Source organism: Populus nigra, chromosome 1, assembly GCF_951802175.1.
Source record: "Populus nigra chromosome 1, ddPopNigr1.1, whole genome shotgun sequence".
NCBI lineage: Eukaryota > Viridiplantae > Streptophyta > Magnoliopsida > Malpighiales > Salicaceae > Populus > Populus nigra.
In genome coordinates this window covers 4021644-4090934 of record NC_084852.1, presented here as the reverse complement: position 1 = coordinate 4090934, position 69291 = coordinate 4021644, and the positions used below count along the sequence as shown (strand labels likewise).

Here is a 69291-nt window from a genome sequence, read left to right as displayed (position 1 = left end):
TAGCTGAGCCTAGAGATGCTTGAGTCATAACCCTCCTTTTGGCTAAACTTTTAAAAGACAATCTCACACAAATAAAATAAAATAAAAAACAATATTGTCAACCCATCAATAGCCCCTCAAATCTTTGGGTATCATACGTTAAGTTTTTGAAAAGCCTTTGTAAACAACAAATGATACCCTTTTTATCTTCTTCATGCTAGGTCTGGCGCTAGCCAGACCCAGTTGTGATTGGGCTTCACAATGTGCCATACCCCGGGCATGGCCAGACCCATACGTGATTGGGTTTAGCAATTTGTTAAACCCCGAGCATGCTAGGTTTAGTACTAACCAGACCCAGTCGCACTGCCAAGCCCCGGGAACGCTGGGTTTAACGCCAGACCCCGTCAAAATTAGGCTTGATCCTCCTTTGGCACGCCTATGTGAATTATCATCCTTCTTTAGGCACACTCAAAGGAATGACCAACCTCCTTTGGGTCTAACCTAGAAGAAGAACTCAGCATTCATAGGCTTAGCTACATTTGACATCTTAGACTCTAATCTCCCTACATCTTTTAGGTGTATAAAATTCCTCCAATGACCCACCATATTTTTATCAAACATTAATATAGATGTAAGGGATATTTATCCTTCATTAAAATATTATTAGGTAAAATTACACTCCAGACCCTCCTATTTATAAAAGAACAAGACTCATAAGGTATAAATACACCATAAGACCTTTAAAATAAAGGTTTATAATCTTCATTCTCTACTGCATTATATTTTGAGAGCATCTCTTTCTATAATATTATTGTATTTTCTCTCTAAAAATATACTTATTTAAGCATTAAAGAGTCTTCACCTCCATAAAAATAGACCTTTTGTAGCCACAAGCCACCTTAACCCACCAAGCATCAATTATAAGTTATCAACTATCTTGGCTAGCTAGGAAGAATAGAAAAGATTGTTAGGTCCAATTAATTAACTAATTATCCAACTCGGGAGCTCTATTCTATTTTTAGACTACTTGATTTTTTTAGATATCATCGGAAATGATTGGTTTAGAAAACCAATTGGAAATGACTATCTCATAAAACCAACTGGAAATGGTTGTACAAAGAGTCAAGCTAACGGCAAAGGAAAAACCACCTTCTCCAACTAGAAGTATTTTATGACTACTGCTACAATGCTTAGTCAATTTTTCTTCCCTGTGATTATATAAACTAAGCCTTTCCATTTGGCTCTCTAAAGTATCTATTGCTCAGGCCATGTATCATATAATCCTTGCTATCTAATGATGTAGGCTTTGCGAATGGCAAAGACCACTATGCAAAAGAAAACCCATGTTTCCTGGCTAACCAAATTAGGGTTCCATTAATTGCAAGCCATCAAGCCATGTTAGAATTATTCACAATGGACTGTATTGTTTTTGTTTTTGGCATTATGACCTGCGAAATCCAACTGGGCTATTTCCATGGTGCGAGTTTTGCAATGCGTCAATCTCAAGTTAAAACCCAAGATCTAATCTTAAACAAATCTTTTCTGTTCCTTTCTCTTTTTTAATAAACTGCTAAAAATTGCTTTTTCAATCAACTTCCAATGGAATATGCATCTCAATATCATTTCTGCATTTCATTGCACATTTCATCTAATAATCAAATGCTTGCCACATGATATGATCCGAGGTCCTCCAGCTTTTTCAAGATTTCTGGAGCTCTTGAATGAATACTAGGCCACTAGAGAGACTCTTTCATTAGTTTGCATGAACAAAACATTTCAATCTAAACGCGTGTCCAAGAATTTCAAAGCAATATGTAAGAGATTTAAAATCAAGTCAACTAGACACGTAAAAATAATTTAATGAAGCTCGAAAACAACTTGGAAAACTGCAAGAAGATATATTGGTGCACCTAATTAACAATTATATCTTTTTGAGTCCAGAGAAGTTGCAACCATATTAGCAGCAGCAGATCAGTCAAAGGCTGTACCTAAGCATGCAGCAGAACACAAATCTCCTTCGTATTCTCTTCATCTCTTAGTATACTAACCCTCTCTATTTGCCCTTCTGTGCTAACTATTCCCAGTTGACTATGTCGTGATTGGCTCTCTTTATAATTAACCATTTCCAATTGGTTTCCTGAGCTGCCCATTTCCAATTGGTTCTTTATGCCAAACATTTCCAATTGGTTCTTTATGCCAAACATTTCCACTTGGCCTTCTTTATCTTCGGAATGGTTAACCTGCCCACAAAGTAAATTAACAGAACCTATGGGAAAAGTACTTGACTTTGTGTATGGTGTATTATAATAGTTAAATTAAGATTTTCCAATTTTCATTAAAAAATCAAAGATCTTGAAAGGTAAAAGAATCTTTTTTATATTATCAATTAATTATTTTAAAATTGTTTAAGGATTTCTTAGGGTTTTTTATAATTTTTTTAAACGGTTAAATTACTTGGTTAGCGAGGTAATCTATGCATTTTTTTCTACATCAGAAAAGATTAAGACAAGCCTCCAACGTAGCATCTAAGTAGGTTTACTAATTTGAAAACATCACAATCAAATTTATTGTACTTGCTTTAACTCATTGTCAAGTGCTAATCATAATAATAACTATCCAGTGGATCCGCATTATGTTTGCGGTAGTATGTAAGAGAAAAGGGCCCCAGCATAGGAGATATGTTTTTAAATATCATAAACATTTTTAATTAAAAACCAAAAAAACAATGATGTTTGAATTTTATAAAAACTAAATTAAAAATATATATGAATTGATAAATCATAAAAAAAAATTGTTAATGTTAGTCAGATATTAAAATAAGAAGGTTTTCATCATTGTACAAAGTAAAAAAATAGACATACATATAAATATTTGACCTAACAAAGATTGTAACTTGTCAATTTTTTTAATTAATTGTGTGATAATAAAAATGGATATTTTTAAGAAAGACAATAATTTAAATTCTGGAATATATATGTTAATCAAAATTTTATTTTCTTATTAATTTTTAAAAAAATATTTTTTTTATTAGAAGTATGGTTTATTGAATAAAAAATGAAGATACTTTAAATAAAAATTAGAAAAAAAATTATATTGATGTGAAAAAAATATATCTATGTAATAAAAACTCTATTTTCTAAAAAAAACTTAGTAATTGGTATTTCATTCTTTTTAGATTTTTTTATCAAATACTTCATTTATATCATCTAAATCATCTAGTGATGAGAGCAAGGGACAAACCATCACATTTTCTTGTTCAAGTTCTTGCAAGTTGAGAAATATCAGGATGAACACAAAGAGTTTAATCTCATATGTTTTTTTCTAAAACAAATCTCAAGCATTGATTAAATGAACTAAAGTAATTTGGAAATCTAGCAGTAGAGTTATTGATATTTTTTTTGGTTTGTTAGTGTATGTTCTTGGTTCTAGATTATAGTTTGGGTTTCAAGTGTTTAAAAAGTCAATTTTAAATTGAAATTTGATGTTTTTGTTGGCGGTTGCAGTTATAAAATTAGAGTTTAATACATGTTTGTGATAATTTGATGTTTTTTTGTTAATTCTTTTAATTTAACTATGCTTGGTATTGATAATGTAGTTTATAAAGATTAAGAGCAATGTGTTATATTGTCTTAACTCTTTGATTTAGATTAGTTTTGGTCCATTCCTTTGCATGACACCATTCGGGCAACTTTACTAGTAAATAATCTAGGGTTTATTTACATTAATAACAAGTTTTTAGGGGGATTTTAATCCTAGAGTTATGATTTTGAACCGAAACCTATTTTGATAAAATCATGATTTATGAGTGCTAATCGAAGTGAATAAACCTGTAATTCTTGATCCTTTAATGATTTCCAACCTTTTTATGCTTTTGATATCATAAAATCTGGTCTGGATCAGTGTTCATGTTGTTGGAATTTGTTTGAATGTTCTTCATGTTCTTTATTTTTTTGTAAACCTAGAAATGCTCTTGTTGATTAGAAATCCAGTAAGGCTCTGGCAAATAAAAACCGAGAAAGGTTCTAAGACCAACAAGGCTCTAACAAATGACAAGAATTTAAGCATGGACAATCCAAAGAAAAATCAGAAAATGGTCCACCTTAGAAAAGGAAGGTAAATCATCTCATTAAAAAATCCAAGACATCATTGTCCATCATCCGTGAAAAATCCTAGATATTTTTCACACCACGGGCTAGTCACCCGAACAGAGACTATCTATGAAAAATCCTATATATTTTTCACACCATAAGCGGGTTACCCGATTACAAACCAAGGACAAGTCGCCCAAACAGAGACCATACTTGAAAAATTCTAGGTATTTTTCACACCACGAGCAAGTTATCCGATCATGAATCATGGGTTGGTCATCTGAACAGAGACCATGAGAAGGTTACCGATCACAAACCACGAGCACGTCACCTAATCACGAACCATAGGCAAGTCGCCTAAATAAAGACCGCTCGTGAAAAATCCTAGATATTTTTTCATATCATAGGCAGGTCACTCGATCAGAGTCCACAAGCAGGCTACCCAAACACAAGTCATAGGCAGGTCAACCGATCAAAGACCACAAAGAGGTTACCCAATCATGAACCACGGGCAGGTCGCCCGAATAGAGACCATTTATGGGAAATCCTTCATATCTTTCACACTATGGGCAGGTCACCTAAACACAGACCATTCTATCTTCGAGCTTGTCACTCTATAAAATGACCAAATCTTCAAGCTTGTCACTTTCTAAAATGACTAAATCTTTGAGATAATCGCTCTAAAAGGTAAAAAAAAAATCCAAAATTTTCCTTGAGTTTATCACTCTCTGAAATGACTTGATCTTTGAGACGATCGCTCTATAAAAGGTCAAAATTATAATTTTTCTTTGAGTTGATCTCTCTTTCAAAGAATTTTCTTAACAAAATGAAAACCTTCAATTTTCAAGGGAAGAAAAAAGAGTTTTGAAACATCTATAAGGATAACCATCTCTTGATTTTTCTCCCAACTACGGAAAACTTTCATGCCTTTTCTTTTCTTTAATAAACTTACTTTCTAAAGTCTCTTACAAGACTTTATACCGTAAATATTATAAAGAGACGAGCAATTATCATAACCTAATTTTTTTACCCTTTTTTTCTTACTATTTTTTTAAAAAATCTAAGATAATAACAAAAGAACAACAAAAACATCCAAATAAAATATATTTTTAAGGTATTGACATCGTTTTTGGCATATCTAGCATCTTTTCAAAAGAATTAAAAATTAAAAAGTTTACTTTAAACACTCAGTTTTTAATGCGTTAATTTCAAAATTATTGATCAATTTTTCCTATTGAGTCAATGTTGACATTACCTTTTTTACAAATATTAAAATATTAAAAAAAATAACATACAACAAAAATATATAAAAAAAATTGGACAAGGGGACCAAAATGATTTTGGGTTACTTGGGGACCAAGCAATTAGAAGAAAAAGGAAAAAATTGTTTTGCCTATAAATAGGTCAATGTACCACATAGGAAAGGAGAGAGGAATTTTAGGATGGAGGCAAAAAAATAAAAAATAAAAGAAAGAAGAAAAAGAAAAGCAAAAAAAATTGTTCCCATATTCTCACCCCAACACAAAAACAAAAACCCCTAGACCCATCTTTAAATTACTAAGTCACCGTCTATAAAGTATCCCTTATTGTACATCTTCTATTAGCACATACACCATTCAAAAACAAAAAGAACTAGCTCAACCTGATTTTTCCTGTTTTGACATTAGAATAGTTAGGTCTTAACATGATAAGATAAGGACCTCCTTATCAAGAAAAAACTTTTCTTAAATCTTAGATAGATAAATGGTTAGAATTCATTGTTCTTTCCAGACTCAAAAACCAATTATGGTTCCTAGTAACCAAAATATTAGATAACGACTCTATCTCTTTTTTATTGATAAGAAATAAGAATTCATTGTTCTTTCCCCAATCACCATAAAGATCCCATTCTAGAAGGATGATCACCATAATATCGCATGCGTGCAACAAGATTCAATTCACCATCCCTTTTATCAATTAGACCTATACAAGAGAGCAAATAATCATACAATAGCAGAAGATAGAGGAAAGGGACGTTGAGGTTCCTCAAAAAAAAAAAGGTAGAGGTGTTCGGTTCTTTTTTTTTTTGTTGAACTAGATTGGCAGGAAAAAAAATAAATGACGAATAGCCAAAAGAGAAAAGGAGATGGTGCCTATGTAGAGAAGAAATAATTGTGGACGCAAAGATGTGCTCATGTGTCACCGATGATGAGGATGGTTAGGCTGGTGGTGCTTCATTTGCACTTAAGCCCTATTTGTTTTTGTGTTTCAAGCGCTTTTGAAAAAATTTAAAATTTTTTATTTTTTTTCTTTACTTCAAATTAATATGTTTTTGGTGTTTTTAGATTATTTTAATGCACTGATATCAAAAATTATTTTTAAAAAATAAAAAAATATTATTTTGATACATATTTGAGTGAAATGCACTTTGAAAAGCAATCACAATCACACTCCCAAACAGGCACAAGGCTGTCAAATTGTAAATAATGAAGGTATGTCAGCTAAAATCCTAGGTCTTTTATGTTCTAGTATTTTTGTTTTTAACCCATTTACATATTTCTTCTCCTTTTATTTTTCATTTTGCTTTTTTTTTCTAACACCGTTTCCTTACCATCAGGCCATAACAAATAGTGCACCATCATCTTTAGTAGTGTTAAATAATGTATTTATCTTGTTTTATTTATTAAGGCTAGAATAGTTTTTTTAGCGTAATCTATAAATAAACTCTTTGTATTTAGGTTAAAGGAAGAACTTCAAGACAAACCAATTGAGGAGAATTCTAGCCTCCTTCTCTTTCATGTTCATATTTATTTTTGTATTAATTGAATTGTTTTAACATGGTATCAGATCTGGTTTTATGGAACGAGGCTTAATCCTAAACACAGCTTTCGCGGATCCAAATTTTTTGGAATGATATTTTGTCTTTCGCTTCTACAAAATCTAGTATTTCATTTTTCCTTTAGCTTTTACAATTTGGTATTTTTTTTCTGTCTCTATAATTGTTTTGGTATTTCATCTTCTGTAATTTGGTATTTGTGTTCAGTTTCTGCAATTTATGTTGTGTTTTGGAGTAATTGTATAATCTCGAGAAGATATTTGTTGAGTATCTATGATATCTGTTCAGTTTGTGCATTCTGGTACTTTGTCTTTCACTGCTTTTACATTTTGGTTCTCTTTATTTGTTAATTATGGCTACCGAAAGAGATGATTCGCTTCAGTTTGTGAGTGTGAGCTTGGATGGAAAGAATTATTCGTATTGGAGTTATGTAATGAGAAATTTCCTTAAGGATAAGAAGATGTGGGGTATCTTAGTGGAACTTATGTGATACCTAAGAATACTGAGGAGAGGGATGTTGTTTTGATAGATACATGGGAAGTAAACAATGCAAAGATCATTACTTGGATCAACAATTCTTTTGAGCATTCTATAGGTACGCAGTTGATGAAATATGAGATAGCAAAGGAGTTTTGGGATCATCTGCAAAGGTTATTCACGCAATCAAAATTTTTAAAACAGTATCAATTAGAGAATGACATACGAGCTCTTTATCAGAAGAATATGAGTATTCAAGAGTTTTATTTTGCTATGATAGATCTTTAGGATCAATTGGCTCTTATATAATCAGCAAAATTAAAGGCATGTGGTGCCTATATTGAGCGTAGAAAGCAGCAATGATTGGTATAGTTTTTAACACCACTTCACAGTGATTTTGAAGGACTTAGAGGTTCAATTTTGCCTCGTTCTCCACTGACTTATGTTGACTCTGTTGTCAGTGAGTTGTTGGCTGAAGAAATACATGTTCAGTCTTATTCTGAAAAAGAAATTCTTTTTACTTTAAATCTTTCTGTACTAGCAGTACCCTCTAAGTTTCCTCTAATCATCAAAATAAACCTTACACAAGAGTTGGCTTCGATTCTACAGTTTTTGTAAGCAGAAAGGTCATTGGAAGACTTAGTGTCCCAAGTTGAGATAACATAATCAAGCTTGAAAGCATGGCAGCCAATCACAATCTAATGCCTATAAACCACCACACTATAATACTACAGCAGTAGCTTCATCAAGCTCTATCACCGATCCTAGTACTGTAGCTGAGAAATTTCAAAAGTTTCTCTTCTTATAGCCACAAGCAATGTTTGCTTCTTCTTCCATAGATCAGTTGCCTCATAACTCCTCAGGTATGTCACATTCTGAATGGGTCTTAGATTCTGGTGCTTCCCATCATATGTCTTCAGATTCTTCATCTTTTACCTTTGTGTCCCCTTCGTCCTCCATTCATGTTATGACTGCTGATGGCACTCTCATGCCTTTAGCAAGTGTTGGTTCTATTGTCACACCTCACTTGTCTCTCCCTAATATTTATCTTATTTCGAACCTCAAATTGAATCTTGCTTTTATTGGTCAAATATGTGATTCTGGTGATTATTTAGTTATGTTTTCTGGTTTCTTTTGTTGTGTATAGGATATGCAGTCTCAGAAGCTAATTGGGATAGGCCGTAGAGAGAATGAACTAGATATTTTGGATGAGTATTTTTGTTTCTTCTTCAACTTTTGATTTGATTCATTCTGATGTATGGGGACCTTCTCCTATTGCCACAAAAAGAGGGTCTCGATATTATGTTTTATTTATTGATGATCATACTTATTATTGTTGGGTTTATTTAATAAAACAACGTTATAAATTCTATGAGATATATACAGCCTTTCAAGCTCTTGTGAAAAGTAAACATTTTGTTATAATCAAATGGTTTAGGTGTGATTTGGGTGGGGAATACACTTCTAATAAATTTTGTCAGTTGATTGCCTTAGATGGAATCATTCACCAAACTTCATGTACAGATACTCCTGAGTAAAATGGTGTTGCTGAAAGAAAACATTGGCACATTGTTGAAACTGTTTGTTCTCTCTTGTTGTTTACTTTTGTTCTTAGTGAATTTTGAGGAGAAGTTGTCCCTACTGTTGTAAGTTTGATTAATACAATTCCATCTTCTTATAGTTCAGGTCTGTCTCCTTTTGAAAAGTTATATAGGCATGTACCTGATTATTCCTCCTTTAGAGTTTTTGGTTGTACTTGTTTCGTTCTTCATCCTCAAACAGAACACAGTAAGTTATCCTCTTGTTCTGTTATTTGTGTCTTTCTGGGTTATGGTGAAAGTAAAAAGGGATATCATTGTTTTGATTCAATAACTTATAAACTTTATGTGTCTCATCTAAGGGTGTTTAAAAAAACCGATTAACTGAAAAAACCAAGAGAACCGATAAAAATTTAACCGAGAAAACCGAACCGAGATAGAAAACCGATTAAACCAATTTTTAAAACCGTAAAATCTTGCTGGTTCGGTTTGGTTCTGGTTTAACCACTTAAACCGGTGAACCGAACCAGTAGTATAAATAAAGAGTAAACCACTAAGCTGCCTAACCCTAATTGACATTATGAAGTCACCGCCCTTTAATTTTCGTCCTCCCTCTTCTCCCTTCTGTATCTGTTTTACTCTTGCCCTCTGCCCCTACATCTTGACTCTTGCCCCTTTAATTTTCATCCTCCTTGCATCTTGCTCTTGCCCCCTGCATCTGTCTCTTCTCTAGCCAAACAATAAGTCAACAACCCACATCTCCACATCCATTTAGTCTACTTGCAGCCGAACAAAAACCTGAACAAAACCCCTTGGCTTCTCTCTTCACTTGCAGCAGAAAGAGAGGGCTCCTCTATTAGAGAAAATGCGGCAAGGTAAAGTTTATTTTCTTGTGCTTGTAAGTTCGAACTTTTTATTTCAAACTTTGATGCTTCTCTTACATTTCTTGCCATTGGCTTCGCAAGGCTTGGACCTTTTTAACTCCTCTTGATTTTCTGCTTTCTTTTTATCTTCCTCAGGTTTCACCATTGTTGGTGGTCCATCTCAGCTTTTAGGATCTACGTTGTTGTTGCCTTTGGCTTACCCTGTCAAGGTAAGGGAATAATTTTTTTGCCAGAATCCTTTTTCCTGATGTTACAGTTCTTGATTAGTTTGTCCTTGCTGTTTGGATTGGGGGGGTCTACATTATCTGTCCTGCACTCAACGAATACTTTCATTGTTTATTCTTTGTTGATTTGATGTAATTTGCAACATTGTTATTTTGTTAGTCTCATTGGATTGAGTTTTGAATCACATTACAAGGGTATAAAAAAAGGGTTAGAGTCCTATGTCGTTTCTGTTCTAGGCTGGTTGAAACTAAAACAGGGGGTTCCACTTTGAAACAGATAAGCTAATTAGGATTGGGTACTGTGTTTTTTGAATCGGGTCAAGAAAAGTTATATGATGGTTGGTGAAGAGAGTTTGGCTAGATTTATGGCTTATGATGGTTGGTGAAAAGTTATATATTTGCTTTATCAAAATGGATTTGAACAGTGTTCATAGCTTTATTCAATCTAGTTACAGTATTTCTGCAATGAATTGATATTCAATCTGTTTTTTGCCTAGTCCATTACAATATTTCTGCTTTATTCTCAATTAGTCAATTGTAGTCAAATGTTGATTCATGTTGTTGTTTTTTTAATTTCAGATGGATAATCGGGAAGATCCTACACCAACTGAATCAAATCCTTCAAGTTCGGAACCCAATTTTGTGCCTATTCCAGTTCCAGTTGCTACTTCTAGTACAAATAGCAACACTGAAAGTGAAGGTAATCCAGCTTCTAGATCTAATAAAAGAAAAACATCTCAAATTTGAGATCACTTTAAGAAACTAGATGGTAATGTTAAGTCTCCTAGGGCTGCATGTATGTATTGTGGAAAAGACTATGCATGTCATACTATACTTAATGGGACTAGTAACATGTGGAGTCATCTAGGTGTATGCAAAAAAATTCCTTTTGTGATTGATCGAAAACAAAAAACTTTAGTCTTAGAACCTAGGCCTATAATAAAAGGGGGTAATAATGGAGAGGAAAATCTGGTGACTATTAAGGCGGTGGGTTATAGTTATGAAGAGTGTAGGAAAGCCCTAAGAAAAATGATTGTACTTGATGAGCTACATTTTAACTTTGTTGAAAACCAAGGATTTAAATCATTTTTGTCAAGTAATGCAACCTAGATTTGATGTTCCTTCTCGTTTGACGATTTGAAGAGATTGTTTGAAAATTTATGTAATTGAGAAGGAAAAATTAAAGAATGCTCTTAAGGATCAATGTGTATGTTTAACAACCGATACTTGGGCATCAATCCAAAATATTAATTATATGTGTTTGACTGCCCATTGGATTGATAAAGGTTGGAACTTGAATAAAAGAATTCTAAACTTTTGTCAAGTTTCTAATCATAAAGGTGAAACAATTGGTCAAGGAATTGAGAGTTGTTTGTTGGAATGGGGAATTGATAACATTTTAACAATTACAGTTGACAATGCAAGTTCAAATAATTTGATAATAAAATATTTGAAGAGAGTAACAAGTAATTGGGCAACTAATATATTGTCAAATGACTTCATGCATGTTAGATGTTGTGCACATATTATTAATTTTATTATATGTGCAGGATTGAAAAATATTGATGATTCAGTTCTTAAGATTAGGAATGCAGTGAGGTTTGTTAGATCTTCTCCTTCTAAACTACTTGTTTTTAACCAATGTGCGGAGAGGTTGAAAATTGGGAGTAAAAAATCTGTTTGCTTTGATATTGCAACTAGATGGAACTCTACATATATGATGCTAGATGCAGCTGATAAATTTGATATGGTTTTTATGAGGTTAGAAGAAACCAATCCTAGGTATTTGAGTTACTTTGAGGTTGTTTCGAAAGGAAAACAAAAAAACTTAGGTCCTCCAGCTTTAGAAGATTGGGAAAAGGCTAGATCTTTTGTCAAGTTTTTGAAACTATTTTACACGGTTACATTGAAATTTTCTGGCTCGTTGTATGTGACATCTAATTTTTTCTTTCATGAATTGATTTCCATGCACACAAGCATATCTCAACTTTGTAGAAGTGAAGATGTTTATGTAAGTAAAATGGCTAAGAATATGATGGCAAAGTATAAAAAATATTGGGGGGATCAAGATACACAAAACTTTTTGTTATATGTGGCTGTTATGTTAGATCCACGTTTCAAGTTGAAGTATGTGAGATTTTGTTTTGGAAGATTATATGATGTTGAAGAGGCTGAAAATTTTACAATTAAGGTTAAAGATACTTTGCTAAGGTTGTTTGAGCATTATATGAATGTTGATGAGAATGTTAAGGTTGTTCATAGTGTTGGAACTAGTATAAATGAAAATGTTAATGTTGATTTAATAGTGGTAAATGATGATATATTGGATGACTTAGCTTCTCAATTCAAAAAACATTTAGAGGAAGAAGGCGGTGTCCAAAAAAAATGAGGTTGAGAGGTATTTGGGTGATGATTGTGAGGATCCTAATGATTTTAAATTAGATATTTTAGGTTGGTGGAGGTGTAATGCTACAAAATACAAGATTCTTTTTAAGCTGGCACAACACGTGTTAGCTATTCCGGTATCTACAATTGTTTCTGAAGCAGATTTTAGTACTGGTGGTCGTATTTTAGATCCATTTCGAAGCTCTTTATCTCCATCGCAGTGCAAGCACTGGTTTGTTGTCAGAATTGGCTGAGTTTAGCATCAATTCCAATCAACATCAGAAACTTCATGGATTATATTGAAAATTCTGAGATGATTGAGTCAAGTAATTTCTTTTACAAATTTAAATGTGGTTATTTTATAATATCATTTATTTACATATGTTTAATCTAACATTTTAATTTATGTTTTTGTAGAATTTGGTGAAAGTTTAAAAATCTCAACTGATTGTTTGTAAGTTGTATTAATGATGTTGGTGCAATCTTGGAATATAATTGTTTTGGGTAATTAATTTACTTTACCTTATTAATTCCTTTTAAAATTTTGCATTGCTAATTTTTTTAATAGTCGAACTGTAATATGTTGCTAATTTGCTAATGTTTCTTTATAGCATTATCCTTGCTAGATCTTTTGGCTTTTGCTATTGCAGGAAGTTTTGGATGCTCCTGTAGTGTTGGTGTCGGATTTTTATGATAATTTATTATTGGTTGCTATTTGCTAATGTAAACTTTTTTAGTGTGAACACCTCTTTTAATTTGAGATGCCCAAATTTGATCATGCATCTTGCATATTGCATTGATTTGAATTTTCATAACTTAGTTCTTTGCATATTAAAGATACTAAGATAGAACATTTCAAATTTATTGTTACTATAAGCATTTCAAAAAAAAATCAATATTTTAATTTCATTAAAAAGCTTATAACAAAATTAATCAAATTAGAACATTTTAAAGAGTTTTGATTAAAAAGCCTATAAACTTAGCCCAACAAGAAAATTTAACAGCCTAATTTAATCTAAGCCCATTAAAAAAAATCAAAAAAGCCCATTAATTTAATGATTAGGTTTCTCGGTTTTTTAGCTCTAAAATCGGATTCATCCGAACCGAACCGGTTCGGTTTGAACTGGAATTCGTTTTGGTTCGATTTGAAATGTTAAAAATATGAGTTACATGGTTCGATTGGTTTTTATGGTTCAAACCGAACCGAACTGAACTGTGAACAGGCCTAGTCTCGTCATGTTGTCTTTCTTGAGCATATACCTTTCTTTTCTATTTCATCCACTATTCATAACTTGATTAGACTTGATATTATTCATATAGATCCCTTTTTTAAGGATTCTGATAATATATCATCACAGGTTCTCAGTACCTCAGATACCCTTTTCCATGTTCGACCAATTTGTACTCATCATCCTGCAGGTACTAACACTTTACTCTCTAGCACACCTGAAGCTCCATTCTCATCTACAGCCCCCCAGGTTTCGTCTGAGATTATGGATCCACCTCTATGTCAATCCATACACATTCGTAAGTCCACAAAACTACCAGATTTTGCTTATTCTTGTTATTCTTCATCATTTACTTCCTTTTTAGCTTCTATTCATTGTCTTATTGAGCCCTCTTCCTATAAAGAGGCAATTCTTGATCCTTTTTGGCAGCAAGCCATGGATGAGGAACTTTCTGCTTTGTATAAGATAGATACTTGGGACTTGGTTCCTCTACCTCCTAGTAAGAGTGTTGTTGGGTGTATAAGATCAAGACTAACTCTGATAGGTGATGCAACCATATTATTCAATAGTTTCACCCACATTTAACTAGTGTTTTTCCTATGTTTTATATATAAAATGCTTTGATATTCTTTGTTTTATGTTTTGAAGACACTTTTGGATGAAAGATGCAAAAGGGAGTAAATTGGAGATAATTGGCAGATTTGACCTTCAGTCGATGTTTTGTGCAGAGCGTGAGCTCTAGAGGTTGAAATGAAGTGATTCTAGTGGCATTAAAAAGCTAACATCCATACCTTTTTGTACATCTAAGGAAAGAAAATAAAATAAGGAAGAGCATGGAAATCACAGCCTTCAAAGTCAAATCTCGCAATTTGCCAATGTTGACCTTCGGCCATTCCAACTTGAATATCTGGAGCTACAAAAGTTCAATTGATGCAAACTCAATTGTTTTGGATTCAAGACTCAAATTTCTATCAACGCTCCAAATTTTAGCCAAAAATGATGTCATATGAGGGAGATATGATTTTTCAAACATGACATCTGAATTCTGCCAGCAAACAGGTTTCGTGAGGAAACAAGTCCAAATTACATTCCGAAGCATCTAAACCGATATCCAAGTTTTTTATTTCAGCAATTTAGATCCTCTAAGTCAAAGCTTGAAGATTTCATGCAAGGCTATTTCTCCTTCTTAAGGAAAATAGTTATTGAAGTACTTAAATGTAAACAGTCTACTTAATGGAGGACTATTTTGTAAAATGGAGACCTAGGGTTTCCTAGGATATAAAAAGAATGAGAGAAGAGAAGGGGCAGCCAGCCAAGAAGAAAAAAACGCCCCCTCCTCTAAGAAACCCTAAATTATGCATTCTTCCTTCTTTTTGATTAGTTGTTCAACAAACATGCAAGGCTAAACACTTTTTCTTGGTTGCAAGGACACAACAAACCTTTGGATTTCAAGAACCGTGAGATTTATTCTTCCTTTTACTTTCAGTTTATGTTATGAATGAGTATGATTGTTTTCCTATGCATATTTCATATGATTGTTGTTGATGATTGCTAGAGCGGACTCTAAGTTATTGTTGTGAACAATCTATTGCTAAGTTTAATATCAAAACCGGAGTTGTGATATATGAACTTGTGAAGCAACGAAGCTTGATAATTGTGGTGGAACTACGTTATTGAACTTAGGGAGAACATTTGAACAAAGTGACACAAGTTGCGGACAGCTTGTATGTTAATCTTGATGAAATTATCTAGTTCTTAAAGCTACCATTAAATTGAATCATTGGTGCGGACACTTTGATTGTTTGTTGGTTAGGATTAGTTATACGGCGGATCCGTTAATTAATCAACGTTAAGAAAAGATAAAATTTCAGAACATAAACTGCAATTTTTTTTTCAAGGATCGGTTCTAATTTCTGTTGGTGGATGTGTGCTTGCGACCAAGGTTTGTTTTCTTGATAAGTTTCGGTTTTAATTGATTTTCTTTACTAGTTTAATTGTTGCCATAGTTTAGATAATCACAAACCAAATCCCCCCAATTACATAACGTACAACATAAAAATCTGACTTGAAACTTCCTCGTGGGATCGACCCCTTGCTTGCTCTATATTATCTTGTGTGTTTTAAGCTAGGGTAATTAATTTTTGCGACCGCGACATCGCAACAATAGGTCTATTGAGCAATACAAAGCTAAGTTGGTTGTAAAAGGATACTCTTAACAGTATGGTATGGATTATGAGGAGACATTTGCTCCTGTTGCAAAAATAACTATTATTCATACTTTTATTGTTGTAGCTTCAGTTCGCCAATGGTATATCTCACAACTTGATGTTAAAAATGCCTTCTTGAATGGAGATCTCACAAAAAAGTTTACATGGCGCCTCCTCCTGGTGTTTCACATGACTCTGGGTATGTTTGTAAGCTCAAGAAAACGTTATATAGTCTCAAACAAGCACCTCGTGCTTGGTTTGATAAATTTTATGTTGTGATCTCATCTCTTAAATTTGTTTCTAGTAGTCATGATTCCGTTCTTTTTATTAAGAGCACTGATGCAAATCATATCATTTTGTCTTTATATGTTGATGACATGATTATTATTGGTGATGACATTAACGGTATCTCAGTCTTGAAGACAGAGCTAGCTAGATAGTTTGAAATGAAAGATTTGGGTTCTCTTCGATATTTCCTGAGTATTGAGGTAGCTTACTCACCTAAAGGTTACCTTCTTTCTCAATCGAAAAATGTTGCAGATATTCTTGAGCAGACTCGACTTACTGATAACAAGACTATAGACACTCCCATTAAAGTTAACGCAAGGTATTCTTCTTCTGATGGTTTGCCTTTAACATATTCTATTTTATATCATACTATTATTGGGAGCTTGGTATATCTTACCATTACTCGTCCAAATATTGCATATGTTGTTCATGTTGTTAGTTAGTTTATTGCTTCTCTTACTACTATTCACTAAATAGTTGTTCTTCGTATTTTATGATATCTTCGGGGTACAGTCTTTCAGAATCTCTTACTTTCATCCACCTCTTCATTGAAGTTGCGTGCATACTCTAATGCTGATCATGACAGTGATCCCACAAATCATAAATCGGTTACTAGTTTATGTATCTTTTTAGGTGATTCTCTTATCTCTTGAAAGAGCAAAAAACAATCTATTGTTTCTCAATCCTCAACCGAAGCAGAATATTGTGCTATGACATCTACTACTAAAGAGATTATTTGGTTATGTTGGTTACTTGCGAATATGAGAGTTTCACTTTCTCATCCTACTCCCATGTATTGTGACAACTAGAGTTCTATTCAGATTGCTCACAACTCAGTTTTTCATGAATGGACTAAGCACATTGAGATTGATTGTCATCTTACTCATCATCATCTCAAGCATGGCACCATTACTTTGCCTTTTGTTTCTTCTTCCTTGCAGATTGCAGATTTCTTTACCAAATCGCATTCCATTTCACGTTTTCGTTTTCTAGTTGGCAAATTCTCGATGCTTATAGTTGCCGCATCATGAGTTTGAGGGGAGATGTTAAATAATATATTTATCTTGTTTTATTTATTAAGAGTAGAATAATATTTTTAGCTTAACCTATATATAAGCTCTTTGTATTTAGGTTAAAGGAAGAGCTTCAAGACAAACCAATTAAGGAGAATTCTAGTCTCCTTCTCTTTCATGTTCGTATTTATTTTTGTGTTAATTGAATTGTTTTAACAAGTAGATGATCAAAATAAATCCCGTTAGAAAGCCTTAACAACTTTTTTTTACCGTAAAAAGGTTAAAACCTGTTGTCCGCTCTTCTTTCAGGTTTTTGCTTTTCCCTTTCAATTCATCTTTTTAAATTATCTTAAAAAATCCTTCAAACATAGCTCAATATTTATTGTTTGGTTCATGTAACTCTTCGTTTTATTATACACTTTTTCATTGTAGTAGCTTTTGCAATTATGATTTAAAAAAATAGATTTAAGAAAAAAACTTTTAGTTGTGGCATTAAAAAATAGTTTTTTTAAAAGTATATGTTTGGTTAAAACTGCTATGAGATGAATTTTTGCATGCAAAATAAACTAAAAAAGGTCTTTATGAATGAAAAACCTGTTATTTTAACTTCTACAAAACTAAGGTTTGAAATGCAATTATATATGGAGCCCATTGCAAAAAAAAAAAAAAGAGGTTATTTTGTTAACAAAATATTTTTTTTTTATAGTTTGGTATAAAACAAAAGCTACCATAATATCAAACGACCTATCTTATTATGTTTCTAACCAGATGATTTATAAATAGCATATTGAATTGTTGAAATGACCAAATTGTGTTTTGTTTTCTTTGAGCTAGATAAAAAAATAGTCACACCTTGTATTTTTTTACTTACAAACTTTTTCATGTTGACATAATTTTTTTTCCAAATGTGTAGCTAAACTTGTTACGTAACTCAGATCTAGTATTGTTAGTGAAGTGTAGACAATGAATGTAAAATTTATATATTAAGAGTGCTGGTTAAAATGACAAGTGGTAAATGAATTTGTTTTTTATATTATCATTCGGATGGGAATCTTAAGGTGCAACTGTGAAAAGGAAACACCTCGTCAAGTTATAAATCTTCTACCTAAGGTCTAAGTGAAGACAAACTCAATCTATCCACAAGAAAACTAATCCAATCTAAAAATGTTGGCCATCAAAACAATTAAATAAAAAATTATAAGGCGTGTGTTTTTCACTATAGTTATAGACACAATTTAAAATGAATTGATACAGTAAAATGAATTATTTACCCTTGAGTGGCAAAAAAAAAAGCCTTGAGGTGGGGGTGCTTTGGTCTTTTCCACTATCTTATTTACCATTAAAAAACTATTCAGGGTGTCTAGGTCTTTTTTTATTTTTTTGCATAGTAAAAATTTTATTTTATTTCTAGACTCAACAAAACTTGGAGTTGTTGACCAAGAGTTTTTTTGACTTTTCATAAACTCTTAAACAATAAAAACACTTCTTTACCTTTAAAATCAAAATATTATTGGGCTGTTGGACAGGTATTTTTGGTTTTTTCATTATTCATGTACATTTAAGTATATTTTTTTGCCTTGGAAAAGAAAAAAAAATAAGGTTTGCATTTAGGTGTATTTTTGTACTTTTACACTGGTTTTTAGGGTAATTACTAGGATCATGTGGGGTTTTGGTATTTTCATGTTGTCTTTTTTTAATTTTTAAATCAAAAATATTGTTAGCAAATGTTGAGCACGCGTCAGCGAGTTGGTGGCGTCTACGTCATTTAGGCGGCGCATGTGACGCCACCTGGTAGCCAAACCTGACCTTCTATCATCTCTTTGGATACATCACCGTGTCCTCTTTCACATGGTGTGGTACGTGGCAGCATATGATGATTAGATTATCGTTGAAGGTCGTTTCTCTTTTTTTCCCCTTCTTTTCTCTCTTATGCCAGGTAAAATGCACGATTGTTTTTTTTTTTTGTTTTTCAATTTTAGTCCTTAATTTTTTTTTAATTTATCATTTCGTTCTTATTCCTTTTATTGAAGCTTTTTTTTTTTATTTATTCCTTCAATTGTAATTTCTCATATATTATTTTTCATTTCAGTCCTTATTCTTTTTATTCTTAATTTTTTTTGTGGCCCATTTGTTAAAGTTTTTTTGGCTTTCAATTTCTTCCTTCAATGAAAGTTTTTGTTGTTTTATTTTTTCTTATCTAACCCTCATTCTTTTGATTTGTTTTTCCTTTTGTTAAAGCTATTTTCCAATTCAATTTAAAAATTTGTTTGCCTTCTAATTAATTTTCTTTACTTTCACCCTCATTTTTAGATCATTTTGTGTGATTGATTTTTTTTTCTTGTTTCATCTTTTGACATTTGATTTGTTATGAATTTGGCTTCGTGTGGTCTTATTGTTCTGCATTAGTTTTTTTTTTAAATATTAGTTTTGTGATTTTCTTCAATTTCTTTTCTATGAGTTTATTATGGTCTCATGACCTATAACAAAGGTTTTACATGTCTTTTTATAATATAAGTTTTTTTATATAATTTTTTTGTTTGATTTTTCAAAATATTATTCTAATTCACCTATATTTTTTTTTGTTTTTATAAAAATAAACTTTAGTTTTCAAAATAAAAATATTTTTTTTAAAATAATATTTCTTATGTGTTCGGCCTTACATAATATTTTTTAGGGTGTGTGTATATTCAGTCCACTTTCATTTGTATTTATCTTTCAAGTTACAAGTTCTTTACGATGTGAATCTATCTTTTATTGATTTAAATAAACAAATTCAGTGAACCTATCAGGAGAATATCTTGTTTTGTGTAATTGAATATTTTGATCTATATTCATCTTTTAATTTTTTTCGATTTTTCTTTTGATTATTGTTAACGACTTTTATTTATTTATTTATATAGATGGTTATTGAATTATTTAATTAGATATTTGCATGAGCTTTTTTATTTACATTTCAAATTTTTTTATATAAAAAAATACATCAAAGTAGCCTACCTACCCGTTATTTTTTTGAAAAAAAAAAATATAATCCAGAGCAAAGTAGGGGTTAGATAGCTAGTATATACAAGATGCCATGGGCTGAATGAAAGCAGGCTGACAAATATCACAAGCCCTAGAGCTCAATTGCCGAAAACCCATCAAACCCTATTTGGTCTAAAATGGGTGTAAGCAAAAGCTAACCTCCCCCATTGAAGCCCAACACAAAAGTGACTAAAATCGAGCTCTCGTTGTTAGTTGTTAACTACAACAACTATCCTGTAAACGGATGCATTCTATTAAAACTATTTTATCCATTAACCATTTAAAAAAAAGACTGAAAGTAGGTCCCACTGAATCATTATTATGCTAAGCAACACTCATCCAACTCTTCTATCCTAAACCCAACACAATGCCTAAAGTAAATTCTCTCTCTGTCTCTCTCACATTCGCTTCTTGCAATCTCAATAACTCCTCTTTTCTTTCTCCACTTTAATAAAAAAACTCACTTTTTGAAACTTTTTGAAACTCATTGTCTCTTTTTCACGAGCTCTCTCTGCACTTGGTAAAAAAGAAAAAAAAGTTAGGGTTTCTCTTGTCTTTCTTCACCACCAAAGCCAAACGATCATTATCTTCTCTTCCGAATCTCTCTTTTAAAGAAACCCATTCTAGTATTTCTTGCAATAATCCCAGTTTTGTGGTCTTTTGTTCAGTTTTAGCCCTCTATTATGTAAACCCCACCAAACCCAACTGTGCCCGGTTGTTGTTTCTTCTTCTTCTGGTTAAAGTTTGAATCTTTCTTGTTATTTTCTGAGTTTTTGGGATCTAAATGGTGTTTTTATGACACCCTAATACAGTTACTGTTAGTTCCTGACTTCTTTCTCTTTTGGGTCTTTCTTTTCTTTTCTTTTTTGGCCTTGTGTTCTGTCTTGAGAGAGAGGTCATTGATAAAGACATTAGTGTCAAAAATAAAAAAGGAGAATAATTTGGGTTGATCTTGCTTTTTTGAAAACGTACATGTGAAGCAAAATTTAGTGTTGAACTTGATGGATTTTACTGTTTTTTTCATGAGTGTCTTTCTCCTTTTTCATCTCCCACTACTAGAATAGGAACCTTCACTTCACTTGTTTCTCTTTGCAACCTCGAGAAACCTGTGAAATCTCTCCGATCAAGGTTGCTTTATGGTAGTTTTGGTAGATCAAGCCTCTCTCACTATGGATAGCATTCATGTTTTAGTTTCACATTGTGTGAGAGATAGAGGATTTTGGGGTAACATCCATGGAGATATGAATAGATTGTAGTATATGAAGATCTAGATGCTTATGTAAGTTGTAGGTTGTGTTTATTTATGTGTTTGTGGAGTTAGTTATATAGTTAGAAATTTGATAATGGAGGATATTGGGCTGGTTAAGCAAGGGTGGAAATGGTTGCAAACGCAGAAACATGTCTATTCACGGGTGAAAACTGCAGTGGAGTGTTTGAGGGACAAGATCGGAGTGTTTATTGAGAGGCATTGGCCTATGGTGTGCAGTGGATGTGCAAGATTTGGGAGGTTGATGCGTTTTATGTTGATTTATTGGAAAGATTGCGCTACGAGGGGTTTTAATTCTGTTATCAAACTGGGTTCGGCAGCTTTGCTTCTTATAATGTGGAGTTGCTTCCTTAGTCTCACTTCAATGTCTTGCTTGCTTTATGTACTACTTTGTATGGTATGTTCTCTTATTTTAGCCTTTTAACTTTCTGCTGTTGTTTGCACCTGATTCTTATTCTGATCATGTCGTTATCATTTTTTTATTTTTATTTTTATTTAGTAATCCAATCATTTGAATATGCATTTCCCGATTTATCTATGTTTGAGTTGTATGATGGTGTTCAAATTTATATTGTGGCATATTCAAGATGTCAGTAATCTTAGATAGTCTAATAATTAGCATCTGAATATCAGGTGGAGGGTGATTAAAATCAGTGATAACAATGTGGAGTTTAATTTATGTTTTTGTACAATGCAAGGTTATTGGCTATCTGCCCTGATGATACCAATCTCGAAACTAGTTTGTCAACAAATGTGGTATAAGCTCTTGTGGGTTTTTCATGAAACCAAATTAAAAAATTAATGAATTGGATCCTGAAAGGCTAGGAACCTGACCATGAATCCTACATAGCCCAATCACCAATTTGGCATGCCACTCTAGTGATGCAGTATCCCACAACTCTCTTACTGACTGAAATTCACCAGATTAAGAGAGAGATTATAGAAGAAAAGGTTCAAGTGTAAGCTCAGATCTCAATACCTGGTTAAATAAAATAAGAACTTAATAGAACTGAAGTCTCAGAGGGGTGTTTGTGCATGTAACTGGGATTGACTAGCAATAAATCTAAAATTTTAGTTACAGGTAAACCTAGACTAGAAGAACTCTTACCTTCTTTCAGGAAGTGCAAAATCCTTAAGACTTTAAATTCAACAAATATAGAGTAATTATTATCCAAACTGAAGAGGTATTTGAAGCTTATGTTTATAGGTTTAGTGCCTGAAGCTCCTGATCTCATTTAGTTCTAAATTAGCCTCCAATTCATTTGTTCTCTTGGGGGAGAAAATGATAGAGCTTAATGCTGTGGTGATGTCTTTATGCTCGCAACCTTCTCATTTGTCCGCTTTCAGCTGCTCCCACATTTAGTTCTAAATTAGCCCACTATTCGTTTTATTTTATTTATTTTTCTGGCCAGGGGGGGAGGGAGGATGATAGATTTTAAAGCTGTGATCATGTTTTTTATGTCTGCAACTTTATTACTGGACTGCTTTCAGCTTTTGATTGCTTCCATGCATTATCAATTTTTGACATTAAGCATTTTAGTTCATTAATAATCGTGGATCTGAAACTTAGTGTAGTTTATAACAAAATTATCACTAAAAAGGTGGTTGGAGTTGATGGGTTTTCTGTAAACCAACAAGGCCTTTAGATACATTGGCTTTGTTGGGGATTGTGATTCAAGTGAATATTCTAAAAAAGGAAATTTCATTAGAATGCCACTGACAGTGGGTTCAATATTTCAGGGAGCTGCAGGAGCTGCTGTTCAGTATTTGGGCTACACTCCTGGACTTTTTATTGTAGGGCTATTTGCTATTTTAATTTTATGGATGTATGCTAACTTTTGGATAACTGGAACATTATTTATAGTTGGAGGTAAGTTGAGCTCCTAGTGCAAGTAGATGATTTCCCCCCCCAACTTTGGGAAATTTAATTCGCTTCATTGTGTAAATGCAGGCTATTTGTTCTCTCTAAATCATGCACGGCTAGTGGTCTTAATGGCAACTATATATGCTATTTATTGTGTGAAAGTTCGAGTTGGATGGCATGGTGTTTTCCTATCAATAAACCTCACCTTTTTCTCAAATGATGTGTTAAACTTTCTACTTCAATGGTGTGATAATGTTAGTGAAAGCACCCAATTTGAAGAGCATAAGGAATCTGAAACAGTTCTGGAAGATGAGTTCTCTGTGGAGTGTGAATTCTCGATTCCTGTTGATGAATCTGAAAAGGTGCAACCATGCAAATCATCTAGCCCAGCTGCTAGCTCATCTGTTGTGAATAACCAAAGAGAGTCTTCCACTAGAAAAGTAGTTGTAGAAGAAACAAGCTCAACCAATGAGATGAAAAGAATATTAGATAGTGTGGATCATTATGAAGCATTGGGATTTTCTCGCCACAAGCGAATTGATGTTGCTATTTTGAAAAAGGAATACCATAAAAAGGTAAGTGCCTCTTTTCTTCTAAAATTAACACCAGTAACCATTTTAGTTTTCTTACTTCTGAGAGGCCAAAGTGTATTGATAAATTGATCCTACTGGGCCATTACTCAATAGTTTAGCATCTTCTTATAAATTGTTTTGTGCAACTAAATGAGATATCACAATGGTTCACCAAGTATCCAAAATGGTCACATTAAACAAAAAAAAAACCCTAGTACCAGAAAATTTGCTACAATAGGACCCTAGGAATGTAGCACACAAATCCATACATTCAGCCTGGCAGTTAAAAGGCCTGGTTAGGGTAAATGAAAGAGAACAATGTTTGGGGCAATACATGAATCCGCCATAGGCATCTGTCCTTTGATTTCCCAAGAAACCTGCTTGTTGATTTTGCATAGATGTGTCCATAGCTGGTTAAAATGTCATTGTTGTGATATGTAAGCAAGATGAGTTGCTAGAACTGCATTTTCCTCTTATAGCATTCTCATGCTGGCCCTCCTATTTCTAAAATCCTAGTTCCGCCCTGATCCTACAAGTCATGGAGTGGTGTCAAGTTGTTCTTGATGTATAAATCGATTATCCCTTTCCACGGAAAAAAAAACAAAACAAATAAATGCCGGGGCCAGTGGGGAATGGGGAGTAGGCTTGCTGATTTCCTTTTTATCCTGTTAAATATGCAGGCCATGCGTGTCCATCCTGATAAAAATATGGGAAGCCCTTTAGCAAGTGAATCATTTAAGAAACTTCAATGTGCTTATGAGGTAAGCATCCACACTGAAAGTCTCTCTCTCACTTAGAGTAAGTAATGAGAGATGAAACATACAAAGCTAAGAATGTGTTGGTTATGTCTTTTTGCTGACCAAAATGATACAACGTACAGGTTCTGTCAGATTCTGTGAAGAAGAGAGACTATGATGAGCAACTGAGAAGGGAAGAATCTAAGACTAGGAGCGTATGTCAGAAGTCCCATGGTACTTCATGTCAGGTAATTAATGCGGGTGTTGCTTGTCATTATGTTTTTCTGCCTCATAATCAATATTTGGAATTCTTTTTTTTTTTTTTTTTGTCATTTGTGTGAAACTCATGAAAAAAAAAAAAGAATAAAACAACCATATGTGGAGGAGGCTAAGATTCTGTTTGGCTTGATTTTTAATTATGATTTGTGACATTGAGTCATAATTCAAAAGTTATATTCTTATAAATAACTTACACGATAAAAATGAGTTCAAATGACTTTAAGTTAGAAGTATGTTTGGTAAAAATGACTCAAGTTATCTTTTTGAAAGGAGAATAGTGCAAGTTAGAATGCACAAGTTAAAAATTTCAACTTTTGTCTAAAGAAAAATTTTGAGTCTATTTTGTAACAAACTTTTGATTAAGTTAAAAGTTGTTTCTAACCAAACATATGAATTTTCTTTGAGTCAAAAGTTAAAAAGAAAACAACTTAAATCAATTTGCTAAAATCATGCCAAACATACCTAAGACTGTTCCCCATGTGTAATCTTGTTATCAAACTAACATTTAATTGATGCATCTTTGTCTTGTGCAATGAGTTGTGAATACTGTCTTGGGTGCAATGGCTTTTCTTTAACTTGCTGCTATTGCTTCTTGAGAGCAATCACTTCTTTTAAAATGTTGAATGTCAGTTTATCCAGTTCTCCACCCTCTGAACCACACTTTGATGGAACCAGAATAATGATAAGGTATTTTTGTTTGAGAGCATAAATTGGGGCAACCCTTTGCAAACACGAAAATATATTTACCGGGGGATTTTATGTTTCACTTGGTATTTTTAACTTTAGGCTCATGAGTATTCATTAGTTGTAAAATGGCAAGGCATTGTAAGGTTGGTCAAAGTAGCAAGAGGTTTCTTTAATCTTGGGAACCTGCCTCCCAAGTCAAAGTCTATATGATATGTATGGCAGATATGTGAAGTTGCATGCTGAATTTTGAACTAATTCACATGGTTCTGAGTTAAATCACTGATAATAAGGAATATTATCAATTACTACAATTTCTAAGCCTATTACTGTTATAAGCAGGATAATCCAGATTACTGCTCTGAGGAATCCAGGCGGATACAGTGCACCAAATGTGGCATTTCACATATATGGGTGTGCACTAATAGGACCAAGGCCAAGGCAAGATGGTGTCAGGTCAGTCTTCCAATTCTCTCTCTCCAATTCTATTTTTCATCTAAAATTATATATAATAAGTAATTTTTGCTTCAGGATTGCTGCCAATATCATCAAGCCAAAGATGGAGATGGATGGGTTGAATATAAAGGCACATTGGTCTTCGATAGGCCTCAAAAGGTACATTCCTTTGTGTTGTTTTGTCTACGTTGCAGTAAACATGTCTGATAATTCCACAGATTCATTTGAGGTTATATTGTGATTGTTGTTTTAATGATCTGTAATCTTGTTAGCTGTTCATTATGCTAAGCATTTCAATTTCCTTTCTTTTAGATGGAGATTCCGCGTGCATTTGTTTGTGCTGAGAGCAAAATCTTTGATGTGTCAGAATGGGCCATTTGTCAGGTCTGTAGCTCTTTTTCATGTGTTTGCTGATTTTGTTTTCTTTTTTTAGATATGCCATTGTAACTCTGTTGTGAAGGAAAAAAGAAGTATTACAATTTCATGATCTGTGAAATTTACAACTCCAAGCTCATTTGCCTTGCTGAACTTAGGGTTTTTTTCAGACGTTAATTGGGATGCAAGACAGTTCAGTGGAAGTTGTAGATGTGGTTGTTTTAGGGTTATGGTTGTAGAATTAGTTATCTAAAAGAAAGCAGTATAAAAAAAACTTAACTATTGTTCGTAGGATTTAAAGGATCACTCCTTAATGAAAGCACCATTTGCTCAACAAGTTAATCAAAGGTCTGCCCTATATTCATAATATTTATTATGCTGAAATTGAAAGAATATAAGCATATTACTAATCATAGACATGGACTCCTAAATAAGAAATACAATGTTCTTATTTTGACTGGGAAAGAAAAATCTAAATCTTCTTAATTAGAAATTTTCATAGTTCTTAAATAGCTATAAGTATTTCTCTTCATATAAAATTTACTGAAATTACAAATTGCCCTTTTGTAAATCCAAGGCTGAATCAAATACCCTTCATAAAAACAAGCTGGTGAATCTAAATCCCATGTTAATGGATTTTGAGATACCTGATTTTATCTGATTTGCTTTCTGAAAAATAAAAGGAAAGCTATCAAGGTAGCAAAAAAAACAGGCCACTTGCTGCTCTTTCCACTTTGTTAGATTCACACTTGGGAGATTGTCAGACGAGAAGATCCTATGTTCCAGAAAAAAGTGCCTTTCCATGTTGGCATATTTCAAACCATTTTTCTCACTGTCGACTTGAGGTTCACTTCATTATTTCCAACCATCATTAATGGAAATGACTGTTGACTGGATCTTTCAATTCCTCATGACAGTCTTGCATCATTGGTGCCTATGACTTGAATATTGACTGATTCAATTATAAGCAGATATTAGTCGCTTTCCAGTATGTTAAATTATAAAAACTCTTTGCAGGGAATGCAATGTCGGCCCAACACCCATAGGCCAAGCTTCCATGTAAACATGGTTGGCTTGGAGAAGACTCAACGGTCCAACTCGAGCAGATATCCATGGGACTTGGATGCTGAAATGATGGATGAGGATGAAGAAGAATTCGAGCTGTGGCTTCAGCAGGCCCTGGCATCTGGCCTTTTTTGTGAGACCTCCAAACGTAGAAAGAGTTGGAGTCCTTTTAAGCTGCCTCAAAAGAAAGGGAAGAAGCAATGGCGAAGGACATCAACTTGAATAAATTCCCATCACAAGCAAAAAATGGAACCGCATTTTCTTGCCGTTGTTGTGGGGTGATTGGTTTGGATCAAGATCACCTGTTTCAAGTTAAGGAATGTGATTTGGTGATTTGAGAATCCAGGAAAAAAAAAAAGACATGGGTTTTGCCTGAGTTTTGGAGCAATTTTCAACCTTGTAACTGGCAGTTACCCTCCTTGCATCATTTGACTTTTCATTCAATGTCTGAATACCCCACCCCCAAGGAAGAAAAAAATTAATATACATTTTACACAAGCAGCACATAATGTTAGCCTTGGTGAAATGACTTTCAATCTTTTGTACATATTTTTTTTTCTTTTCAATAAATATCTCATTTACTTGAGGTTCTCTTTACTTGCCGCTTGGTAAGAATTACAACTTATGACATGTATTTTTTTTCTTATATGATTACTGTATATGCAGTGTTGGGTGGTCTTGGAAAGTCAATTCACAGGAGCGTGCATTTCAAGACCTTGGCCAGGCAAAATGGTTTTAGGGTATGGTCGATAAATTGGAAGGACGGAAAAGGCAATTGGAAGAGTAGAAAAGTCTTGGATTGAAGGGGATCGTCGCCTGTTTCTTTAAGGAGCGAGAATGGTCTACGAAGTCTTTGCCCTCATTCCACGTTAATCAACAAAATTCTTTTCACCCATTTATCATTCAACAGCCATCTTTTTTGAGCTAGTGTGTACACTTTTAGCTTCAGAAACAGAAAACTCATTTGGAACTTGAAATTTTATGAGCTGTTCATGATTTCCTCCTTGGATTTCTCATTCCCTTATCAACTTTTCTGGTAATTAATGCCATTGGAACAGACATGGAAACCAGATGTATAATTGTGTGCAAAAGGGGAGGGGGTGAATGAGGGGGACGGAAAGAGTAAAGGTGAGAACAAACCATTGCATGCTATCTTTCACATCACTGGAATTTGTCCATTTACAGGAGAGTAAGAAATTGTGTTTGTGTATAAGGGATGGTCGCAGAATTTACAAGCTCAAAAACTCAAAAATAGAATAAAATAAATGTAATGGGAATTTCTCTCGCGTTGATGTTTAAATGCTCCGATTATATAATTCCGTGAAAGCCGTCATGGTTACGCTTGATGAGTTTTCTGATGTCAATATTGAAGTGTCCTGGTTGTCCGACCCAGAAGATACATTAAAGGATGTTGAAGCAGATGCTTTGGTCTTGGAGGGAGCTCGTACTTTGAGGTCCATGAAATCAGAAATCAGGCCTGGCTTTGTTATCTTTCTCTCATCAAAATTCTTCCGGCCAGTCAGCATTTTGACTACAGTAGACATAGAAGGCCGGAGATTTGGATCATCTTGGGTGCAGAGGAGACCAATTTTTAGAAACCTACAAGCCTCCTCAGCATTGAAGTCACCATTTAATGATGCATCTACCAGGGAAACCAGCTCCCTTCGCTCATAAAGTTCCCAGGTCTGCAAAGGTAGAACCAAATAATAGTCAGCTAGTGCCCCCGAGTGTGAGTTAATCGTGATTGTTGATTATTCATGTAAATGTTTTCTCTACGTAAAATGTTGGATATCAAGAAAAAGAATGGATGAAAAACAAGCATTGCAATCAGAAAATCATAGCTCAATCCATGTAATAAGGCCAGTAAGTTGACATTTCAATCACTTCAAACATAGTAGCAAGGACTCAAGAAATTCATCATACCCGTTCTAAGAGGTATTGTTCTTCAACAGGTAATCGTGTATTTGTGTTATTTCTCCCACTAACAATTTCCAAAAGGAGGACACCGAAACTATAGAGATCTGCTTTCCGAGTCAATTTCCCCCTTATTGCATACTCAGGTGCCAGATAACCTCTGAAGCAACAAACAGAGAGGAAAGTTAAGCAGCTAAGCTTATAAATATAATCCATGCTTAAAATAAGATTCTTCAAAGAAGCTGAGTAGCACTAAATACAGGTTCTGTGCTCATAAAGGGCAGCATCTTGGAAATCTAATCAAGAAATACAACAACCGGATTTTGGTTCTGCGAATCAACTAATTTATAAAGCTTTCCAGAAAAAAAAGACCAACATTGTGAAAAGGCAACTGCAATGGTTCCATATGTGTTAATCACTCCATATACTGTGTTTGCAGTTTGCACAGCATAGCTACATTATAGATCCAATAACAAGTCGAATATGAATTATTCAATTTGAAACGAGTAATAACACAAGGAAACTTACAGTGTTCCAGCTACTCGTGTACTGACATGAGTCTGGTTGTCTGGTATAAGCTTAGCCAGACCAAAATCTGAAATTTTCGCAGTGAGGTCTTTGTCAAGAAGAATATTGCTTGCTTTGATATCTCTATGAACGATGTATGGTTTGACTTCCTCGTGAAGGAAAGTAAGCCCTCTTGCTACCCCAATGCATATCTTAGTCCGTGTTCTCCAACTAAACTGGATATTGCTGTGACTATGACCTCCATCTGAAAGTGAAAAAATACTTGAGCACTCAGATGCCAATCGATTCATGGAATAAAAGCAAGCTTTGCATAAATCATATGGGTTCATATGCATATGCATGTGCATATATGTTTACTGGTACCAAGATTCTCAGTGTAATAAAAGCAGATAAGTATATTTTGAGAGGAATATATACATGAATTGTTCATGAAGTTTCAAGCTCAAAAAGGCAGAACTATTTTTCAATGGTGTAAACCAAAACATCAGTATTTCAAAAGAAGAAGATATTCAAGAATTACCAAGAAGAGTGTGCGCAAGGCTATTGTTCTCAAGGTAATTGTAAACTAGAATTCTGTGATTATCTTCTACGCAACATCCATACAGCTTAACCAAGTTTTCATGCTCTATCTCTGACATTGCTTTAATCTCTGCTAAGAACTCTTTCACCCCTTGTCTCGACTCGGCTGAAAGAACTTTTATAGCAGCTATCTTCCCATGTTTCAGCCGTCCCTGAACATCCATAATCATTTCTTAAGTACCATTCACAATTAAAAGAAACACAAAAATACCATATAAAACTACTTTGATATCATTAGTCATGTATTATAATAACAATCATTCAGTTACCTTGTATACAGAACCAAAACCACCCTCCCCAATTTTGTTGGCCGTACTAAAACCTTCGGTAGCATTTCTTAATTCCCTGTAGGTGTAACATCTAACATTCTGAATGCTTCCAAGTTCTGTTACGAAATAAAACAATAAGAACCTTCATATTGACAGGAAAACAAAGATGTTAATTAAAAAGAAAACTTCTTTTCATGCATATGGCAGGTTATGACCCTGTTGAAACAAGTCTCTCTACAGGCTTTTCCAGACAAGATACATATAAATCTGTCTATTTATGAGCACAAGCACACTCAAACACAAAATTTATCAGTAGTCTACCTTCATCATCTCTACCCATATGTTGAGATTCTTGGGAAGAATCTATCCGTCTACCACATAAGAAAGAAAAACAAGTCATGTCTGTTTGTTCTGCCAGTGAACAGCCCTTCTATAGCAACCTTCAAAAGCTTGAAATAAACAACTTCAAAGACCAACAAACCTGAATCATTATAAACACAATTAACCTCAGGTACTTAATCCAGAATAATGAAATTAAATACCACAGCTATTAGACATGATCTGAAGACAGAGTAAGCTTTGGGAAAGATTGATGTGTTTATAAATCTTTGGACATATCAAACCCTAAATGCAAGCAACTGAAAGATAACAGCCAATATCACGCTTAGACACAGACTACTAAAGATTAAAGAGGAAAAAAGGGTGCGTCATTTGTCTATCAATGTCATCGAGAACTGATTTCCTCCCTGCCCTTTTATTTTCTCTTATAATTATGATCATTTCAACCCTGCCCCCTACTCATAAGTAGCTAGACAGAACATCGAATGAATATTTTGGTGCTAATCTTGACTCCCTTTTTCATTTTGAAACGAAGAACAGAAATTAAAATCACATCAAAATCGTGAAGAAACATAAAAAAGTTAATTGGAAATGTTGAGTACGATCATGAAAAATAGACTAAAAAAGAAAGAAATATCAGCAAACAGAAGCATATCAGAGAAAAAGAAACCCCACAAGAAACAGATAGCCAAAAGGAAAAACAGAACGAAAACAAGAAGAAGCTGAAAAAAGCACACAAGTAAGAGCAAAAAGAAAAACTCACCCTGAACAAAAGAAGAGATCAGGAGACGAAACAGACAGAGAAGATTGATTATCCTGAAGAGAAAGATGTCTACAGCTCTGACCAGGAGAGAGAAGCACCTTGCTGATTAATAGGTCCATGAAGGAAAGCGCACGTTCTTTGAACTTGGTTTTTTCTACGAAAGCGAGGAGCTGGCGACTGACTTTCACAAACAAAAAACAAAAGTGATACTGTCAAGTCTCCTTTCTCTTTTGCTTCCGCGCTCCAAAATAAAGAAAGTGTCAACGACATTTTAAAACTTTACTTTATATTTGGTAATCGTATTTGCCTATGGTAAAACCGGTTTTTCATTAAAAAAAATTTAAATTAAATTAATTTTTTTAGTTTTAATATGTTAATATCAAAAAATAATTTTTTTAAAAAAAATATTGTTTTAATGCATCTAAAATTATTTTTAAAAACAACTTCAACTACACTTCTAAATGTCCGTTTAGAAACACAGGTCAACCTGTGTTTTTAAAAAAATTAAATTTTTTTTGCTAAAATTTATTTTTTTATATGTTTTGAATCGTTTTGATGTGTTGATCTCAAAAATAATTTTTAAAAAATAAAAAAACATCATTTTGATGCATTTCGGCATGAAAAACACTTTGAAGAGCAACCACAACCACACTCCCAAACATGCTATTTTATAATGTATTTTATTTATAGATCAACTCAAGTTGTAATTTTAAAAAATAAAGTTTTTTTTAATAAAACAATTGGTTTAAAGTAAGACACAACTCAAGTTATGTTTTAAATTAACAATTAATTAAATTGACTTAATAAGTTAAACCAATTAATAATATTATTAAACCTGAATAAATAAATCAAACTTAAAACCTGTAGCAGGCTATTTTTCATAAGAGGGTCTCTCAATCAATTAAAAAGACATAGGGTTCATTGGCTATCATCGTCATCTCTAAGCCAGCATTCATGATATCAACCATGCTCTGAAAAAGCCAACCTTAATGTATTTATTTATTTATTAACATTTTTATATCACTTCAATTAAAAATTTAAAGAAGGTATTTGGAAGTGCGGTATTAATTATTTTTTAAAATACTTTTTATTTAAAAATATATTAAAATAATTTAATAAAATATAAACATGATCTAGTTTTCATATATAACATCTAGCTAATGAGCTAGTTAGTCTAGGGGAATCACATATTTATTTAGTTCAAAGTTTTCTATGATGTTCATCAACAAATAGTTCAATCAATGGAGTGTGCATATATTAAAGGGAAGAAAAGGGTAAATTTCAACTTTTTTAAAAAAAAATTCATCACTCTAAAACTTTTTAAATAATTAAATTATATAACATCATAATTAATATATAGATATTCGTTTGACAATTTTAATGGGAAAAAATCAATTCAACCTCTACTATATTTATTATTGATAGAATTTTTTATTGGTATTGACTCTATCATTTTATTGGTGATAATTTTATCAATTAATTCACGAACAAAAATATTTTATCAGTGAACCTTTTGGTATTTTTAACTTTTAATAGTAAAAAAATTTCACATGGTTTTTTTTTTTTAACTTCACGTGTAAACTCTAGCTAATATAATTCCAAAAAAAAGAGAGTAGTAATTACAATTCTTCTGCTTTCAAATAAAAAATAAAGAAAATTAAAAAAGTAAGAAATCTTTTTGATTGCTGCTTTAGTTCTTTAGGGCTGACCCAAATAAAATATGATACTCATGGAGCCTTGATCATAATACGTCAACGTTTTTGTTGTTTAATCCAAGTCGCATGCAGTGCCAGGGGAGGTGAAGGTGGACAATCCGTACAAAAGTGTTGTGTTCACATTACAACTGGTCAAGAACGGAGGAGCGTTGTCGTATTGAAAAATCATATTCATATTCAATGAGACTAGCTGGAAGTTTCCGTGGAGATTTGGCTGCTTGGAGCTTATTATAATCATTTCTATAATTATTATTATCCACAATATCAAGGTTTCATATCATAGGTTTCAAGGATTTTGAGAAATACAAGTTTCTCAATATTGGAAAATCACAGTACAAGAAGAAAAAAAATAGGTGTGTGTTTGAGATTATGATGTGGAATGTTTTTTAAAAATGTTTTTTATTTATTTTTATTTTTAATATCAACATTTTAAAATCACAAAAAAATATTAATTTGATATTTTTTAAGATGTAATTTAAATTACTATACTTTCAAATATGACAAAAAAAAAGGGATGACCAAGAATATCTTTTAAAAAAAGATTAATAATTCACTACTAATTTTTATTTTAAATTCTTTTAGTTATTATTCATTTTTTATCACAAGATTTGAAAAACTTGTTTGTGACTTATAGTCATAATAAAAATACTCGAGATAACCATGATTATTATTAAAATTAGTGAAAAATCCTATATAAAGCAAATAAAAAATAACAGAGCTCAACCTTCAATCGTATAATTATTGAAGGATGGAACTGAAAAACACGAGTTTTTTTTTAAAAAAGGAAACCTAGTAAACCAGGGCAAATCCCCTAAGCCCGGGTTAATCTTCCAAGCGCATCCCATATTTCTATCTAATCAATTAACTTAATCCAATCCAAAAATAAAATTCATTTTAAACAAGTTAATTTTTTTTTAAATGACAAATAAAAAGATTTAAGATAACTCAAACCATTCTCAAAATTAGTGAGAAATCCTATAGAAAAAAAAAATAACATAGCATAATATCCAATCGAACAAATATTGAAGGATAAAATTAAAAAAAAAACATGAACTTAAAAGGAGAAAACAAAATCAAACAAACCCTGATGAATCTCTTAAACCTGAGTTAATCTCTCAAATTCATCTCATGTTTATATTTAATCAAATAATTTAATCTAAACAAAAAAACAAAATTTATTTTAAAAACAACAAATAAAAAAACTTGAGATAAGCCGAGTCATTCTCAAAATTAGTGAAAAATCTTATATGTAAAAAATAAATAATTGAACCTAATATCTAATTGAATGAATATTGATGGATGAAACTTTAAAAAAACACGAGCTTAAAAATTAAAAAAAAATCAAATCTTGATGAATTTTCTAAATTTGGGTTAATTTTTTAAACTTGTAATCTCTCAAACTCGTAACCTATGAAATTCAAATAAGAGCTCAAATAAAAAACTCAATTTCTATTAAGTGTGTGTTTGGTATTGCGGTAGCTGTTGTGGTTGTGGTTTGAAAAAAGTTGTTTTATAAAAAGTACTTTTAATTGAGGTTGGTTTGAAAAAATAGGTGTTTGATTAAAACTGTGGTTGAAATTGATCATACCCATTCTAAGAGGTATTGATCTTCAACAGATAATCGTGTATTTGTGTTATTTCTCCCACTAACAATTTCCAAAAGGAGGACACCGAAACTATAGAGATCTGCTTTCCGAGTCAATTTCCCCCTTATTGCATACTCAGGTGCCAGATAACCTCTGAAGCAACAAACAGAGAGGAAAGTTAAGCAGCTAAGCTTATAAATATAATCCAAGCTTAAAATAAGATTCTTCAAAGAAGCTGAGTAGCACTAAATACAGGTTCTGTGCTCATAAAGGGCAGCATCTTGGAAATCTAATCAAGAAATACAACAACCGGATTTTGGTTCTGCGAATCAACTAATTTATAAAGCTTTCCAGAAAAAAAAGACCAACATTGTGAAAAGGCAACTGCAATGGTTCCATATGTGTTAATCACTCCATATACTGTGTTTGCAGTTTGCACAGCATAGCTACATTATAGATCCAATAACAAGTCGAATATGAATTATTCAATTTGAAACGAGTAATAACACAAGGAAACTTACAGTGTTCCAGCTACTCGTGTACTGACATGAGTCTGGTTGTCTGGTATAAGCTTAGCCAGACCAAAATCTGAAATTTTCGCAGTGAGGTCTTTGTCAAGAAGAATATTGCTTGCTTTGATATCTCTATGAACGATGTATGGTTTGACTTCCTCGTGAAGGAAAGTAAGCCCTCTTGCTACCCCAATGCATATCTTAGTCCGTGTTCTCCAACTAAACTGGATATTGCTGTGACTATGACCTCCATCTGAAAGTGAAAAAATACTTGAGCACTCAGATGCCAATCGATTCATGGAATAAAAGCAAGCTTTGCATAAATCATATGGGTTCATATGCATATGCATGTGCATATATGTTTACTGGTACCAAGATTCTCAGTGTAATAAAAGCAGATAAGTATATTTTGAGAGGAATATATACATGAATTGTTCATGAAGTTTCAAGCTCAAAAAGGCAGAACTATTTTTCAATGGTGTAAACCAAAACATCAGTATTTCAAAAGAAGAAGATATTCAAGAATTACCAAGAAGAGTGTGCGCAAGGCTATTGTTCTCAAGGTAATTGTAAACTAGAATTCTGTGATTATCTTCTACGCAACATCCATACAGCTTAACCAAGTTTTCATGCTCTATCTCTGACATTGCTTTAATCTCTGCTAAGAACTCTTTCACCCCTTGTCTCGACTCGGCTGAAAGAACTTTTATAGCAGCTATCTTCCCATGTTTCAGCCGTCCCTGAACATCCATAATCATTTCTTAAGTACCATTCACAATTAAAAGAAACACAAAAATACCATATAAAACTACTTTGATATCATTAGTCATGTATTATAATAACAATCATTCAGTTACCTTGTATACAGAACCAAAACCACCCTCCCCAATTTTGTTGGCCGTACTAAAACCTTCGGTAGCATTTCTTAATTCCCTGTAGGTGTAACATCTAACATTCTGAATGCTTCCAAGTTCTGTTACGAAATAAAACAATAAGAACCTTCATATTGACAGGAAAACAAAGATGTTAATTAAAATTACTATACTTTCAAATATGACAAAAAAAAAGGGATGACCAAGAATATCTTTTAAAAAAAGATTAATAATTCACTACTAATTTTTATTTTAAATTCTTTTAGTTATTATTCATTTTTTATCACAAGATTTGAAAAACTTGTTTGTGACTTATAGTCATAATAAAAATACTCGAGATAACCATGATTATTATTAAAATTAGTGAAAAATCCTATATAAAGCAAATAAAAAATAACAGAGCTCAACTTTCAATCGCATAATTATTGAAGGATGGAACTGAAAAACACGAGTTTTTTTTTTTAAAAAAGGAAACCTAGTAAACCAGGGCAAATCCCCTAAGCCCGGGTTAATCTTCCAAGCGCATCCCATATTTCTATCTAATCAATTAACTTAATCCAATCCAAAAATAAAATTCATTTTAAACAAGTTAATTTTTTTTTAAATGACAAATAAAAAGATTTAAGATAACTCAAACCATTCTCAAAATTAGTGAGAAATCCTATAGAAAAAAAAATAACATAGCATAATATCCAATCGAACAAATATTGAAGGATAAAATTAAAAAAAAAACATGAACTTAAAAGGAGAAAACAAAATCAAACAAACCCTGATGAATCTCTTAAACCTGAGTTAATCTCTCAAATTCATCTCATGTTTATATTTAATCAAATAATTTAATTTAAACAAAAAAACAAAATTTATTTTAAAAACAACAAATAAAAAAACTTGAGATAAGCCGAGTCATTCTCAAAATTAGTGAAAAATCTTATATGTAAAAAATAAATAATTGAACCTAATATCTAATTGAATGAATATTGATGGATGAAACTTTAAAAAAACACGAGCTTAAAAATTAAAAAAAAGTCAAATCTTGATGAATTTTCTAAATTTGGGTTAATTTTTTAAACTTGTAATCTCTCAAACTCGTAACCTATGAAATTCAAATAAGAGCTCAAATAAAAAACTCAATTTCTATTAAGTGTGTGTTTGGTATTGCGGTAGCTGTTGTGGTTGTGGTTTGAAAAAAGTTGTTTTATAAAAAGTACTTTTAATTGAGGTTGGTTTGAAAAAATAGGTGTTTGATTAAAACTGTGGTTGAAATTGAGGTTGAAAAAAAGTAGTTTAATGTGTTTGGTTAATAATGCTTTTGAAATTGAGGTTGTAAAATAATTTTAAAAAATATATATTAATATTGATAGTTTTTAATTTAAATATTGTAGATTTAACTTTTGTTATTACATTATGAAATAAATAATATTTTTTATAAAATATTTTTTATTGTTCCATTAAAATATCTATAATTCCATCACGTATGAAATACATCCGACAAGGACTACAACTTTTTTGGTTTTTTAAGCGCGCAATAACATCAGGTAAAATATAATCAAGAACGAAATTGAGATTGCGATCAAATTCTGCAAATGCTACTTTATCAAGAGATCCATGTCTAATTTATGTAGTGTCATTAAATAATGTTAAGTTTTTCAAATAAAAAATAATTAAAAAATTAAAAATAATTTTTATTTTACTGGGTTGGACCTGGTTCAATGTATTTTAAGTTTTGAACCGGAACCGGTTTGGCCAGAACCGGTCCGACCGGAACTGTATGCACGTTACACTGTGCATGCTAATTAATTAGCATGTAGTGCGTTATATGTTGCCCATTGTTTACTGTTGAAACAAAAGTAGCTGGATGTTGTTTCGTGATTACCAAGTTTGCAACGCAGTAAAAGGTAGGATTCATGAACAGTTAATAATTTTTTTTTTCTGTAACTAAACATATGTTTGCTGTGTTTTATTTCAACCAAAGCCACAGCTGTGTAAACAACATAGCCTAAATCTAAAAGTGAAGTATGAAATCATGAAAAAATAAAAATATCAACCCTATCCCATATTTTTAAATATAAAAACAAATAACCTTGTGAAACTTAGGCCGGAGCCGAGTCAACCCTATCCCTGATCGTCGACCTACTATTAGGCGGGTTTAGTAACGATGCACTTGCCTATGCTCACAATTCTAAAAATATCTTGAAAACTTGTCGAACCCACATTAAACCGAACCAAAGCCAGTGGTCCAGGGAGGGCAGGAAATGACCATAACTACCCTTAACTACAAGCTCCTGCCTTTTTGTCTCTGCAAAACCGATCCATCCATCGACACCACCACCATGAGCAACGTTGCAACTAAAGTCGCAGTTGTTGGAGGTGGAAGTAAGTATATGTCTCTCTCCTCCGTCTTTGTTTCTACTGTTTGTGACATGCACTATATGTTTAGATATTGAGAATATTGCTGAAAGAAATGGAATGAATGTGGCAGTATCAGGAGCAGTATGTGCATCAACACTAGCAAAGAATGGAATCTCTGTGACGCTCTTCGAATCTGCTCGAGGCCCTGGTGGCCGCATGTCTCAAAGAAGGTGATCTCTTCTTTATATCTTCTTCTTTCTCTTTCATTTGGTTTATTTTTGGTAGTTTTTACATTTTCTTGAATTGAAAAAGAAAAAAAAAGTAATTAGCTTACCTATAATGAACTTTCTTTAATTATGATCTCTTAAGTTATTTGCAACAATGTATGAAATGGGTTTTTGTTTTTGGGTCTTATTGGTGGCTTAAACATTGCAAGGAGACATTAGAACTTGATCATAGCATACCAAGATCATTATATTTTGCGTAATGTGAGAAGAAAGAAGTGCCCTTTTGGAGTAATTATATTATGTTACTAGAGTTTATAGTGCTAATCAAGAAGATGTAGTGTATGGTTTGGCATGTGTTAAAAAAATATAACCTGTTACTCGTTCTAATAGAGAAATATCTGAAGATGGGAAGGAGCTGTTGTTCGACCATGGTGCTCCATTTTTTAGTGCGAGCAACAGTGATGTCTTGAGGCTTGTTCATGAATGGGAATCTAAAGGTCTTGTTGAAGAATGGAAAGAGAATTTTGGCTCTTTTGATTGCATCTCAAAGAAATTTCTTGACATTGAACAGGTTTATGACCATCCCATGCTATTCTTGTTCAAGCACATGCCTGGTACCATCAATTGCATGTTCGCTGATTACTGATCATAGATTTTAGGCCTCGGCATTATACATCCTTGATGCTGGTGTCCCATATGATTAGTAAATGCTGGTGCCTGTATTCAAGTTAAGGCTTTTGACGTCATCCCTTTAGAAAATTTCTTTTCATATAAACTTAGCTTTCATTCATCTTGAATTCTTCATCTTTTCTGCTAGATTTTGTAAAGTGAATGACATTTTTCATTTGTATTCACTTGTTCTCAACCATAATACAATCCACTGGGCTCTATCTATCCTGCAACTAATATATAATTTGGAGACAAATGAAAATGTCATTTAACTTTGGGGAGGTTTGTTTTGTTTAACGTTTTACAAACACATGCAGAAATTGGATGCATGATTGTAAACAAAAGAGAATGATACTTTCACTTGTCATATCTTCTTATTCATATGAAGTATCTTTAATGCCAATTTCATGTAGGAAGCACCAAGCAAGAAATATGTTGGTGTACCGGGCATGAATTCTATCTGTAAAGCATTATGCAATGAGACTGGTATGTAGTATCTTGCTACATTTTGCTGGGAATATTTCATGGCTGAGGTTAAAAATATATCTTGAAAAATTGCTGCCTTCCCTTTTACATATTTTCAGGAGTGGAAAGTAAGTTTGGTGTTAGTATTGGGAGGTTGGAGTGTTTAGATGATGAAAAATGGTCTCTGACGGGTTTGGATGGTCAAAATCTTGGTCGTTTTAGTGGAGTGGTTGTGTCTGACAAAAGCATAGCTTCTCCAAGATTTACAGATGTGACAGGACGTCCACCACCTCTTGGTATGATGAACCTATCCCTCTCCTCCCCAAGCCTCTCAATAAACTTGTATTCTTTTAGAGTACATAAAACAAACACATTTTTATCACTGCTTTCTTTCCTGTCCCCTCATTTTATTGGTTCCTTTCTGTGGCATAGAACAAAAAAAATCTGTTCCTTTGTTACAAATATTTGCATAAAGCATTTGATGTTACATAAATCATACAGTGGTTATCTTTCCTTCCTTTCTCTATCTTATTGGAGCCATTGTCTGTGCGGAACAGCCTGAGTTAATATCTCAACCATTAGTTGTTTTTCATTGATTCAGATTTGAGTTTGACGCCAGAGTTGGCATTGAAGTTACAGGATATTCCTGTTAGTCCATGCTTTGCTCTTATGCTAGCATTTTCGGAGCCCTTGTCTTCAGTAAGTCACCGATCATGTATCTCTTAACCAAGCTTGTTAATGCTTTGAAAACCTTTTCATATGCACTATCCTCTTTTGTTGTCCTTCCTTATTTTGCTCTCACACCTCTGCTTTCTAGTTGCACCACAATTTCTATTGCATGTTTTCTTCCATCACAGCTATTCACGCAGCTTACATGTGTTCCTGATGGAATTTTGGTATCATGATTCAGATATCTCTAAAGGGCTTCTCATTTAAAAATTCTGAAATTTTAAGCTGGAGTCATTGTGACAGCAGCAAGCCTGGTCGTTCAACTGCGAGGCATGCATCTGTATTTCCTTATTAGTGAATAACTGGAAGAGTAATCAAATTTCTGTTTCAGGTTGCTCAGTTATATTTACAATTTTGCTTTGCTGTGCAGTGAACGATGGGTATTACATTCAACAGCAAATTATGCAAGAGGCGTAATTGCTCAAACTGGCCTTCAGAAGCCTTCAAGCGCAACATTAACAAAAGTAGCTGAAGAATTGTTTCAAGAATTCCAAAGCATTGGGCTCAATATCCCTCGGCCATTTTTTATGAAAGCTCATAGATGGTTGGTACTTGGATTAATGCCCTATATTTTCATTATTATTACTTCTATTTGTTGAATTTCTTGATGGAACTAGCTCTGGGATCTCTGCATTGTTCTAGTCCTATGAGGCTTTGAAAATCAATGCAGTTTCCATTTTTACCGTCCCATTTCTCCAATAGGCCTGAGAAGAAAACTTTCTGGCTAGTTAAGTTAGCCTTTCAAAGCCCTTTAAAAGAGACTTTAATGGTCCATGACACACTCTCTCTCTCAGCTTCATTGAAGAAATTTTGGGAGTGAGGGTATGACTTTGTTGGAATTAGAAAGTAAACTGGGAATTTGAAAGGAAGATGCACTATCTGGCCAGATCAGTTAGCTTGTTCGAAGGCCTTTAAAATGGTCCATACCACTACATCTCTCAGGTTTATTTAAGAAACTGGGATTTTGATTAGTTGGTCGGCATACTTGCAACTTTCTTAATGGCCAAAATTCATGAAGGATAGCAGAGAGGAGAAGAACAAAGAAGAGAAATGCTAGGGATTTTTGAAGCAAGTAGTAAGGAGAAGCAAAATTATTTATACTTAATAATCAATTGTTAATCAACAACATATAACAGGCATAAGAAACATCAAGAACCACAAACCCAATATCAAAATAGGGATAGGAATTCCTGAACAGGAAAACTAACAGAATAGGAAATGGAATAACTTTCTACCTGAAAACTACTTTAACTGCTGAATTGGGAATTTTGTTTTTTGCTAAACCTCATTAGAAGAAATAAAAATTCCAAATAATCAAGTCAGATAATAATTTCACAAGTCTTGTTCTGTTCTCCATTCTCCTCTTTTGTTTCTATGATGTATCTCGCTTCTTCCATTTATCTAATTAATTGACCAGCATGAATATAGGATTTCTCTCTTGAGATGTTATCTACTCATTTTGAGATGTTATATACTCATTTCACTATAGGATTTCTCTCTTCTCTTTCCTGAGTCTTCAAAAGGTTTATTCTTGCATGCAGAATGCTGAGATTATCCAGAATGATAAAATTAATGATTAGCACCAACTCATCAATTTAACTCTTGAACTCAACTCTATGTAATCAACATTCTGTTCATCCGAATCCTTTAATTGGCGCTCTTCTATCTTAAACATTCTGCAGTTTCTATTGGTTGTCTCATGTTATTCATTGCTGCTAGTTGCCTGTTATCTTCACAATGTTCATGACAAGATTGACCATCAAGACTACATACTTGCATTAAAACTTACTGGAAATTATAGATTGAGTGTTAGAACTAGGGGTTAGGATTCAGTTTGTTTGGAATTGAAAATCCAGTTCTGCTGTCCCCTATGTAAAAATTCATGATTCATGACGACATTCAACTTCTTATATATATAAGAAGTTGAATGTCGTCATGAATCATGAATTTTTACATTAGCACAAGTGTAAGACTTGCATGTCTGTGTTCTCTCTTTTTTAACTGTTCCTTCTGTCAACTATTTTCATTCAATCTTACCGCTCTATACTGTTCACTTCATTGTTTCCATCGCTTGGTATGTTTCCAGGGGAAGTGCTTTCCCAACTGCGAGCATATCGAGGGAGCAGAAATGTCTTTGGAATAGGAAGAAGAGATTGGCCATCTGTGGAGATTTTTGTGTGAGTCCAAATGTCGAAGGTGCGATTCTTAGTGGCCTGGCTGCTGCTTCAAAGCTTACGGAAATGCTTAGTTGCTTATAAGCTCTGTCCTGTTGCTTTTTGGCTTTTGTTTCTTTCTGTTCTTTCCCCTTTCAGGTAGTTTTCTGATCATTTCGTGGTCATGTAAAATGCTCAACTGCAATTCAATCCCCACTATAATGCACGCTCTTGAAACCCAAGAAAACAAATAGTGCTGAGTTCACAGCTTTACGAGTCCAATAACTCAGCCTTATATAAGACTCAAAGCTCTCTCTTTTCCCTCTTTTCTCCTCAGCCATGCATATCCTTTTACAATAATAACCAATACAGACACAGCGAGAAAAATAAAAGCAAAAGGAAATAAATAAAACGAAATACAAAATCACAATTCAACAGGATTATTCAGTCTTTTTATATTTTTAAAATACAATGTAAATGTTATTACCTTTTAAAGTAAGCATTGTTAAGCTTGCATCCATGATTTTTATTTTTTTTTGTATTTTCCAACCGATTTTTTAGTGATTAAAAAGTTTTCTTGGAGGAGATTTGGTGGTTTAACAATTATTAATATTATTAAAAAAAAAGTGATATCGGCATTATACCATGGCTAAACATGCCTTCCAGTGCGACATTTAAAATGTTTCATCATTTTTTTTTTGTTGATGCTACATAGATAAATGATAATTGAGTTTTGGTAGATTTCTTTCTTCTTCTTTTCTTTTTTTTTTATTAGCATTGCTAAAAATATAAAAGTTTTTTTGATATCTATTTGTTTTTTTTTTAATTGATTTTTTTTAAAAATTTTACCCCTTATCATTTGATTTCTTTTAATCTTTATATCAAATTTGATTCTCATTCTTTTGATTTATATATGTTTTTTCTAATTGAATTTTATTTTTAATTTTACCCCTCAACATTTAATTTTATATTATTTTTATATCACATTTAGTACTCATTTTTTTTTTATTATGATTTTTTTTGTTTTGAATCTTTTTTTTGTTTTTTTTTTTCAATTTCATTATTTAATATTTTATTGATTTAGAATTTTATTGTGTTATTTTTTAGGGTTTGCCTTCAATGTGGTTGATCTTGGACTTATGACAAGAGTCATAAATTTGGAAGGTTAATATAAGTTGACTTTGATTTTTTTGAAGTCTTTAATTTTTTTATTTTTTTTATTTTTTCCTTCAACATTTGATTTATTTAAAATTAACTTTATGTTTTTTTTTTCACTTTTCTTTCTATAGGGTTATCTCAACCTTTTGTTTATGATCACGAGGTTAGCAGGTTAATTTAGATCGACTCAGATTTTTTTATTCATTGTTTTTTTTTATTTTCACCTATTAACATTAATTTTTTTTTCATAATTGAACTTCAAGGTATTATTCACTTTGCTTTCAATGAATTTTATATCTTTTTATGTTTTTAATTTTTTTCAATTTATTTATTGTTGTTGTATTTTTTTAATCATATTAATTAAATTAACCAAATTTATTAAACCCAATCAAATTAATAATCAAAATCTCATTTTATTTTTGTTTTTTTAGAAACATCTGCATCGCTTTAACATTCTTAATTTTTTTCCATTGAAAAAAATTTATGCATTTGACGTCCTATCTAAGTATATATAATTGAATGTTAATAGTTGAGAATATTTATATTACTGTCAGGTGAAAATGAATTAGATTCGATATCAGTGCACCAAAAAACCTTCCAATTAATAGGGACAGTGCAGATTCAAGTCTACTTGCCTATATATATATATATATATATATATATATATATATATATATATACATTTTGTTTGACCTGATCTAAAGAATCCATTCTTAGGGCTATGCATGGGCATATATCCTCCACGTCTCCTGTAAGAAGATGAGGTACTGAGGATCTGCATGCTTCGAAACCACCTGTTTAAAGGCTTCTTGCCTTCCTGATAATGTTTCCATATCATATCTAGAACTCAGCCACACAGTTCATTCCACGTGGAAACATGAAATCACCACCCATTATTATTATCTAGGGTTTTAGTAGCCAGACCACATAGTTAAGAAGAAAAAACGAGAGATTGTGAAAAAAAAAGAAAAAAAAAGAGAGAAGCAGAAGCTAAGTCAGCAATGGCAGCCTCAGTAATGGCTTCATTGAGCCTGAAACCATCTCCTTTCACAGTAGAGAAATCTTCAGTGAGAGGCCTCCCAACCCTTTCAAGGAGGTCTTTCAAGATTGAAGCCAGTGGTGTCAAGAAGATCAAGACTGATACGCCTTACGGTCTGTTTCTTCATCCTCATAAATACATATTACTCTTACAGTCATACCCTTTTCATGTGATGGACATGCATGCACAAACATAAATGTAGATGTTGAACATGCAAGATTTTAATGCATTTTCTCTGATTTGGGTGCCCTATAGTCGAAGCTGACCAGGGAGAGATAATTAGCTAGTATAAATGGAAAGTTTCTCAGAAGGGCCCGAACTGATCTTCCTCTCCAATTCTGGAAAAAAAGTTTGTGATAAGTGCATGAACAGAAACAGAAAGTGAAATGAAAAGTAACAAAAAAACAAATTAATTAATCATTGATTAATAGTAGAGTAATTTAAAATAATGGTATGATAGCAATTTGATCTCAATAATTTTGTTTCCTTGTTCCTTATCCTGTTTACAGACAAGTACGAGTCCCTTTCCTTCTCCTCTCGCTCTCTCACCCCACACTAATATAATTTACAAAAATGTAGTAATTAATTAATATTTTCTCTTCATGGATCTTTTATTCTCTTGATTTTCATTTCCTTAACTATTTTCTTCATTACTTTAGACTATAATAGATTTGGATCTTGTCTAGACTGCTGCTTATTGTAGCATTTAAACTGCTCATGTTACATGTTGAACAATCCAAGAAGCTGAATTATTTTCTTGTTGATTTTAAAAGGAAAAAAGATTTTGTGAAGAAGTTAAGAGTTTCATTTTTGTTATACAGGAACTGGTGGTGGCATGAACCTCAGGGATGGGTTAGATGCATCTGGAAGGAAGCCCAAGGTGAGTGTGTAGTGCTTTAATTTGCTTGCAAGTTTATGTTGGCTTGTTTTATATACTCTTTTATATATATATATATTGTCTCCGAATAAAAGAGACAAAAATAGTTGAAATATCCTTCATTTTTTGAAAAGACAGAAATTCATATTGCTGAGACATATTTATTTATAGAACTCCGGGTCTGTACTTTTAACTAAACACGATTTTCTTCTCTAATGTATTTGTTTCTTACGTTCTAGAATATTAACCAAACGTAACATGTAATAGCAGCCTAAGAAATCATATAACATATATGAATGTGTTGATATCTTCACTGTGCTACTAAATAATGTAAAATTTTGCATAACACAAGGGAATATATCTAGGAATGAAAAGCGTTGGAGAATTTTTAGTTAGACTGTAAGCAGGTGTAGACTATCCATGGAGGATATATGCCATTACCGAATCACTTGGACTGATGAAATGATTTTTTGAAAATCTCTGTAGGCATCCTCTGCAGTTGCGCGTTGTATTGTTTTTACTGAAAGCTTACAAGCGATTAACATCATAATCTTTGAACTTGATCCTGCAGGGAAAGGGTGTGTACCAATATGTCGACAAATATGGTGCTAATGTGGATGGCTACAGCCCTATCTACAACACTGATGAATGGTCCCCAAGTGGCGATGTCTATGCTGGGGGTAAGTTACTCTATGCATTTTCAGAACTATATATCCATGCTGCAAGAAAAAAGAACATCAATTTCTGTATTAGATATTGATTTCCCTGTCTCTGAGTTCAATGTAATTGTTAATGAAATGAATAATGTAATAATATTTGCAGGTAAGACTGGCTTGCTAATCTGGGCTATTACCCTAGCTGGCATTCTTGCTGGAGGTGCACTTCTTGTTTACAGCACAAGTGCTTTGGCACAGTAGACTTCTGCTTTTCTAATTTATAGCAGTGTATCATATAGCCTGTCCCATTCACTGTCCAGAAACAAAAAAAATCTCCCCCCTTGTGAATCCCTAAGTGTAATTTTGTTCTCCCTTGGATTTGAATTTCAATGGAGTACAACTAGTAGTAAATTTTCATATGAATTTCCCTTATTATTATTATTATTTCCTGTTGTTGTTTGTTCCTTTGAGATCATATTGGTTCATTCTTTGATCACAACCCACCAAGCCGTAGGTTCCAATTTAGGACCTCTTGTATTGAAATGCATAGCAGTGATGATGTGCTGATAGCAGCAGCTGCTGCTGTCGTGATAGTGGTTGTGATGGAGGCAGTGATGATGCCTTGATTTAGCTGACAGGTCCTGCTATAATATTCGAAGAGTATATTCTCATTCTGGGATACTACACCATACAATATATTCTTAAATACAGTAACATGGAAGATGGTAGATAATCTCTGAATATTGATCCATTCTAAGCCAATGGTCCTACTCCAGCAGTCCTGTAATCAGGTGGGGCAGAGGATTTGAACTCCTAGACCACCTAATTTGCAGCACCTGGCCATCTTGATAATGTTAGCAATATCATATCCAGATTTCATCCACATAAGCAATGCCAGGTGGGAACATACACGATAATGATCATGCTATCACTTCAATATCCAGGAAGTAAGTATTTTATTGGAAACAGACCAGCAAGTTGGAGAGCACAAGAAGCAGGCAGAGAGGAGATTAAGCAAAGTAAAACACTAGTAATTAATTATGGCAACCAGCTCGGTTATGGCTTCATCAATCAGCCTGAAACCAGCTCCTTTTACAGTCAAGAAACCTTCTTCAGTGAGAGGGCTCCCGACTCTTGCAAGGAGATCATCTTTCAAAGTTGAGGCTAGTCGTATGAGGAAGACCAAGACTGATCAGCCCTATGGTCTGTTGCCTTTGATAAATATTTGTCCATAGAAATATACATATATTTATAATTTTCTAGATTCACCGACAATTTTCTTCATTTTTGCTATGTCATTTAGTTGCTGTCTCGGAAAAAAAGAGATACAGATAATATAAATCGAAGAATCATGTTCATATATTTTATATTGTAAAAAGATAGAGATTCAATTCAAAATTATCACAGAAATAAATTTATTTTATGTTTTTTTTTTCTATTTTTTTAACAAAAAATGTTTTTGTTCTAATTATTTCTGTTTTTTTTTTATCCCGAGATAATCATCAAACGCTAAATATTTTCTTCAAATTTATTCAACGAAAAGGCATACACCACAGATACAAATAGGATCTTTATTAATTTATAGAATGAAATACATGCGTGCTACTAATCTTTCTATATTATTCAATATAAATTCTTTCATAAAATCAGTCTCTTAAGAAATATTAATGTATTATTTGTTGAGTTGATGAGTTTTGGATGTGTTATACAGGAATCAATGGTGGCATGGACTTGAGGGAAGGGGTTGATGCCTCTGGGAGGAAGGGCAAGGTAATTCAATGTTCTTTCAAGTTAAAATGCTTGAAATAAACGTTAATACATGATAATTGATATTGCTAGGGTAAGTTAATTTGGCCTCCTGTTATTGTTTTCTTTTTTAGAAATTGTTTTGTCTCTTGAAATAGATTACAATAGATATCTACGAATAAAAGTTTTCCTATATTTTTATTATATTTATTATTTATCAGATAAATTTTTTTGTTATTTATTGCATGGAATTATCATGAATTTTAATGCATGGAACTGCTTTTAAAAGGGATTATTATACCATTCTTTATGGATAATTTGGTACCAACAGAGATTAGTTTATTAGTAATACAAATTTTAGGGTTGATTCAGGGAAAGGGAGTGTACCAATTTGTCGACAAATATGGTGCTAATGTTGATGGATACAGGTAGGCTATCAATTTTTGAGCAATTCCCAGATTATTTTTTTAAAAAAAAATTATGATGATAAATTATTTGAAAATGGGCATCAATTATATGACCTGAGTTTCCCAATTTCTTCTGTGATGTTTGATGTACAGTCCTATTTACAACACTAATGATTGGTCTCCAAGTGGTGATGTTTATGTTGGGGGTAAGCAACTCAAATTACTGTGTGTGTTGACAATTTCATGATGCAAAAGAACATTTATTTTGAAGAGAATTATCTCATATAATTCCCTGTTAAGAGCTCAGTTTATTTGATTGAATAATGTGATCCTTGCAGGTACTACTGGCTTGCTAATCTGGGCTGTTACCCTAGCTGGCCTTCTTGCTGGGGGAGCCCTTCTTGTTTACAGTACAAGTGCTTTGGCACAGTAGAGTTCTGCTGCACTGATTTGCCTATCCCAAGTTCCTAAGAACAGTTTCTAGCAGCAGCAGCAATAACAGTAATAATAATAATAATAATAATGTGCTGCTCCAATTTATGTAATCAGTTCCCTCTTCAATTAACCAGTACTAATATTTTTTTTTTCAAATTATTTTTTTTATTTTTAAATTGTTTTAATATATTAATATTAAATAAATTTTTTTAAAAAAATAATAAAATATTATTTTAATATAAAAAACAATTTAAAAAATAACAGTAATCACATCAGATACTTCCTTAATCAAAAAACATGCTGCAATGTGTTCCTCTAATTTTCATTTGGCATAAAGAGGTTGTTGAGTAAAAAGATCAACCTGGCAAACACCATTTGCGAGTAATAGCTGTTAACATTAATTTCTCAGAACTTGTAAGAAAAACCTCCAACCCTTTCTTCCCCCTCCAGCACCAACATTTGCATGGATGATGCGTCTGCAACCAAGTGCAAGACAACACCATGCCATTTCAGTTTTCTACGAGATTATGTTACAGATAAATGAAAACCGATGTCAGCCAGTTTAACCCTTTGAACTGAATGGACCAACATATTTGTGGATGCACCACCACTCTGCCTAGGCTTGACCTGGCAAGAAAGAATATATGTTCTGTTGTGCCTTCGACTAGCCTCCCAGCCTCAGTGCAATGAGACAGGCAAAATTTTATAACCAGTCAAGAAAATCTGTTACATCCGCATCAAATATCATCGTAAACATTTTCATCTTGAAGAGGCAATGACATGTTCCTCGCTTGTGGAGTGCCCATATTTACTGTTCCATCAGTCATAGTGGATCGAACTATCTGCAAACACAAAAAAAGGGAAAAAAATTACCATAATCCTCCCAATAATGGCACGCTGTAGAGACTATGAAAGATGATATATAAAGCTCCAAGTACTTCTAAAGAGGTTTTGTTCCATTTTTTTCTCTCACGTGATTGAAAATGACAGATACACAAAAAAAATAATCCTGCTGCTTCACTTAAGGCAGCTTCACACCATATTAATGGATTTAAGCTGTTCAAAATGCATAAACAACCAAACCTTCTCTATTTCTTCTTGAAGATGAGGATTGTCTCTCAAGTACTGTAAGGCTTTGTCTCTTCCTTGTCCCAACCTTTTTGAAAACATAAACACAAAATGATGAGCGGTGGTATTAAAGTTCTGAATAAATAAATTGATATAGAAACCAACAGTACAGAACTGAAATCAACACCAAGAACCAAAAAAAGAAGTTCAGAGGCCAACCTATGATCCCCATAGCTATACCAAGAACCTTTCTTTACCACAACATCCATCATTTCAGCACAGTCCAAAATGCAACCCTGACAGTTAAATAAGAGTCAGAATAGATAAAACAGCTTGCAATATTGGTGGAAATGACAATCATTATATTGCAATACCAACCAGTTGACTCACTCCCTCTCCAAATATAATTTCAAACTCGGCTTGCTTGTACGGTCTTGAGACCTGTCAAAACAGCTAATCAGAATAAAAGTTCTGTGGAAATATACTGACGATGTATGATCAAAAGGTATGGCGAGAAATCAGAGTTGGGGCAGTGTAATTGATTTACTGAAGCATGACATTTCTTGGCAAATAATGATTTCATATTGTGAAGTCTTCCTAGTGAGAAGGTACAGCTCAAGGTAAACTAGTTATCCAACAATCATGGCATAACCTTCATATTCATCTATAAACCAATTCTAATCTGCAGATCATGATGCCAGTCTTCAAACATATCTTGCAACCAGCCATACGTACCTTACTCTTCTGCACTCTTACACGAACCCGAACCCCTACATCTTCATCTCCTTTAACCTAAAATAATGTGAATTTCTACTCATAAGGTGTTCAAGTGTTCATATAGAATTATAGATATTAAAAAATTCATCCTTCTTTATTTCTTTACAGGCTTAAATTGGCTGAGCTTACTGATTTTATCTTCCCAGTAGAACGTATTTCAAGACGAACTGAGGCAAAAAATTTTAAAGCAATTCCTCCACTTGTCACTTCTGGATTCCCATAATATACACCAATCTAAAAAAAAATCCACAATTCATCAGTCACTGGGAAACAAATATAAGATATATTGATACAGAGAATAGAAGGATGTAAAAATGCCATATGAACAAAGACAATATTAATACTATTCAATCCATAGTACCTTATATCTTATTTGATTAAGGAAAATGAGTGTACAACCAGCTTTTGAGGCATTTCCTGACATTTTACGCAATGCCTGACTCATAAGGCGTGCTTGCAAACCTATTTGCTGCATCCCAATCTCACCCTGAATGTTAAGAATACAGCAAGGAATCAAACATGGGTAAGCTCATCATTTTAATTGAAAGCTATGGCAAAGAAAAAAAAATCACACACTTCAATCTCTGCTCTTGGAGTGAGAGCTGATACAGAATCAACACAGATAAGATCTACAGCACCAGACCTGCACATACGATCTGCAACTGAGATATGCGAAGATGTTAGTCCTTATACACTAAGCATAGGTGCTTAAATTTCATAAGAATCAAAATTTTCCATTGGCCCTACTGCTATGATCATCATGTCAATTCTCTATAAAACCACATATCCAAGAGAAGCTACATTACTTTCAAGTGCCATCTCGCCATTATCAGGTTGACAGACAATCAAATTTTCTACATCCACTCCCAATGCTTTTGAATATGCTGGATCAAATGCGTGCTCTGCATCAACAAGCATAGCATGGCCTCCAAACTTCTGTATATTTAGCACAGAAAAACTGCATCTTAGTCCCCATACAGACATGAGACACAAAAGGATGAAGAGAACAGGTAATAAAGTGCCTGCAAATCTATTGAACAGAGACTAAAAATAAGAACAAAACAACAGGCAGTAAAGAACCTGCACTTCTGCAATTGCATGGAGTGCAAGGGTGGTCTTTCCACTACTTTCTGGACCAAATATCTACACAAGAAAAATATCACACATTTATCAGCCTAATAGCATACAAAAATTAATAAAAATATGTTTAGAGAATTTCTTTCAGAGTAAACAGAGTTCATCACTGGACAAAACTCCAGCAATTTAAAATTTCCCCTTTCGCAAATTAATTCATATTCAACTCTCTCTCTCTCTCTCTCCTATTCACTATGAAAATGATAGAGCAGTTCTAATTTACAAGGGCCTACCAAAAATTTTCAGCATTATTAGACTTCCCTGATCCTTAGCAAAAGGTTATTTAGGCAGTCCATTTGGGTCAGGTCAAAATATACTATAAACGATATTGTGCTCTCATTACTAAGATCAACAGGCACACCAGATCAATTATCAAACAATCAAGTGATTGCTTCATGCACACCATGGCAAGTTTTAGCTTCACATTGAAGCTAAAGCATGTTCAAGTCAAGAAACATGAAGCAAATCATCGGAAAAGAGAGCAAAAATAAACAAAAAACAAACAAAAAGTGGATACCTCTACAATTCTCCCTTTGGGCAGACCACCACCTAACGCGAAATCAAGTGTCAAACAGCCACTGGGAAAAGTCTCGCTGCAAGAAATATGTTATAAGGTGAAGTCTACCTTCAAGTCAATATCCTAAATACAGCATGTTGGATTGCCTGAAGCATCTGGCTAAAACCCATAATAAGCAATCATACATAAATAGAACCCTCCATTCATTTTTCACGCTTCCACAAATCTGACTCTCCACAAAATGAAGGGGAATATTTCTCCAGGGAGGAAAAAATCCAAAAACACAGAAATAAAACAAATGGAATGTTATGGTAGGATGAGAACACTTACACCAATGCTCCACCAGCACTCCCCAATCTTGTAACACTACCCTTTCCAAACGAGTTATTTATGTCATTCATCGCTGCTTCCAATGCCTTTTGCTGCACCAAACACAAATACAATACTTCCATAATCAATTCTCTACTTCATTGACCATGTAGTGCTATTTAATACCATCCAACAAATAAGCCTCAAAGCTGACTCACCCCACCCACTATAACCAAAAGAACTGAGAATAAACAACAAAATCACTAGTTCATATTGTCAGAATTACAAAATAAGATGCTAATTGTGGCACCAAAAGCTAGTAACCTTTTAAGGACTAATAAGTTATAATATAAAGATCTCTTTTCATACAACTCAAGAATCCATTAAATAAACCAACTATATTTGCAAGAAAACAAAAGGGTTACTTAAAATATTAACAAAAAATAAACCCAACACAATAACCCAACTTTAATGCCATTTAAGCAAATACAAAGGACTGCAAGCAATAATAACCAAAACCCAGTTGCAAAAATAACATGAATATTACCTTGTCAAGGAAACGAGCGTCAAAGTCTGAAGAAAGAGGAGAGCCATTAACTTTGCTATCAAATTCACAGCGAATTTCCTTAGGTTTCTTTTTAACTGCAGCAAAATGTGAGGTTTTGAAACAAACGCGAGAGAACTGGAAGTAGAGAGGGAGGGAAGGGTGAAAAGGTGTGGACTTTGAAGGGAAATGGTGGATTGTAGTGATGGGTTTTAGAATTGCCAATGAATCCATTGGAAGAAACAGTAGAATGAAAGTTCAGAAATTTTGTTGAAATGAAGACAATAAGTTAGCAGAAGTAGTGAGGTTTTCTTTGCTTGTGGGTTTCTTACTTGTTGCTGCTGTTCTCTCTACTATTGAATATGATTGCAACTGATGTTGTCTGTTGTTTTTTGACCTTTTGTTTTCTGTCATTGGGTTTAGGCCTTGAGTTTTGGATTTTTTAACAAAGTACAATCCAACCCATAACAATTTTTTTTTCTGATGAAAATATTCTTCAAGGATAACTAGCATCCTGAATATTCCTTTTTTTTTAAATAATAATAATAATAATTTATTTTGCATTTAAAAAAAAAGATTAGTAGCGATTGACATATAAATTAGTTTGAAAATATCTGTTGTTGTAGAATTAAAAAATATTTGTTAAATGAAAAAAATAATAAATGGATTAAAAACAGAAATGAAATCCATCCTTCACAGAAAAAAGGAAAAATTCAAAAATGCCACAGTATTCCATGCTTTTCTTTTTACAAAGGGAATTTTATTGCAATAGAGCTAGCTAGAGGCAAGAATTGCAAACACTTGGAAGCCCACAAATATAAGGGTCCAAAGAATCTAGCCTCAAAAGGCCACTAAGGCCTAAAAAATTAGGAGGCAGTCAATCCAACATAGAGGCAATTCTTGGCAATGGGGATCCTTCCTTGGCAATTCTTGGATGCATGAGAAAGGCTTCAGCCTATCCTCTGACCAGAAAGAGAGCCATTGTCTACCAGCAATTGAGCCTCCCTCTGATCAACACAATAACACTCATGTTATTTCAGTTCACCTGTCATCTTATCATGGTTTAAAACTGTAAGTAAGGCCATCGATAGATAAGTTTTGGATTAAATTAGTGTTATCTTCCAATTTTCTGTTTTGGATTAAAAATTCTGTCTTTCTGGGGTTTTTTCTTGTTAGATTGTTGAGACATATATTTTCTTAGTGGATTTTGAATATTTTTCAACTATCAGTTTTGGTTTCTGCAGATAAATGGACAGTAAGAATAATCAATCTCCTACAGGTTATCCTTCCTCGCTGTAATTCTTTCTTTATTTACGACATATAGATTCATGAATTCACTCTCTATAATATATCTAGAATAATATTTTTTTTCTGATGAAACAGCCAGAATTTTAGTTGAGTTCTTGGAAGTGGCAATTACTTCAGTAGTTTTCCTCAAAGGAGTTTATCCTTCTGGTACTGAAACTAAAAAAACACACTTTTTTATATAAAGTTTTGTACTTTATAATAATTAGCATGTTGGTTCATTGAGTTTTGGATTTGATTGGTGAAGATGCATTTGAGAGGAGGAGGTATATGAACGTTGTAGTGCAGAGAGCTAGGCATCCACAGCTTAGAGATTATATTCACTCTGCTGTTTCTGGGCTTCTTCCTTTTATCCAAAAGGTTGCTTATTGATCTTTCTCCCTTATCCTTTAGTGCATGTCAATGTGCTTGAATGTATGAAAAGAGAACTTTTTACTGGTTTCTTTTTTGAATGCAGTACTGATAATAGAAAAAAAATCTTTTCTGGTATTTTGTAGAAATCCGGTATGTGGATGTGCTAGAAGTATACACTGAGTCCTTTTGCTGATTGATTTTATTTTGCAACTACTTTCTAATGCTAGTGGAATGGTTTTGTTAATAACTGCTTGGATTTGATCTTTTTTGTCTCCGTGCCTGCAATTGTGAGTGTGTTACCGAGTTGGTTGCAATGTTCCTGCTTTAGTGTACTTCTTGGTTTTCTTTCATCAACTTTTTGGCAAAAATATATTTTGAAACATTCAAATTTTATCAGGTGAACTTGTTCAGTTGTGTTCTTATTAAATTCTCTTATAGCTGTTTGAGTACCATCCTGTTGTGTTGCAAAGTTATACATGTGGTGTTGTAGATTCTATCCTCTATTAGACAGGCTGAATTGGAGTGTGTATTTGATGCAGTACGTTCAAATTATATACAGCCCTAACTGTTGAGCCATTTACAATGGTGAATTGATCCCCTTTTCAGCTGATTTTACCCTGACCTTTGGATACAATCAAGCAAATTTTTGCATGTGTGACAATCTAGTCTATGTTTTAATTTTTCTTTTGAAATATGGATTCTGCTTCAAAATAGGGACTGGTGGAGAGAGTAGCTGTAATTTTCTTCAACACTGATAACATCCCACTGGAGAGATTCATTTTCAAGCTCGCAATGGACCAGTCTTATGGCTCGAAAGTGGAAGAAGGTGACTTGGAGTTTTCTCTTAGATCATTCTTGGTCAAACTCTCTGTCTCAGAAGGTCTTACCAAAGTTCTTCCCCGAGGTAAGTGATCAATGTGGCAGTAATTTGGCATACAGTATCTGCACTTGGTTGGTCGGAGTTGCTTGTTCCACAACATCCAAGCAAAGGCTCATGCTGTTTGCTGTCTCACTTAGTTTTTGTGAGTTATTCAGCACTTTCAGAGATTAGAGCCGAGTATTAACTTTTCTCTTTTACCAGATTGCAGGTGGGAGATAACTGCTTATTTTCGCTCCCTCCCTCATGTTAGCACAAGCAAGGATGCAGATTTATGGATACCAACAGACACAAAACAGTGGCAGCAACCTTCACTAATAACACCAATCAAATCCATGAGTAGTGAACCTCTGTCTGTGCAGTTATATTTGGAACATCCTAGCTTATCTGAACCAAAGCCTCAAGAGAAGAAGATTTTATAGCCTGCCGGTTCACATCTACAAATTTACTCTCAACTTGTTTTACGCATCCTCTAAACTTCTGTTTCTTGTTAGATAAAACCACCTTGCAGTAACATATCAGTAAGAACCTTTTTTGTTTTTCTTACACAGTTTAGAGTAACATTTATCCACAACAGTTTAGAGTTCCAGTAATACAAGGTCTATCCGTGGTGTCATAGAATGGTATACTCCATTTGATACAGTACACCATGCATACTTAGTAGTTAGTTGTGTGCTTCTTCTTTTTTCATTCAAGTTGAGCTCCTTGCTTGTTTATTGAGTTAGAAATGAGTAGATTGAATAAATACGCATGATAAATGTTGGCAAAGCAATCCCATGAGTTGCAGATAGGTTTGACAGGAGTTCTTGTCTTGCTTGTTTAGTCAAATGAAGAGCAATTTATTTAAAAACTCAAGAAGTTTTTCCAAGTTAATGGACTTCATGATGCTTTCGTTTTTTTCCTTCATTTTGATAAATGTTTTTTTTCTGAGTTAATTGCATTTTGCAAGAATGCTACAGAAAGCATGAAGCACAAGGTAATCTAGGTATATAGCGGTGTTTTTAAGCCTTTGAAGAGCAAAACCAAGGTATCCCTCCATGATTATTGTATGGATGCAGTGCATGATTATTCAGATCGTTTGTTTTGATTTAATGGTTGGTTATCCCTAAACTATTATGTCACTTGCTTGTAAATCTTGGTTTTAGACACGAAATGATTTCAAATGCTTATAGTCCACTTTAGTTAACAAAATGCAATGATTTTTCATGATTGATATATTTCCATAAATTGATCATAATTATAAGACCTGAAAGGTCAACATATTGACCTGTCAGCCTAGGTTTTCTAAGATCAAAACAATATTGTTTTAGAGGTTTTTTTTTTAAAAAAAATTTAGGTTGATTTAAGTTAATTCACCTTATCGGTAATCTAAACCTTGAATGGAGTCAACCATGTTAATGTTTTATACTATGAATTAATAATGATATTGCCTTTAAGAGTGTGATGATGATTGTTTTTAAAATGTTTTTTTATTTAAAAATACATCAAAATAATTTTTTTAATTTTTTTCAAATTATTTTTGTCCTCGATACATCAAAACGATAAAAAAATATAAAAATTAATTTTAAATAAAAAAACTTTTAAAAAACATATTTTCAACCGTTTTTTCACAGACAATCTTTATTAAAAAGTAAAAATCACTTGCAAATTCAAATAGCATGGTTTTAAAATCACAGCCATGTACTACTATTGCCATGCCAATTTGCCACAAGGCAATTAGTTATGTCACTCTAGTCCGATCAAAGCTTACAAGTACACAAATTAGTTATTTTCTTCTACGTAATGTTAAAATGCTAAAATATAGTTATGCTAAATAGGATTAAAAAGTGAAAAGCTTTCATATAAAAACTTAGGTTTCCAAAATATCTTTAAATTTTGCCATAAACAACTAAACAGTTCAAAGCTAGGTTTTTGAAATTATCAACTTGAAATTAATTCGGTTTAATTTCTTAAATTCGGTGATTAACTTACGACTTGATAAAAAATTAATTTAATTTAAAAAAAAAAGGTTTTTTTTTAGCTTTTAAAAAGTTGAAATTATAATATTTTTATTGTTTTGGGTCCATCTAAATTGACTTATACAAATCGTGACTTGAATATGTAGATTGAGTTTAATAATTTTAATACAATTTTTTTTTTATTGGATTAAGAAAAAGAGCTCGAAGACTAAAACCCATGTTTGCCAAACTTTGCTCTGAGAATCTATTTGACACAAGGGTGATTATTTTTTGTTAGGTTTGGTTTGGTTTTTACTGAAAAAATTAATCAAATCGAATTTTATTTTATTTTATTTTTTAAAAAAATGAAACTGAACCGAAACCAGTTCAAACCGACTTGTTTTGGTTCGATTATTTTAGAGAAAAAATCAAAACCTAACCGATTGACTCGTTTTTTTTGTTTGGCTCGGCTTTTTTTTATTAGACTCAGTTTTTTTCTGGTTTGGCACAGTTATTAATTTCAGTTCAATTCAGTTTTTTGGTTTCAGACTTATAAAACCAAACTGAATCAGTTATTTTTTTAAATATTCTAATCGGTTTAATTAGGTTTTTTTTACAATTTAATATTTTTTATTTTATTTTTTTAATTTTCTCAATTTAATTAATTTTTTAATTTTTTTACTCGCATCAAATTTTACATACCATAAGGAATTTTATAAGGGCCAACTCCAAATCCATAGTCAGTCCACAATAACCAAATGATCCAAGCCCATTTGTGGACTTCTCTCCCCAACACAACAAAGCACCATTACACAACATCTGCACTCCAACTGTTTGATTTTCCCCCCCAAAGACCTCCAAAATGCGTAGAAGTTCCATTTTTAATGGCTTACACAAATCTTTAAAATCCTGTCTTTGTCACAAAACAAACTCTTATGCACTGTCACCTCCAACCCCATTTCAAAAACCAGGCTCAATATGGATTCCATCGAGGCAAAAATCAAGTGGAGGAAGAAGACCTAAGAAGAAAATATACCATAGAGTCCAAGACCTTGACAGAGCCATGGACTTACAAAAGAAGCCATCTTTAATACTACAGCTCAAGTCAATTCTCCAATCACAAAAAAATCAGTCTCTCCTTCTCAGAGACCTCGAAAAGGAAGTTGGGTTTGTTCAAAAATGGAACTTTATGTCTGTCATTGAAAAGTATCCTGCAATTTTTCGTGTTGGTGGCGGTAGTAATACTAGGACACCTCCTTTTGTTGCTTTCACTGCGAAGGCTGAAAAAATTGCAAGAGAAGAGGCTGAAGCAAGAGAGCTAATGGAGCCCATTTTGGTTAAGAACTTGAGGAAGTTGTTGATGTTGTCAGTTGATTGTAGGGTGCCATTAGAAAAGATTGAATTCATTCAAAATGAATTGGGTTTGCCTCAAGATTTCAGGAGCTCGTTGATTCCAAAGTACCCAGATTTTTTTTCAGTGAAAGATGTTAATGGGAAAGCTTATCTTCTTTTGGAGAATTGGGATTCTGCTTTGGCAGTTACTTCTCGCGAGGAAAGATTGAGAGTTGAAGGTGTTCCTTCTATCAATCCGTTGAAAAGCAATGCTAGAATATCAAAAGATGGTAACTTTTTTGGTCCATTTGCTTTTAAAATGTGTTTTGCTGCTGGTTTTAGGCCAAACATGAGTTATCTTGAGGAACTTGAGAAGTGGCAAAGAATGGAATTCCCTTCTCCATATTTGAATGCAAGGAGATTTGAAATTGCTGATCCTAAGGCGCGAAAGCGTGTGGCCGCAGTGCTTCATGAGCTCCTTAGTTTGACTATGGAGAAGAGGATGACATCTGCTCAACTGGATGCTTTTCATTCTGAGTATATGTTGCCATCTAGATTACTGCTTTGTCTGATAAAGCATCATGGTATATTTTACATCACTAATAAAGGTGCTAGGAGTACTGTGTTCCTTAAGGATTGTTATAATGGTTCTAATTTGATCGAAAAATGCCCTTTACTTTCGTTTCATGATAAGTTTGTAGCTCTGAGTGGCCGTGCACCGATTGATTCATGTACTGTGATGCCATCTTCACAATTATTTACCTGAAATTGTGATTTGTTTATTTCTAGAATAAAATTCAAATGCCGGTTCTTGTGCGATAGAATTTGAGATCTGACAGGTTTATGCCTTTTATTTTAGTCCATCTCCTGGAATGCTTAAACTGTTGAAAGAATATTAACCACGTAATGAGAATTTGTTTGCGTTGACGAGCTTATGTACTTGTTTTCGAAAGAGCCTTTATGTCAAGGGGCAGAGGCTACAGGGTTGTTACATTTGAGCAAATGATCTCAGTAGCCTTCCTAGATAAACTGGCAACATTTGAGCAAATGATCTTCGTAGCTGCACACACACACACTCCTATACGAGATTTACGGGTGGATAGCCCCTCTTAATAGCCAAATCACAGGAAGAGCTTGTCAACTCGACATCTTCAATCAATTATATATTTACATGTGGGTTGGAAAATGCAAGTGATAGGAATCGAATTAGGGATATCCTTTCTTGTAGTTGAGTCCTTACCACTTAACCATTGAGAGCTGAGCTATTAGCTCTCTTGCTTCTTTTAGATATTCTGGCACTCCACTTTCTTTCTATTGCTGCAACTTACCTTAGATGTCTTGCTATTCCATTACACGCAATTGAATGATGTAGCTATTTTTGTTATATAAGGAGGAAATGGAGCTGTTTTTGTTCTTTATTAGTACGACAACGAGAGAACGAAGGCAATATTACTATAGAACAAGAGGAATAGCAACCTACGAACACATTAGGATAACGACAAAGAACAAAAATAACTCCTTTTCCTCCTTAAATAAGATCTACCTGTGCCTACGGAACAGTGGCTGTTGTTGTCATGATAAAATGATTCAAGAAAATGGCAAATTTGTGGTGTTGGTTTACTTGTCTCTTCTATTGATCATGATGGCATCTATACTGGGAGAGTATTTGACATCTGAAGCAGTAATGCAATTCGTGGCTTATCTTTCGAAAACCTGGATAGTTAACTTGTATTTTCAGGCTCTTGCTTCTGTTACCTATTGAAAATGATAGCGATGCAGACCCTGGGGGTTAGATTCTTTGCCATTATTTTATTGTCATGCTCACAAGTCCATTTGGCTTGGCGACTGGAGGAGTAAATATGAGCTATTTGTTAGTTCTGTGGTCTACCCCGAACATCTATTTGATTGTGATTGCTTCTGTGGAAATATTCGATCTCATTGTATGTTCTGGCAGGTTTGCATGCCAGGCGTATTCTTCTCATTTCAAGTTCTGCTACCTATTGTGAGGATGATGAATCAGTATTATAGTAGATCATGATTATGCATGCATGAACTGTGTCTAAAATGTCCAAAACATTCATCTTCAGCAGATGGTTAATGCAAGTTAAAACATATGAATTGAGGTTCAAGAAATGCACCCATAACTTTCTATTTTTTGTTGCTGACTATCTTCTATGATCGATATCCATCATGAAGTGTCATGTTTAATTACTCAAACAACAGTCCTCTCTCTAAATGCTCGAGATAAATGCTTTTCCCAGGTCAAAATCTTCTACAGACCTTGCACCAAGCCCTCTCTCATACTTCGCATCTCTTTCCTGAACAATCCTGCTAGCTTGCCCTTTCTTGGGCCTAACACTAGAACCGATCTCCCCATCCCAACTGTCCCCATTCCCAAGCCCATTCTTCCGCTTACCGTTCAACAAAGTCCAATTTAAGAACAAACATAATTATGGCAAAGATATTGTAAATTACGATAAGTATAGCTTAATTAATTTAAATTTTATATTTATTTTCTAGATATTATTAATTTTTATAAATCTCAAGGTTATTGAAGACTTATATTGTTATTAATTTCAGGATTCATAAAATTAATCGAGATACGCATAAGTTAACTCAGATAGCTACGTTAATAATAATAATAAAAAAATATATCAGTAAATTGAAATTCGGTATGCATCTCTTCTTTTTGCCATTTTTGGTCCTAAGCTTGTGCTCCATGATGGTGGCTCATGCTACCTCTCTCTGATAGTAACTAAAATCTCTTCGGACAGCATCATAGTATTAACTAGACTAACTGATACCTGATTTACATTAATTGATGTAAATACAACAGAATGGTAGTAAAAAAAACTCTTCTTCACATGCAAATAATGAACCAAACAAATGTATTCCAAATCTCCTCCACACTAGATTGATTTTGAACGACCCTCTACCAACCCTCTTAAGGCAAACAGCTCTCTAGGGAAAATTTGGCACAAGAAAAGAGCAACAGACCGGACCAACCCAAAAAAACGAAACGATCCCTCTATAGTCTATAACTAGTCATCCAGCTCTAGCGAATAGAACAAAACTACTACTATTCAAATAAATCTGCACATGAGAATTGTGTCTATAAAAGGTTCATATCTATCTATGAGGTGCATGTAATGTGCTATGCTGGGGTCAGTCCCAGCTGCCTGTGCGATCTGAATCATCTCCATCATCATCATCATCAACTTTTGGTTTGTTTTCTTCCCTGATTAATGGTTTAGTGTCCATATCATTGCATTGTAAACCGCAGAAAGTCATTATACTGGTAGATTAAAAAAAAGGAAACCCTTTGGTTGATTGGCGGGGAAGATTTATCACTGGTTCGTGGTGGAACCCTTAATCAGCCCAATGATTTTTATTCAGTCCTATCATGTTTGTATCAAGTGGCCTGTTTTGCTGGTTCTTAGCTAGTTTCTACTCTGATAATTTTCCGTGAAGAAAGGCTTTTAAACACTAAAATAACAATAAAAGAACTCGTGTTTGAGATGACTAGATAGCGTTAGGTTTTTATTATTATTTTTATTAGTATTATTGGAAGGCTCATTAGATCTTAAATTATAGATTGGGCAGTAATCCTACGCTGCTTCTCATGATCCTTCCATATGTTGTACAAGCAAGCTCCAAAGTCCAATTTACTTGATTTAACATATGGTAATTTTATTAGCTAGATAAACTAATAAACACGGCATGGATCAAAGATTGGATTAATATGTTAATTATCGGAATGATTAACCAGATCAAATGGAGTTTAATAAAAGGGTAAAAAAAAGCTTCACGCAGCTCACAAGCAACTAACTAATTCTATTAGTTAAATAAACTAACTAGTGCTCATATATTAAATTGCGATATATTGCTGCAAAGAATTTACCAGGCATAAGAGAATATATAGAGCAGGATCTTCTTCTCTTTTTGTTGGAAAATGTGGTTTCAGCAACAAAATGTGATACTAGAGCAAAAGGGAAAATTATGATTTTCTTCTTTCTTCATTTTATGTTGAAAGAGCGCGATCAATTCGTCTGCCAAACGTTGTAAAGAAGATAGGATGAGTGGCCTTCTACGATGATTAGCCAATCACATAACTTAAAGATTAAATGCGAGAAAAAAGAAAAAGAAAAGAAAAGGAGAGTCAAGATCTAATGATCATTTGGGCTAGAGTAATATACGTACAATATGAACACAAAATACAGAGAATGAATACTCGATATTCTTACAATATGATCGTGCACAACAAATTGAAATGACATCTAACTAATCACTTTCATTTAGTTGTGTCCTTGCTGTGTCAATTGAAAACATTTGGCACTTGCTACTACATTGGATCATAAAGCATCCAAATCTCATAGCCCTATCATCAAAATAAAGCCACCAAAGTGGAAGCATTAACAATTCCAAAGTAATATGAGCCGTAAAATATGATTGATTAATCCCTTCTTGTTTCATGATGATATTACATTTTGATGTAATCTTTTCGATTTGCTTTGATCCTCCATTAATTTCTTGAGTTGTGGACAGATTAGACATGACACTAAGAGTGCTTGAGAACTAGTTAGTCAATTTTGTATGTGGGAGTGTATGTTTAGATCACCTTCAGTTGAGGTCGGTCCATTTTGGGACTAGTTTGGCGCACTTCGAAAAACTAGAATAATAGTACTTGATATATATGCCCTATGGTCTATAGAATAAATTAATCCACAGACTAATTTAGGACCATGATGATGGGCATGGGATCGGATTTTTGTAGACGACAAGTTTTAATGGTTCATTGTTGGTAGGCCCAATGTATACCCTCGGATTTGTGCAATGAATTGGCGATGGCACAGTATGATCATGGACTCCCGATACCGGTAATATTACCAAAAAATTCATACATTTATTCGGTCCAGTGTGTTGGCTGATTCTTTGTAATGTCACCTTCAATTCAGCAACAAATTAAGATCATTTCATTATCAACTATGAGAATGCGAAGCTTTGAGAGATTGGGATGGAGAAATAAGAGAAAAGATTCAAAACATATCAAAAGGCATAGGCCATCTCTCTTTGTTCATGGCATATATATTGAGAATCATTTTTTTTATTATCTTGAGTCTATACTTAGTCCAATCCAATGTCTCTTCACTCCTATCCAACCACATGGAAAATAAATTCAATGTTAGTTATCATATTTGCGCACTTCCCTTAGGCAAGCTAGCATGAAATTAGATTTTAGTGGTTAGCTTTTGATTGGTGGTGCTTAATGTCGACAAGAAGGAACTATTTGCAGCACTTTAGATAAAGTGAACTATTGAGATGAGAGAAGGGAAGAGAGAGCATAATGATTTTACCAAAGATGGGGGAGTTGGATATGCAACCACAATCTCCAAGGCCCCATTAATGGGATGAGGGAGACTTGATGGTCATAGCACATGGATATTTTGTGCTAGTGGGAGAAGCTGATGTTTACACTTCCACAGCAAATCTGTCAAACCTGGCCAGAAAAAATAATTAAAAAATATAGTTGCAGCAGTTTCCTCGCTTGCTCCTTTACTTTATGGGGTATATATGAGTACATGTTCCTTTAATTTCTCTTTTCAATGTTTCGTCCATGTAGTGGTGTTTTCTGGATTCAAAATTGCAATAAATAATGTCTTTATCTTTTGCCTCACTCCACCACCTATCACACCAAATCCATCCACGTAAAGTAGACTCATGGCAGGTCATTGAAATTCCCACATAAAGGAAAAAAATATTCACTCGTTCATTCATTGTGTAAGATATGATTTCTAGGTGAATAATGGTTTATGCCCTCTTTCTTTTGGGGTGTTGTGGATTCTTATCTTGACCCCACCATGCCTTTTTCAAAAGAAAATGATCAGAGCATCGCCCATTACCCTTTAACCTCGTAGCTATAATGAGAATGTGCATGATTAATTGGAGTAAATTAAGATGCATTAGCAAAACCCTAGCTAGCTTTCCACTCAGTCTAGGTTTGTGTGTTGTAAACTCCAAAAAAATGGTTCCTCTCGATCTTTATTTTAAGCAAGGTCTCCCCATCGGTCTCGACAAAATAGGTGTGCACTTAGCATTACAACAGTCTCATTAAGCAGCACCATGTCGACATGATCAAACCCTAAAAATTCTTTTATTTTTCAACAGTTTTCACCGCATCGTTTTGTTGGATTGGGATAGTCGTGATGCACGGTTGTTAAGAAATGCTACTTTCGAGCCATCTAATTCTGATTTGACCTTGCCCTCCTCGATGGCTTGTGCTATGTGTGTGTGGACCCTCAGGTACACAGAGAAAATGTAGTTTTAAGAGAGAAGAAAAGGAAAAGTAGAAAAGGGAAGCAACAAAATCAATTCTAAGATGATGGACAGGTACATGAGTGACCCCTTTCACAAGGTAAGAAAGTTAGGGTTCCCATCATGGTCCCATGCCTGCCTTCTCTTGATTGGGATCCATATTCTATGCTTTGTACTGTCCATTACTTTGGCAAACCCCACCTCGACTGAAAATATGGAATAATATTATATGGTTTATATCACCAAAGTGGTCAACTTACATGACACATATTTCCATCTCTTCTTTTACATCAACCCTCAAACCCTAAGGCACAACACATTGCATGGACCCCTAGATACTTATTAGGGTTGGTTTCTCTTTTTCTGTCCTCAGAAAAACCCCAGATTTTTTTTCTCATGAAAAAAAAAGTCATTGGCTCAAGTGTCATTGTCCTCATCGTCGGCATTTGGTTGGCCTTGTGCGTAGAGTGTACGTGACGATGAATCCGAGCTTGCTATTATAATAAATTCACTCGTACAATTTCAGTATATTATTCATTGTTGTGACATGAAATGGTGGTAGAGGATGAGACGGTAGTGGGGGAATATGACCCACATGAAAGGGATGTGTGATTCTATAGCACAAGGGGACCAAAATTAAGCATTGAAGTTGGCTAGCTAGCTCTTGTTTTAGTTTATTCACCTATCTTTTTCGAAGGATGGTGGTGGTGGTGTGTGTATTTTCATAATATATTTTGGCTGTTGATTGCGGCCAAGAAAATGCCATCGAGAAATTCTGGGTTTAGGGGATTCCAATGTGCTGTGCTCAACAACAACAACTCAGCCAAAACCAAATCGCACATCGATCATGAAGCATGCCATTTGACAACAATTAGTAGTGTAATTAGCTCATTAATTAATAATTAAACCCCCCCTTTGACAATCCCAATTATCTCTAAAGATACCATTTTTTAACACCCTTTTCTTCTTTATTATTATTAGGACGCCATCTATAGCCTATAAAATTATCAAATGTTACACTGTCACCATCGAATAAATTTCTTGAGGGTACAAAAAATGGGACCCGTCATCCTAACTATGCACTAGGACTCCGTCCATTTTTGTGGCATAATCTACAAATTGACTTTCTCTTGTTGGTATTTAATTAATAATCCAAGATTGTTGGTATTTAATTAATAATCCAAGATTTCTTTTAATTAATAATTCATTCATCTTTTAAATAAGAAATTCCTTTAATCAATGAATTATAATGTAGATGTTTGTATCGTGTTTATGTCAACAAAACCTATAATAACAAGGAGAGGAGATAATTTTTGAAATTGACAACCAAACTAATGCTTTGAAAACGATATCATCTAAAGTCGAGATATTCAAATAATTTTCTACCGTGTGATTACAAAAAAAATAAAATAAGAATAATCAAAACAAGAAGAAAAAATAGAAATTAATATTTTTAAACAATCGCTAATTAGCCGATGATCACTACCTGAACATTGGATGTCACAAACGGAATATTTCATTGGTGTTTAAACACTTATTCAATCAGGAAAAAAACTTTACTGATGAAATCTTGAATGAAAAAATATCATCGAAAAACATATCGGTTGTGATCTATATTATGTTTGTTATTCTATCAGTAATATAATCATTGATGGATTTACATATGAAAATAGCGCATCAAACAAAAAACAATTTTGGCATTAATTCATTCGGTAAATCCATCACTGAATATGACATATTACCAACAAAATAAATCGTTGGTAAGTCCATCAGTGATCATATGCACATTATCAACAGAATTAAACCATTAGAGAATTACATCTAAGGTGGCAAGTCCTATAATTTTTTTTCAACTCTCTGAAACTCTTTGAGGGACTTTGTTTATCAGTGTTTAAAGTTCTGTTAGTAATTTCATCAGTATTGTATTTATTATTTTAAAAAAAGAATTAAAATAATAAAAAAAACAAAATTTTATTATTCATTTAAAAAACATTGTTGAATACATCGTCTCCTGCGATTACTTCATCATTACCATCTTGAATAACTTGGACACGACCTCTAGGTTTGGTTTGGTCTTCACTACGAATAACCAAGCAACCCTAGAATGATTCTTTCTAAAGGAAGTTGTATATGTGTAATAAATTTGCTGGTATTGCTTAGAAAAAACAAGGATATCGTCGACGTTGTGAAGTCTAGCCTTTATATTAATTTTGACCAAACCAAAGTAAAAATCTACTATGATTCCTCTATCATAAAAATAGAATTTGAATAAAAAGACTTTATTATTCTCGCTATGATATAGCAATTCAATCACCTCTTCTAAATTTCTATAATAATCAACTTTAAACTCATTAGAAGTTGATCCTCTAACTCAAACTCCACTACTATAGGTCTTTTTACCATACCCATAATCTTCAGTGTAAAAGATATATTCATCGATAAAATACTCATTATAATACTTGACCTTTCTTTTAGGACCCAAACATAATAATTTCAAACTACCACTAGCTTGTTCTCCCATTTGATAAACCTAGTACAGGATTACAACTATTAATATTTAAAAAGAAAGGTGAAATGAGATTAAGTATTATAAGAGTTAATGATCCCCAATGGCAAGTTATAAACTGTGAGTATCACCGGCCAACAAAAATATGGTGCAATAAATGACCCAAATGAATTGAACCCATCTATACATAACCCAACACATACATTATATAGTTCCTTTGAAAGCTAATGATGCACCCTATTAACCCGCTTCTAGGCTTCATCATCAGAAGAGTGTACCATGATTTCATTTCATCCACCGTGTCACATGAATGATACCATATCATTATGCTCAATAATATTTGGAGACATGAATAAACATTGTAATCTAGGAGTGATTAAAAAATATCTCAGTTTTCTATGTTCGATAAAAGTCCTTCCCTTACCAATTATGGATTTCTACCAAGCATGCCCACAAGTTTTGCACTCGATCAAATCTATAATTTCATGGTAGTACAACATGTAAAATTTTGGACATGTGTCAATTTTCTAGTATCCTAGACCATATGGTTTTATCATGGATTTAGCAATATAGAAGTTCTCTTTCAGCCTATTCTCTTCAGGTAAAATGTTTCTTGCTCATTTGATGATTATATCATTATCGGCCTCACTCAACCCATGATCTAACTTGATGTTGAATTCATGTGCAATGATCGATAAGTTACTGTAATTGTGCACCCATCCTATAATAGTTTGTTAATATTTTAAAAAATAAAAAAACATGGTTATGCCTGCATTCAGTTATTCATCTACAATTAAATATTCGTCTACATAACCCCAATTTATTCTTATTGCATCTATAATTATACTCTTATAATAATTACTATTATTATCTACAACTATATGC

The 69291-nt window shown here is 33.4% G+C and overlaps 9 protein-coding genes across 11 annotated transcripts; 6 read left to right on the top strand and 3 right to left on the bottom strand.

Annotated features, from left to right (window-relative positions):
- The first annotated feature begins 20512 nt into the window (after nucleotides 1–20512).
- LOC133676553 (uncharacterized) lies at nucleotides 20513–28044 on the top strand. The gene is made up of 9 exons (XM_062098238.1): nucleotides 20513–21812; nucleotides 23156–23285; nucleotides 23367–23854; nucleotides 24532–24612; nucleotides 24732–24836; nucleotides 25894–26007; nucleotides 26083–26166; nucleotides 26320–26391; nucleotides 27400–28044. Exons 1-9 carry the CDS (start codon nucleotides 21492–21494, stop codon nucleotides 27667–27669), a joined length of 1665 nt encoding a protein of 554 aa, XP_061954222.1. The 5' UTR covers nucleotides 20513–21491; the 3' UTR covers nucleotides 27670–28044.
- A 532-nt stretch (nucleotides 28045–28576) lies between these two features.
- LOC133676560 (cold-responsive protein kinase 1-like) lies at nucleotides 28577–32022 on the bottom strand. Its single transcript, XM_062098249.1, has 7 exons — nucleotides 31840–32022; nucleotides 31059–31218; nucleotides 30738–30853; nucleotides 30410–30620; nucleotides 29890–30133; nucleotides 29371–29521; nucleotides 28577–29132 (listed from the first exon to the last, which is right to left on the bottom strand). Exons 2-7 carry the CDS (start codon nucleotides 31135–31137, stop codon nucleotides 28743–28745), a joined length of 1191 nt encoding a protein of 396 aa, XP_061954233.1. The 5' UTR covers nucleotides 31138–31218; nucleotides 31840–32022; the 3' UTR covers nucleotides 28577–28742.
- A 1353-nt stretch (nucleotides 32023–33375) lies between these two features.
- Nucleotides 33376–37055, bottom strand: LOC133676038 (cold-responsive protein kinase 1-like). The gene is made up of 5 exons (XM_062097611.1): nucleotides 37009–37055; nucleotides 36510–36651; nucleotides 36182–36392; nucleotides 35662–35905; nucleotides 33376–35293 (listed from the first exon to the last, which is right to left on the bottom strand). Exons 1-5 carry the CDS (start codon nucleotides 37053–37055, stop codon nucleotides 35137–35139), a joined length of 801 nt encoding a protein of 266 aa, XP_061953595.1. The 3' UTR covers nucleotides 33376–35136.
- Nucleotides 37056–38691: 1636 nt separating this feature from the next.
- Nucleotides 38692–43416, top strand: LOC133693523 (uncharacterized). Its single transcript, XM_062114752.1, has 9 exons — nucleotides 38692–38897; nucleotides 39004–39103; nucleotides 39491–39671; nucleotides 40183–40255; nucleotides 40354–40530; nucleotides 40836–40933; nucleotides 41145–41233; nucleotides 41334–41507; nucleotides 43050–43416. Exons 1-9 carry the CDS (start codon nucleotides 38777–38779, stop codon nucleotides 43219–43221), a joined length of 1185 nt encoding a protein of 394 aa, XP_061970736.1. The 5' UTR covers nucleotides 38692–38776; the 3' UTR covers nucleotides 43222–43416.
- Nucleotides 43417–45124: 1708 nt separating this feature from the next.
- On the top strand, nucleotides 45125–47290 carry LOC133704117 (photosystem II 10 kDa polypeptide, chloroplastic-like). The gene is made up of 4 exons (XM_062128873.1): nucleotides 45125–45426; nucleotides 46135–46193; nucleotides 46762–46870; nucleotides 47013–47290. The coding sequence occupies exons 1-4, from the start codon at nucleotides 45276–45278 to the stop codon at nucleotides 47105–47107; spliced, it is 414 nt and encodes a 137-aa protein (XP_061984857.1). The 5' UTR covers nucleotides 45125–45275; the 3' UTR covers nucleotides 47108–47290.
- Nucleotides 47291–47426: 136 nt separating this feature from the next.
- Nucleotides 47427–49590, top strand: LOC133704107 (photosystem II 10 kDa polypeptide, chloroplastic-like). Its single transcript, XM_062128862.1, has 5 exons — nucleotides 47427–48049; nucleotides 48558–48616; nucleotides 48965–49020; nucleotides 49153–49205; nucleotides 49338–49590. The coding sequence occupies exons 1-5, from the start codon at nucleotides 47887–47889 to the stop codon at nucleotides 49430–49432; spliced, it is 426 nt and encodes a 141-aa protein (XP_061984846.1). The 5' UTR covers nucleotides 47427–47886; the 3' UTR covers nucleotides 49433–49590.
- Nucleotides 49591–49808: 218 nt separating this feature from the next.
- LOC133704096 (DNA repair protein recA homolog 1, chloroplastic) lies at nucleotides 49809–54172 on the bottom strand. Of its 2 annotated transcripts, XM_062128850.1 has the most exons (14): nucleotides 53787–54172; nucleotides 53261–53352; nucleotides 52931–53006; nucleotides 52360–52422; nucleotides 52086–52215; nucleotides 51856–51941; nucleotides 51641–51766; nucleotides 51409–51513; nucleotides 51238–51294; nucleotides 50881–50943; nucleotides 50722–50798; nucleotides 50518–50590; nucleotides 50134–50276; nucleotides 49809–49985 (listed from the first exon to the last, which is right to left on the bottom strand). In XM_062128850.1, exons 1-13 carry the CDS (start codon nucleotides 54015–54017, stop codon nucleotides 50172–50174), a joined length of 1284 nt encoding a protein of 427 aa, XP_061984834.1. In that variant the 5' UTR covers nucleotides 54018–54172; the 3' UTR covers nucleotides 49809–49985; nucleotides 50134–50171. The 2 variants fall into 2 exon arrangements, with proteins under 2 accessions (XP_061984834.1, XP_061984825.1); XM_062128841.1 differs by having other exon boundaries at nucleotides 49809–50276.
- A 458-nt stretch (nucleotides 54173–54630) lies between these two features.
- On the top strand, nucleotides 54631–57035 carry LOC133694330 (DNA polymerase zeta processivity subunit). 2 transcript variants are annotated; one of them, XM_062115837.1, is made up of 6 exons: nucleotides 54631–54854; nucleotides 55013–55062; nucleotides 55167–55238; nucleotides 55336–55448; nucleotides 56157–56346; nucleotides 56524–57035. In XM_062115837.1, the coding sequence occupies exons 2-6, from the start codon at nucleotides 55032–55034 to the stop codon at nucleotides 56739–56741; spliced, it is 624 nt and encodes a 207-aa protein (XP_061971821.1). In that variant the 5' UTR covers nucleotides 54631–54854; nucleotides 55013–55031; the 3' UTR covers nucleotides 56742–57035. The 2 variants fall into 2 exon arrangements, with proteins under 2 accessions (XP_061971821.1, XP_061971812.1); XM_062115828.1 differs by having other exon boundaries at nucleotides 54632–54854; nucleotides 55028–55062.
- A 1974-nt stretch (nucleotides 57036–59009) lies between these two features.
- Nucleotides 59010–60412, top strand: LOC133701562 (protein WHAT'S THIS FACTOR 1 homolog, chloroplastic). The gene has a single exon (XM_062125515.1). The coding sequence runs from the start codon at nucleotides 59119–59121 to the stop codon at nucleotides 60352–60354; it is 1236 nt and encodes a 411-aa protein (XP_061981499.1). The 5' UTR covers nucleotides 59010–59118; the 3' UTR covers nucleotides 60355–60412.
- Nucleotides 60413–69291: the final 8879 nt, after the last annotated feature.

Bases quoted from the DNA above. Each gene is read 5' to 3' on its own strand.
- LOC133676553 (XM_062098238.1), top strand. From the start codon at position 21,492: ATGGAGGATATTGGGCTGGTTAAGCAAGGGTGGAAATGGTTGCAAACG. The intron at 23,286-23,366 runs GTAAGTTGAGCT...GTGTAAATGCAG, and splicing joins AACATTATTTATAGTTGGAG to GCTATTTGTTCTCTCTAAAT. The intron at 23,855-24,531 runs GTAAGTGCCTCT...TTAAATATGCAG, and splicing joins AAAAGGAATACCATAAAAAG to GCCATGCGTGTCCATCCTGA.
- LOC133676560 (XM_062098249.1), bottom strand. From the start codon at position 31,137: ATGACTTGTTTTTCTTTCTTATGTGGTAGACGGATAGATTCTTCCCAA. The intron at 30,854-31,058 runs GTAGACTACTGA...ATTTCGTAACAG, and splicing joins TATGGGTAGAGATGATGAAG to AACTTGGAAGCATTCAGAAT. The intron at 29,133-29,370 runs GTATGATGAATT...CTACCTTTGCAG, and splicing joins AACAATACCTCTTAGAACGG to ACCTGGGAACTTTATGAGCG.
- LOC133676038 (XM_062097611.1), bottom strand. From the start codon at position 37,055: ATGGGATGCGCTTGGAAGATTAACCCGGGCTTAGGGGATTTGCCCTG. The intron at 35,906-36,181 runs GTAATTCTTGAA...TTTCACTTTCAG, and splicing joins CCTTGCGCACACTCTTCTTG to ATGGAGGTCATAGTCACAGC. The intron at 35,294-35,661 runs GTAAGTTTCCTT...TTGTTGCTTCAG, and splicing joins ACACGAGTAGCTGGAACACT to AGGTTATCTGGCACCTGAGT.
- LOC133693523 (XM_062114752.1), top strand. From the start codon at position 38,777: ATGACCATAACTACCCTTAACTACAAGCTCCTGCCTTTTTGTCTCTGC. The intron at 40,256-40,353 runs GTATGTAGTATC...ACATATTTTCAG, and splicing joins AGCATTATGCAATGAGACTG to GAGTGGAAAGTAAGTTTGGT. The intron at 40,531-40,835 runs GTATGATGAACC...TCATTGATTCAG, and splicing joins AGGACGTCCACCACCTCTTG to ATTTGAGTTTGACGCCAGAG.
- LOC133704117 (XM_062128873.1), top strand. From the start codon at position 45,276: ATGGCAGCCTCAGTAATGGCTTCATTGAGCCTGAAACCATCTCCTTTC. The intron at 45,427-46,134 runs GTCTGTTTCTTC...TTTGTTATACAG, and splicing joins CAAGACTGATACGCCTTACG to GAACTGGTGGTGGCATGAAC. The intron at 46,194-46,761 runs GTGAGTGTGTAG...TTGATCCTGCAG, and splicing joins CATCTGGAAGGAAGCCCAAG to GGAAAGGGTGTGTACCAATA.
- LOC133704107 (XM_062128862.1), top strand. From the start codon at position 47,887: ATGGCAACCAGCTCGGTTATGGCTTCATCAATCAGCCTGAAACCAGCT. The intron at 48,050-48,557 runs GTCTGTTGCCTT...TGTGTTATACAG, and splicing joins CAAGACTGATCAGCCCTATG to GAATCAATGGTGGCATGGAC. The intron at 49,206-49,337 runs GTAAGCAACTCA...TGATCCTTGCAG, and splicing joins TGGTGATGTTTATGTTGGGG to GTACTACTGGCTTGCTAATC.
- LOC133704096 (XM_062128841.1), bottom strand. From the start codon at position 54,017: ATGGATTCATTGGCAATTCTAAAACCCATCACTACAATCCACCATTTC. The intron at 53,007-53,260 runs GTAAGTGTTCTC...TATTTCTTGCAG, and splicing joins AGTGCTGGTGGAGCATTGGT to CGAGACTTTTCCCAGTGGCT. The intron at 51,295-51,408 runs GTAAGCTCAGCC...ACATTATTTTAG, and splicing joins CTACTGGGAAGATAAAATCA to GTTAAAGGAGATGAAGATGT.
- LOC133694330 (XM_062115837.1), top strand. From the start codon at position 55,032: ATGGACAGTAAGAATAATCAATCTCCTACAG. The intron at 55,449-56,156 runs GTTGCTTATTGA...GCTTCAAAATAG, and splicing joins TTCTTCCTTTTATCCAAAAG to GGACTGGTGGAGAGAGTAGC. The intron at 56,347-56,523 runs GTAAGTGATCAA...CTCTTTTACCAG, and splicing joins TACCAAAGTTCTTCCCCGAG to ATTGCAGGTGGGAGATAACT.
- LOC133701562 (XM_062125515.1), top strand. From the start codon at position 59,119: ATGCGTAGAAGTTCCATTTTTAATGGCTTACACAAATCTTTAAAATCC.